This window comes from Abramis brama (assembly GCF_963993115.1).
Source record: "Abramis brama genome assembly, chromosome: 4".
Classification (NCBI taxonomy): Eukaryota; Metazoa; Chordata; class Actinopteri; order Cypriniformes; family Leuciscidae; genus Abramis; species Abramis brama.
The window spans coordinates 1,047,979-1,120,067 of record NC_139966.1 but is presented as its reverse complement, the minus strand read 5'-3'; the positions used below and the strand labels follow the sequence as shown (position 1 = coordinate 1,120,067).

The window sequence follows — 72,089 nt, the reverse complement described above, 5'->3', positions numbered from 1 at the left end:
GTAATGTATGCATTATATATATATATTATAGGGATGCACCAATAACCACTTTTTCCAGAACGAGTCCGATACAGATACTTTAATTTTTGGTACTCACTGATACCAAGTTACGATACTGATACCAATACCTGTATTTTCACTGCATTTGTAATTTTTAAATGTATTGGGTAGAGAAACCAAAAGAATGTAAATCATATTATTTGGCTTAATTTGTTCAGCAAATATATATTTCCTTAAGTTATTTTCATGCTTAATTAAGCCTGCTAAAATGCATTGTGTGTGTTTCTGTTACTGTCACGGTGTATATTTTATCTATCATTTAACAGCACAGCACATATTTAGAGCTGCTTCAGCAGGGCTCAGTCTTGGATTGGGTCAGTGGTTCAAATGTTCAGAGGCCAGTGAAATATCACAAAATGATCTATTGCAATTTTGATACTACAGCAAAACTATAAGCCTAATTAATGTCAATTTAAAACATTATTAAAGACAAGTAAATAGTAATAAAATATGAACAAATAATCAGTTTTCAAAAACATTTTCTGAAGGTTCCAAAACAAATTCACAAAGCAACCATACTTTAAAATCCCTGATAATAACACCACGTTTGGCACAAACCAAGTCAAACAAGTCACAAGTCAAAAACCATATATATAGGAAAAAATATATATTTAACTTTTTTTCCATGATACCACAATTGTTTGATTAACATTAATGAGACAGACAGACTATATATTATGACCTACTTTACAGTAATATAAAAGTTAAAATATAATGTAATAGTTAATTCAAACTTTGCACTTTCTAGTCTCTCTTCTAGTCTCTTTATGGTTTCACAATTTCTAATGTCTATCCTCTGAAAAACTTGCATTATATTTTCCTTTCAGTGAACCTTTACTCCAACACCTTCACACTGACACTGCCTGTTGATATTGTTTTAAAATCACATCTTACCTGGAGTCTCTGCTCTTGATATGGTAAGAAGTCTGTAGTGATATTTATAGAACTGTTACTGAGGAAATGTCTTACGCAAAAGTGTGTTGTCAGTAAAAAAGCATTCTCAGAGATGTTGAGAAAGGTTGGAGGGGAGGTGGCCCAGTGGACATTGCCCCTTTGACCTCGAAATGCTATTTAGAGTGAGGTACGGAGTAGAATTGATCAAAATGTTAGTTTCTGAAAACTGTATCCAGATCCAATCAGTAAAGTCACACATTCAAATGCATACATCATGCCCTGTCCCAAACGGCACACTTCTGCCGGATTCACAGACAAGGCTTGAGGGTTAAAATGCATGTTTAAACTGTTTTAACTGAAAGCATATCTTTTTCTAAGGCAGGTTTATAAAAACTACTTTAAGGTCCTAGTTTAACTAAGGCCTAATCCTGGCTTAATCTAAACCCTATCTGTGAAACCAGGCCTATATGTGCTTAGCATAAGTGAACACACCCATGCTAAAGTTGACTAAAAAGAGGAATAAAAAAATTATCTTTTGGAAATTGATCTTAATGCCTTACTGTTTGTCTGGTTCGGATATTTTTTCTTTTTCATCGGAACTCTGTGTTGATTACTCCGTTTCTCACTATTGCTCCCTGACCTGGACTGTTGTCACTGCACTGACCACCTCTGCTGTCTGCAAGACGTTGAGAATACTGTGCGTGTCTGTGCAGCTGTTTCGCGCCTGGTTGGATTACTCCATTTTTTCACTGTTTAAACTCTGAACTGAACTGTTGATAAGTCTGCCATCGGGCTGCTGCGAGCTTTCTTCCCTGTTACATCTCTACCACACTCGGCTCCTCAGATGGGTGAGTTACCGCTCTCTCTGTCGGTTGCGCTGTTTGTTTACTGCTTACTATCTGGGTGCGTTGCCTCCTATTTAGTCAGCTGTTTTGGTGAAGTGACGTTCAGGTTTGGCTAACGTGGTTTTGCTTTCACTTTCTCAGTATCAACATGCCTTGTGCAAAAACATTTTTTTATTTTTTCCTCTGCCTTATTTTTTGTCTTACATCTGTGATGGATATTGAATATTCTACATCACAACTGAGGGCCTTTAACTGCCGCCCTCGTCTTGATTCGGTGACGTATGAATACTGCCAGAGACTAGGGATTCTCCGTCGCCCAAGAGACATACACCATTCGCGGCGCACACTCTTGAGTTCCTTTTGTTCAAAGCCTGATGCTCCTCCTTGCATCTGGACCAACAATAGACTATCGTCCATGCCTAGACAACTGCCTGCCGGTCCCACCATTCAGCGCTCTCTGATCTATCTCACTGATAGCGATCAGCAACATACACCTAATTTGAATCCCTCGCACCATCACTTTGCACTTTTGAACTTTTGTCGATCAATTTCAGACAAAGCCCCTTATCTCAATGAAATGATCACTGACAATAACCTTGACATTTTTCTTCTCACTGAAACTTGGCAAGTTCCTGAAGATTTTCTACAGTTAAATCTACTTACGCCAGATGGATATAATTATCTGTACAGACCGCGACCCCATGGTAAAGGGGGTGGTCTCGCTATCATCCATCGTGATAACTTCCGTATCAAGCAACTTGACTTTCATGACACCAATACATTTGAGTACATGGTTTTGAAGGCTGACTCTCTCATAATTATTTTGCTCTATCGACCTCCTAAGAAACTTCCAGAAACCAGAAACTTCTTTTCTGAACTCAGCGAACTGTTGACCCTTGCCTGCTCATTGTCATTTCCCATTCTACTGCTTGGTGACTTTAATATTCATGTTGATGCACCAACCAGTTACTTTCTATCTTTGAATGTTTTAATCTAATTCAGCATGTTAATTTTCCTACTCATACGCGTGGTCATACCCTTGATTTGATTTGTACATCAAGGGCCAATATCTCTTCCATCACTTCTACTGACACTGGTATTTCTGATCATAAACTCCTTGATTTTAGCCTCAGCCTGCCTATGCGTAAGAATTGTTCTAAAACTGTCATATCTTACCGCAATCTCAAAGCTGTTGACACTGCATTATTTTGTACCTCCGTTTCCTCTTCTAATCTCTCTGATGTCTTTGATATCTCTTCACCCTCACTGATACTATCTAACTATAACTCCATAATCTCGGATATCTTAGATAAGCATGCTCCTGTCAAGACCAGAAGTGTCCCTTCCACACATTCGTCTCCTTGGTACACTCCTGAGCTCCGTATCTTAAATGCCACTGGTAGACGGCTTGAGCGTTACTACAGGAAAACTGGCCTGACTGTTCACCATTTGGCATTTATTGAACATATCAAAAAGTACAAATCGGCCCTGAACCTGGCTCGTTCCAGTTTTGTATCTGCTACAATTAATAAATCAAGCAACAGGCCAAAAGCATTATTTAACACAATAAATAAACTTACCAAACCTCCATCTCATGTTGCTCTAGCTTCTGATGAACTTTGCACTTCATTCTTGACTTACTTGCTAGAAAAGACAGATGCCGTAAACCAGTGCCTCTTTAATGATGCTACTAACATTAGTTATCTACCGAATCAACCTGGTCAATCCCTGCCTCTCTTTTCTCTGTCTACTCCTTCTTCTGTCTCTGAGTTAATCTTGAAATCCAACCCTTCATCTAGTCATCTTGACCCTGCTCCTACTACTCTTCTGAAACTTTGCCATTCAGTTATTTCTGCACCTATCTCTCACTTCATCAATGCATCTCTTACCTCTGCTTCATTTCCTCTGTCACTCAAAACTGCAGCTGTTACCTCTGTTCTCAAGAAACCCAACCTTGATCCCTCAGTTTTATCTAATTATCGTCCCATTTCAAATCTCCCCTTCATAGCTAAATTACTGGAAAGTACTGTTGCCTCCCAGCTTCAGTCTTTTCTAGTTGAAAATAATCTTTTTGATCCTTTTCAGTCTGGTTTTCGCCCTTTGCATAGTACTGAAACTGCACTAGTTAAGGTACTGAATAATCTGCTTCTCTCTGGTGATTCTGGTTCTCTGTCTATGCTCCTGCTGCTCGACCTCAGCTCTGCCTTCGATACCATCTCCCATCAACTACTCATTTCGCGCCTTTCGGATGTGGGTATTTCTGGTGCTGCTCTTTCCTGGTTTTCTTCCTATCTCTCCGACAGACTGTTCTACATTTCACTTCAGGATTTTCGCTCACCTACTGTCCCCCTGAAGCAAGGTGTCCCTCAGGGATCCGTTCTTGGGCCATTATTATTTATAATCTATATAATACCTCTTGGTCAGATCCTCCGCCGTCATGGTTTTAATTATCATTTTTACGCTGACGACATTCAATTATATACTACCTGTACATCAACTTTATCTCTCACAGCTGACAAAATCTCTGCTTGTGTACATGAAATAAAAGATTGGCTTCATTCAAATTTTCTAAAACTGGACAAAACTGAGATTATTTTCACTGGACCTCTGTCACTCAATAATAAAATTCCTACCAACTTCACCTGTGAGATCGCTGGCTCTCTTATCAAACCATCTAGTACTGTTAAAAATCTTGGTGTAATTTTTGATTCCTCTCTATCTTTCCACTCTCACATTAATTCTATCACTAAATTGGCATTCTTTCATCTACGTCGTATCGCTCAGCTCCGTCCCTTTATCAGTATCTCAGATGCTGAAACTGTCATCCATGCATTTGTCACCTCACGTCTTGATTACTGCAATGCACTTTTCATTGGCCTATCAGCTAGCTCCATTTCCAAATTACAATACATTCAAAACTCTGCTGCCAGACTACTCACCCACACCAAGCGTTCTGCACATATTTCCCCAATTCTGCATGATCTTCACTGGCTTCCTGTGGCTTATTACCGTTTAAAATTCAAAATTCTCCTTCTCACTTTTAAGTCTCTGCACGGCCTGGCTCCCCCCTATCTCTGTAACCTGCTTCTCCCCTACACCCCTACTCGCTCTTTACGATCCGCTGATTCCAGCCTTCTCGTCGTCCCTCGGCATCGCCTTGCTTCAATGGGGGGCAGATCATTCAGTGTTGTTGCGCCCAAAATGTGGAACTCTCTCCCCCGATCACTCTGTTCTGTTAACACTATCTCTGAATTCAAATCCATGCTCAAAACTCACCTATTTTCTGAATGGTATAATTCTTAACTTTCCATTTTTATTTTTATTTCAATTTTTATTTCAAATTTTTTTTTTTTTTTTTTTTTTTTAAAGTTATATCTGTTTGTATTCTGCTGGTTGCCGCCCCATCTATCCAATTCTCACTTACTGTACTTGCACTCTCAATTGCCTACTGTTGTTCTGTCTGCTGTCTTTGTCAACTGCCTTTATTGTTGTTTGTTTATTGTAAAGTGTCCTTGAGCTCTGGAAAGGCGCTATATAAATAAAACTTATTATTATTATTATTATTATTATTATTATTATTAAATAAAATAAAAATAAAAATGAGGAAAACTCCAACCTTTAAGGACACCAATTTTCTTTGTGAATGAATAAAGTATCGTAAATAAATAAATGTTCTTCCTTAAAATACAGGGTGCATAAGTCTGGACACCCCTATGTTAAATTCCCATAGAGGCAGGCAGATTTTTATTTTTAAAGGCCAGTTACTTCATGGATCCAGGATAATATGCATCCTGATAAAGTTCCCTTGGCCTCTGGAATTAAAATAGCCCCACATCATCACATAGCCTTCACCATACCTAGAGATTGGCATGGTTTTATTTCAGTTAGCCTAATAGCTGGTTTGATTGAGAGATGATCTTATGGAAATTACCCCATGCCCCATGGTTGTATTATTAAAACAGAATGAATATGTTGAAAGTGAACTCTGAAAGGTGAATATGGATTATTGAGTTTTTAATAATGAAAATGTGTGTGAAATGTTTTGAATTTAAATATTCACAGCTTAAATATACAACCATGTTGAATTTCAGCCCATAAAAATAATACAATGCATTACAATGCAAGTGTCACCATTATGTTCAGTTATATTCAGTTCATAGACCTTTAGTTTGTTTTCATTCCTCACATGTGTTTCCTTGTTGGCTATGTGTTTCCCGACACTGATCAGTCACCATGCACACTAATCACATTCATCACATCTGCTCATCGTTTAGTTAATCGGCACTGTGTATTTAAGTTCTGAGTATCATCAGCATAACAGTCAAAAAAACTAATGCCATGCTTGCTAATGATATCTTAAGGGCCTGAGTGTGCTCGTTGTACCATGGCGTTGGACTATTTTCTTTAATCTTCTTTAAGCTCAAAGGAGCAACTGTGTCTAAAGTAGGGATGGACATTTTTCAAAAATATTGTATTCGAATATTTAACATGGTAAAAATCGTAATATTCGAATATTCGTTTATTTAAATGATGTTTAACGAGAAATACATTTTTGTCATTTTACATTTTACAAGTTTTTGTCACCATATCTGAACAAGCTTACGATTAGGCAATATACACCACAAGCTTAAGTTATATTTTAAGGTTTTCTTTTAGTGAAAAACATGAAGCAATATGTGTAAACAAAAAATATAAAGAACAAAAGCATTTAAGCTCAAGCAGCGCGAATGAAAAAAAAATGCTATTAAAGCAGACTGCGCCAGTTATCGTATAGAATGTACATATACACTTGAGTCAGAATATGGCTATCGTGTTTATATTGTTTCACATGTTCATGTTGAGAAAAACAATAATATCCACATGATTGAGTGAGAAAACGTCTAACAGCACATTTTCTGTTCTTAAACTATGGCTCAAACTCATTTTGCTATAAGGCATCATCTCGTCTCACGCGGGGTTCAGATGCGCTTACCAGCAGTCGTGATGCAGTGATGGACCAATATTTTTTCTCTATTATTTTTTTCAATATTATTTAGCAAGATCATTTTCATCTAAGTAATTACAAACTTCGCGAGGACGACATTGTGATTAAATACAATCAAGTTGTTAACGCTCCACAGCGCTACCCAATGCATTTAATTATATCTGTGAGTTAGTGGTTGGGATTTATCATGGATTCACTGCATTTACGGCCAGAAAAGCAACGTAGTTGCCTAAATAGGAATAGTATTTTAGTTTTCGAATAATAATTACAGATCGAATATTCAAATATTCGTGCACACCCCTAGTCTAAAGTGCTGGAAAAGAGAGAGTCAATCATTTCTGTTGCAATATCGAGTTCTTCTGAGCCAGGGATGGGCGACTGGCGGCCCGCCTCCTCATTCAGTGCGGCCCGCGGGTCAATTTTCAAATACCATAGAAATGTTGGTTTCACGGGTTTTACCGCATCTGAACAAATTCCAAATGGTAATGATACAGTATACCGATAGAGGGCGCCTCCTATGCAAAACACTTAGTCGGACCTGCTTCACTACAGTCAACGATGAAGAGAAAGAACCATGAGAGGTAAAAAAAAGAATCAAGAGAATCGTTCTTTTCAGACGAGATGGGAAACAGATTATCTGTTTACAGAATTCAAAGGTAGACCTATGTGTTTAGTGTGTTTGGAAACAAGATCAGTATTCAAAGATTTCAACTTAAGTCGCCATTACAATACCACACACAGGGACAAATATGGAAAGTACACCGGAGCTGCTAGGGCTGCTGTTATAGCTGACCTGAAAGTGAAGCTCGATCAACAACAGAGTATTTTTACCAGAATTACATCCACACAGGATTCTGCCCTCAAGGCGTCTTACTCTGTGGCACTGGAGCTTGCTAAAGCCAAGAAGCCCTTGTCAGATGGCAAAATGGTGAAGAGGTGTGCAATGGAAATGGCCAAATCATTTGGAGACGAGGATATGGCTAAAAACTTTGAAACTGTCTCCTTGTCCCGTCGCACAGTGACACGCAGAATTTTTGACATCCATAATCACGTCGATGGCAAACTGAAACAAGTCATGCACGACTGCAAATACTTCTCATTAGCATTGGATGAGAGCACAGATGTGATGGATATTAGCCAGCTGCTGATTTTCACTAGAACAATTGGTGTCGTTGCACAACACTACTAAAGGGACGGATATTTTCAACGCCGTTAACAGTGTTGTGAATGAGTATGATGGCTTTGACAAGCTGTCTGCCGTCGTTACTGATGGCGCACCTGCGATGCAAGGAAAACACAATGGATGAGTAGATTTTAGCGCTGAATCTAATCTTTATTTTAATTCTACAGGAGGCTCTCTGTGCCAAGACACTTAACTTCAGTCACGTTATGGATCTGGTGACTACAGTTACAAATCTCATCCGAGGAGGGAATAGGTCTCTCAGTCACAGGAGGTTTGTAGCTTTTTTGAATGAAGTGAGTGCAGCGTATGGGGATTTACAAATGCACACAGAGATTAGATGGATGAGCCGAGGAAAGGGTCTGGAGCGTTTTTTTGCGTTGCGCACCGAACTTCCTGTGTTTTAGGAGGTGCCTACACATAAAAACTCAGAGACATAGAGTTTCTTTGCGATATGGCCTTCCTTACGGACGTTACCTCACACCTCAATCACCTGAACACACAGTTACAGGGGCGAGGCCAAACTGTATCCGACCTTTACGCACACATGAATGCATTTTGGCGTAAATTAGAGCTTTTCAAAGAAGGATTTTCATCTAATCGTCAAAAATTTGCACACTTTCCCGCTTGTGAAGAGATGCGGAGAGATGTCCCTGAATGCAAGAACATTTTTCACAAATACAGAGCCGACATCGAAAGTGCCGCTTACATGATTTCCACGCCATGCAGCCACGAATAGTGTTATTCACTGATCCCCTATCTGCTGCTGTCAGCGAGCAACCCTCCGAGTTGCAGCTTGAACTCTGCGAAATTCAGTCAGACCCGTTTTTCAAGCAAAGCGCAGTGAGAGGGGAGTTTCATTTTGGAGGTTACTACCAGAGTCCCTGTAGGTGAGATATAGCCTATGGTGGAAAGTATGCTTATGTTTGTCTGAGAGCCCACAATGTTTGCACTGGAATAATAAAAAATAAAAAAAGTTTGCTACTCAGTAATGTGTTTTGTTTGTTTATGTTAAAAGTTCATTAAAGAATAGAAGCAGAAAAAATTGATTGAGTAAAAAAAAACTGAGTATGGAAATGCAGGTTGATTCACTAAACATTACAGTTTGTAGTCTGTGATACAGACATACATATGTTTTGTTCTTCTAAAATGGTAGCTCTAATTTTCCAATATCCCATTAAGTTTTTTCACTTAATAGGCTACTTTTCCAGTTTTGTGCCATCATTTGTTGTTTTTTGAGAGCAACAATGTTTGCACTTAAATAATAAAAAAATGTTTGCCACAGTAATGTGTTTTTGTTTGTTTATGTTAAAAGTTAATTAATGAAAAGTAAAAGGAAAAAATAATTGAATATGGACATGCAGGTTGATTCACTAAGCAGAGTCTGTAATACAGACATACATACATTGGCCCTCATTTATCAAAAGTGCGTACAACAAATTTCCAGCGTACACCCAAAACCACGGTGACTTTGAGATTTATCAATATGGACGTTGGCGTACGGCACGCTCAAATCCTACGCCAGCTCAGGAGGTGGTGTACGCACGTTTTGAGTGCGGGAATGCGCAGAAAAACAATTCCTAACACCACAAAACGCACTGACAAACTAAAAGATATGATATATTATGACCCACTGTAAAAAAACAACATAGTAATTATAAACTTCAGTGTTTATTTTTGTGCAACATGGACTTCAATGTTTAATTTGTGTGACTTTACCAAAGCATTTGAATTGTAGGCATATGTATTCCTTAAGTTGCGAGCCTGTGCGCTTTACCTGACGTTTCAAGCCTTGTTTATACTTTCGCCTGGCTCCGCAGACTGCGCGCGCACCTCCCCAAACGGACGAGGCGAAATACTCGACGCGCTCGCCTTTGCACTATTCTTTGAAACGATGGTTAGGCCAGGGTTAGGCCCGGCAAGTGTGCACGGACTGGCTTTAGTAATGCAAGGCTTTCAATGACCAAAAAAATAATTCAGACTGACAAAATAATAAAAATGACATTCTTCTTCTTTTAAATAATAATAATAATAATAAAAATGACGACATTCTTCTTCTAAATAACAATAAATGTCATTGATAATAAAAATCTAGAAATCAATTTTGTTTCTTTCCACTTCCCTGGTTTCGCTTTCTCTTTCTCAAAGAAGTTTCTCTTCTTTGCCGTCTTCCGTGTGTCCATGGCGTAAAATGAGGGCGTGGGGGGAGCGGAGACTTGAATATATAGGGGCGTGTTATTCTAATGACGCTCGTTTTCAGCCGCGGCATTTATCAAGCGCAGGTATTGCGTACACCTGGATTTCAAAGGTACGCACAGCTTCATAAATCAGGCGGTGAGAAGAGTGTAAGCATAATCTTACGCCAACATATACGCCCGTTTCTACGCAAGAATGATAAATGAGGGCCATTATGTTTTCTTCTAAAATGGTACCTCTAATTGTTGAGCTGAGCTGCAGACCACACCCCTTCTGTCTGGGTGCTTTGGTACTGGGTGTGGTTCCCAGCTGCAGACAGCTAGTTAGCCACCAGGTGGGAAGAATCTGGTGATTAAGGGAAGTGGAGTCACTCACAGGATGGTAAGCAGACTGGGAAGATGTGTGGAGAAACTGGGCCTGGAAATGATACTGCAGGACTAAAGCTTGTTTGAACAAGGAAGGAGTCGGTGAGCATTCGTTTGTGCAATGTGGTGGATTTTAACATTTAAGTGAATCATATAACTATACAAAAATGTGTATATTTAAAAAGAAAAAAATCATGTGTTTGAATTGTAAGCTTAAGTGTTGTACATTTAACATCATGAAGGTTTAAAAGTACAGTTAAAAGAAATGTGTTGTAAAGGTTGAAAGTGTGATATTGTGTATTGTGTTAACGCTGCTAGAGTTTAAGGTTAAAATCATTTGAGTAGTGTTTTAAAAGTGTCTTCAATTTATTTGGGTGCTTTAGATATGGGGTTTCTTTTTTACTTATTGTCAAGACTAATTTCTAGTGTTTAGAATTAAGTATTTGATCCTGTGTTATGATGCTTTATTATGGTTACTTGGGTTTATTGTATTTTTCTTGACCCACTTGTGTGTGTTTAAGGTTTTTTACCTGCTTTTGACCACGACAACTTTCAAATAAAAGAAAGAAAAGAAAGAATTGATTCCTGGTCATTGAGTAAAATCCAGTCCAAACCTTCAGAGACAAGCATACCCTTTCAAGTGGGGGAAACTGCAGGGTTGAACCTCACAAGAGTGAGGGCACTTGACACTAATTTTTCCAATATCCCATTGGTGGAAGTGCAAAGTCACATTTGGCCCTCTGATAGTGACGATACAATATTTGTGGCCCTCACTATCATCAAAGTTGCCCATCCCTGTTCTAAGCTATCTGGGATGCTGAGGAGATGAAACTGATGAAACTGATCAGGAATATTATTTATAAAGCAAAAGTGGTAGAAGTGATAGTTTTTATTTGTAACACGAAGTCGGCTTTGCAGCCTTGGCTAAATGATAAATAACATTAGATCTAGAGTATGATTACGACAATGAGTAGGTCCTGACACGTGCTGTCTAACTCCAGTAGAGTTCAGAATGTCTTTAAATGCCAATCCCAAAGCATCTTTTTCATTATCTTTATGTATATTAAAATCACCAACAATTAGGATTTTATCTGCAGCCAGTACTGACTCTTTGATCAAATTCTTTGATAAAGTGTGTATGATGCCCTGGTGGCCTGTATACAGTAGCTAGCACAAATGTCAAGCGGGATTAATCATTCACTCTAGTCAGTGGTCACCAACCTTTTCAAGCCCAAGATCCCTGACCTCAGCTTTGATGAAAGGCAAGATCTACCTGTAGATTTTTCATGTGAAATTCATCCGTTTTCCGAAGTTGTTTTTACAAGCAAATTGGCCAATACCGATACCAGCTGCCGTTTTTTTATTTCTTCGTCTTCTTTAAGCAAATTTATTTGTTGTTTATTTGCTCTATAACAGTCCAAACTGGCCTTTAAAAAAACTGTAGCCATTTGAAATAAATTCAACCACTGCATTTTAATCCCAATCCAAACAAAGATGCTACACACATGTAGCATGAGCAGTTGTTTTTTATTTACACTAGATTGCGTAATTTCAAGACTTAAAGCAAATATAGAATGGTCTGACTTTAGGTTTGTGAAATCGTTACATAAGACACACCTGCATAAAACAAAAACTGACGGACTGAATGAAAATGCAAATTCACTCTCGGACAGCAGGTGGCGCTTATGGAAAATAAGCGTTCCTTTGGGTACCGCTGTAAAAAAGCAGCTGCGCTTATAAACACGACTTTATACGAGGTAAGAGGAAAAGAGGAAAAATGCCATCGAAACTATTCAGAAGACAGTCAGTTTCCTTCAGAGATACATTCGTATAAACCCACCCAATTCAATATTTATTTTTCTTCCTATATTTCGAGCATCACGAACAGTGATCTTGCTGTGTCTGGTGCACATCTTTGCGTCCGTCTTCAATGTGTCCTTTCGCCTGTGTTAACGTCCTGTTAACAGACTTCGTAACAGTTTGTAAATTTTGAGGTTGCACAGATTTTTGGGAGCATAAGTGACCACTTCAAGCATCAAACATTTAACACATCAAAAGAAGTATATTTAAAACAAGACTTCTCAGTTATTCTGAAGATATTACTATAAATTAAAGCAACTCCTCCCCCTTTGCCTTTCAGACGAGGCTCATGTTTATAACAGTAATCTTGCGGGGTGGACTCATTTAAAGTAATGCAATTGTCTGGTTTTAGCCAGGTTTCTGTCAAACATAGCACATCTAAGTGTTTCTGAAGAAAAGGATCAAATATTCAGCAACCCAAGCTTTTATCATTTGCTCATCTGTATTATATTCGTTTTTTATTTGTTGAACATCAATAACATTTTGACCCTCTGTGTTGGGATTTATCTGACTTCTGTGGCTTGAAACAGCCAGCAGACGGTGTGTTTGTCCAGTCTGTCTGCTTCCTGATCTGAGCCCTGGACCTTAGGCAGGCTTTATTCATATATTCATAAGTTTTTTTTATCATTGCTACAATTTCAAGCAGCCGATGATCCACATACAGGCTTCTAGCCAACGGCTATTTTGCAGCCCCAGACGCTGGTTAGGCTTTTATTCAACAATTAAACCATAATCACACAAAAAAACAAAGCAAAGATTAAAAAACAAAACAAAACAAAAAACAATAATAACAGAAAGCTAAGACAGTGTACGACCATCAGTGTTCACAAACCTGCTTTTGTTTGAACCACTTTTTTAGATTTCTTTTAAAGATGTTCAACTATGTTTGCATTTTCAGTTCAACTGATAAGCTCTTCCAAAGAAGTGGACCATGAACTGAAACTGTCGATTGTGCAAATTAGTTTTTTCTCTTCGGTATTGTGCAATTCTGATTAGTTGCACCTCTTGTATTGATCCCCTTACTACCTGGAGCAAGATTATTTACACATTTAAAAACCATTTTAATGAGACTTTTAATTTTCACAACTAAGCAAACAATTTTTTTAAAAGTATTACAACAATGCCATCTAACAGGTTTCTTGTCCAAACTGTTTAGTGTTTGTTTATATAGAGATCTAACAGGTTTCATAGTCAGTTGAGAAACCTGACTCCAGACAGTCACACAATAAGATAAATGCGAGAAGACCATTGCATGTGTACAGTTTCTGCCTGATGTTTACATTTCACACAACTTTCCTTACACGTCCAGTAAAATACTAGCCTAGAAATCTAGACGCACCCTAGCGGCAGCAAAATTATTTTGCAGCCAGGGTGGGTCTAGACACTCTCAATAGACCTTTTTGCTGCAAAAACCTAAATTGGGTCAGGCCAATCACGTCGTGTATAGAGTAGGCGGGGGCGGGCTTAACATATGACGACAGAGTTGCGACGGTTACCTGCCACTTGAAAACAAAGAATGGCTGCTGCGGATGGAGAACAACGGTCTTTCGAATCGGCTTTGGCCGCAACTCTGGAGGAGTTGGAGTTAAGTTTTTCTTTGAGAAAAGAACAAAGAACGGCACTTAAGTCATTCTTAAAAAAAGGAAGATGTGTTCGTAGTTTTGTCGGCCAGATTTAAAAGTTGAATCTATCAACTAAGCTCCGCTGGTGGGAGAATGCTCTGGTTGGTTGAAGCGCTGTCCTATTGCGTGCAGAGGGAATTTGAAAGACAGCCGTTTATCCCGCCCATCAGATTGACCGTGTCTATGGTGAGTTTCCAGACTAAACATCTTGATGTACGTCTGGCTTGCCAGGCTAGTAAAATACCTTCCCTGATCATCCCCTGGGGGATGGGGGGTGACACGCCCCCAAAGGAAGAACATTTTTAATTTTTTTTTGAAAAATAACTCCTGAAATGATGACTTCTGGTGAATATTGTGGAAACTAATTGATATATTTAGATAAATATATTTAATATATGTAATACATTGTAGCATATTATAATACAACTTATTAGGCCTATATTTATAGAATAGCAAAGTAGGCCTAATCAATATACAAGACTGAACCACATAAGTTAGATGTGAAATATAAAGCCTATCATGATCATTTTGCCAACAATGAACCATGGATTTGTTTAGTTTATAATATGTTTTTTTTTTTTTTACTTAAACAAATACAACATATAACATTCAAAACTTATCGGCTTAGACTGCATTTGAAGAAAAATAAACAACAGTTTTCTGTAGCCTTGTGCAAACTTATTCAATAGAATTAGACTTCTAGAATGTTCTTTCCAGTGCAAAAATATATATTTTTAATTTAATTAGACAACATTTTAAGGAGGTGTAGTGCAAATATATTTATATAATTATACTTCCATTATAGTTAACTTTCTTTCCAGTGCAAAACAATAATATAAAAAACATAGCCTAAATAAAAAGACAGCTAATAAAGAAAATCTAAAATATTGCACTCAAATACTGCATTCAAGCAATACAACACCTGTACGTATGCACATGGAAAATCTCACAGAAATAAATAAACCTCCAGACTAAGCACATTGTGCAGCTATTTTTTCCATGTGTACTTTTTTTTTTATTTCTTTACAATGTTAGGCTAAACCTGTACTATCTCTTTTAATATAATCACTTTCTTATGAACTATATTTGAGTTTTAAAAATCCACATGATTACATAGCCTACCATATCAGCCTCTGGAGACGTCTGACGGACAAGGAACCTTGACATCGCTCGTACAATTGGCCTTGTATTCATTGTCCCTCACGCATTCCAGCCACGGGTAGTCATTTTCCCAATCAATTCTATATTTTTGTGCTCTTTTCTTTTTCGCCGGCTGCTCGGAGGTAGTCATTTTTACATTTCCCGCTGTTGTTACTTGTCGTCATCGTTGCTACGATACGTGACTCACAATGACTGAAACGACCAATTAAAAGGGGATTCTCTAATGATGTTCCAAGATGTTGAAAACGCTACGCTGATCACCCTTACAAAAAATTACTGCAGTTTTTTAGAAGTAATACTGCAGTTTTTGTTACATATAGAAAATGCAGTTTTTTGGACACGAAAAAACTGCAGTATTGCAGTATAGCTGGAGTACAACTGCAGTTTTACTCAGTAGTAGTACTACAATATAACTGTGGTATTACTGCAATAATACTGCAATATAACTGTGGTAGTACTGCAATAATACTGCAATATAACTGTGGTAGTACTGCAATACATAATACAACTAAAGTGCAATTAGCCTACAATACTACCAAAATGCAATACTAATAAAATGCTGTACAATACCATTGAAATACAACCAGAATAAGTTTATTTTTACACATCTGCAATATAATGAATTAAGTTACAAAACAACTGCAATGCAACAAATGTGAACTTTACTTTTTTTAATATAACTTCAAATAACAGGCTGGGAGTTAGACAATGTATTTAAAGTGTTTATTTATAAATCATGCATATATCTTCCCCCACATTATTCAGAGAGGTTGCGTTTTTTTGAAGAGTTTATCCTCATTATTCCACTTGGTTCTTTTAACTGCCTTCATCTCAGATGTGGAAACAATATTCTGGATGTAGTCTGGAAAAACAAACAAAAAGAATCAGAGAAACTCTTTCAGTTACACTCTTCACCTCAGGGATATATTATGCCTAAAATGAATCTGCAAGATAATCTCTTAAATTTAACTTGGTGTCAGCAAGTGTTTGTGGAAAGTATTCATATTAATTAGTTGTTTTTTTATGGTTTACTGTTCAGCATTAATAATAGCTTTGAAGTTTGAACACTCCAGGTAAAAGAAGTTAAATTACTCACCCTCGTGTCGTTCCAACCCCGTAAGACTTTCGTTCATCTTCAGAACACAATTGAAGACCTTTTTGATGAAATCTGAGATCTTTCTGTCACTCCATTCACAGTCTACACAATTTGCCCAATAACATGCATTTCTGGAAAAAAGCAGAAAGACACAATCATTTTTAAATGCTGGGAGTGCATCTGTTTCACCCCAGCCTTCTGTTTTTACATGTTACCAGTGCATCTTTTTTTTTTTTTTTTATTGTGAATAAATATTTTTTTATACAAAAACAGTTCATGTAAAATTCACTTTATAAAAGACCCACACTTCTAACTTTCATTCATGGTTTAGTGTAAGATTTTTGCCCATCTTGTGGAAAATGCTGTTTTAAAGGTTAAAAATCATCAGTAGATCACTGCAGAGCTCAACTACATTTATTTGAATGAATGAACGAGGGAGAGAGAGAAAGATTGTGCATATGTGAATTACCTGTGTCTGTGCAGCATCACTCTAGTGAAGCTGTCAGTTTAATTACTCCAAAAACAGCAACGTTAAGACCTTGTTGCTTAGAAATATGTTTCTGTGTGAGAGGGACTGTATGTGTGTGTGTTAGAGTAAAGCAGCACATTAATTCAGAATGATTATTAATCTGATTGTAACTATCTGTGCATTCATTATTTGAATGCACACCTTCCAGTCAATCAGAATCGAGTATTTAAACAGACTATGCTATAATACAAAAGAAGAGAGTCCACGAGCAAACTGTTGAGAAATGATGTTTAGTACTGAGAATAATTGCTGTGGTAGAACTAGATTTCATTACATTTCCACTCCTTCAGCTCTCTCTTGGTTTTTATCCTGAATCTGCGCTAATATTGTAAATCTTCTTTTAGCTCTTTGATTTCATTTTTTAAATCCTCAATCTCTTCACGTCTGAATTCTTTAATGGCTGAGGAAACGGAGGACTTCGTACACTTGATTCCTCCAGCATTCCCTTGGTTCCTGAAGTACAATATCAGTCATTATGCATTCTAAACTATAAAGATAATAGTTTATAAAAGGTATAATAAAGAATGTAGCTTACCGTTATTTGAGTGCATCTTTGTTTAACCGCAGCCATTTGTAGCGTTTATACGCCCACGTATAAATATTATTAATTATTATTCATAACGAATTATGATCAATAATTAATAATTTAATTATTTTCAATTATTTACTGTAACAGAATCAATAATATGATCATTTATCAGTTCATCCAATGAACAGAAAGCATAAACAATTATTAACTCTAGGAAATATAATATCTTCCTGGCCACGAAAGAATAACCCCCTAACAGTAAATTAAGAAATAGGGTAAAAGCATAGGTAACTTTTGATCGAAGTTCAAGACAATAAAATTTGATAAGCACATACACAAGCAATCTCTTTTCAAATACAAACAATACTTTATTGATTATATACTAACACGTACAGCTAATGTCTAACACAAACACACACGCACGCATACACACACACACATTCATACGAGTTGCAGAAAGGAAGAGAGTGAGGAAAGAGTGGGTTTAAGAGTGAAAGGATGAAATCTCACGATTCCATAAGCACTTAGACATGACCTGAACGAACCATCAAACATTAAATTAACCCTTCTATCGTTTTAGGCAGGTTATTAAAGTTATATAAATACACCAGTTTAGCTTTCAGTCTGGAGGTTACTTGCTTGTCTTCTCGTTCCTTTTTGGGAATTCCCTTCGTTGCGTAACAGAGGGTTCCCCCGGGTTCGTTCGTCGGCTGTGGTCTCCTTGTGCCTGGGTCTGCGGCGTTCCAGTCACGTGTTGTGCTGGCGGATGAATTGAAAGTCTTTGTCTGAAGCTGGCTTTGCAGAAGAAACATGGCTCGAAGTCTTGTCGCAAAACTTAACTTAGAACCGAGACTAACAACGGAAAATAAAGGAAATGATAACTCAGTAAAGAAAAGAAAATTTAGACGAGAGTAGTAAGATGGCTTGAATAAATCTAACCCATCTGATCTTAATTTGGGTTGGTCTGCTCCTCAGTTACATGGTTGCTCTGGTTCAGATCTTCATCTTTTTCTGCCCATCTCTCTTGAGAGTGATAGCAGAGCGTTTCTTGAGGGTGAACCCAGAGAACGAGAGCACAGAGAGAGCTTCGAGAGCAGCGAGAGAGAGCTTAGTTTTTGGGTCTAAGGTTTTAACTAAAAGTTTGTCCCCCCTCCTGAAGAGATCGGACCAATTAGGCACTGGCTTTTGTTTGTCTCATCGTAAATTATGCATTATCTGGGGTGTTGGTGTGTTCTCTAGCTCTTAAGCAGAGAGGACAGAGGCCACAGGTTAGACATGATTTCTAATTAAAAGAAGATCAAAACATATTACACCGATATCATTCAAGCCATCTTGCTAGTTGTGTTCGTAAGATAGCATTGATATGAAACAGTACACACTGTCATTCACACACCTAATAATTATAACAATTACATGAATTATATGGGATTAAAGCATATTAAATGGACACATATATCGTAGAAACACATAGAATGATGTATGATGCTTTGATGTATGATGTAAAGAGTCCATTGAAAATTGTTCTTGAATGAGTTTTACGTATACTATAGGAAGAATCTCAGTTTTCTGGTTTAGAAGAGACAGAACTCTGTTTGTTTTGTTCAGAGGTCTTAAGGAGGAGGGGTCAGGAATGCTGTGGTGTCATTTCTGAACCAATTTGTCTTTTAAAAAAACCCCTCATATTGACAAGTTCTTCCTTTAGCTGGGCTCATAAAAGTTCTTAGTTGGGGGTTTTCGTTGGTTTGGTCATTAGAAGGGTCTTTTGCAGACTCTGTGGCGCCAGGATGGGTGACTTATGGCTCTGGACTGTGAGGACACTGTCTTTATCTTAACCAGTCCGTAGTTGGCCACAAAGCTAGCCATTGACCAGTTATGTGTTAGTGCTGGGGCTGTAATTAGTCAGCCTGGTCGGCGCCTGGATCCTGTGACAAGATGGATGAGGATCATTTGACGTTCTGAACAAATCTTCTGTTTTGTTCGGCAGGAAGTAGAGAGTTTGAATTAATTTTCTGGAAGAAAATTAGTCTGTGGTTGGTTTCTTCTCATTGTCGTTACACATTATTTTCTGTTGGATTACATTTTTGGTCTTCTGTTTTTAGTTGTTACCAGAGCATTTTCCTGAAAACAGCAATCACACAATAAAAAGTATTTCTAAAAAAAATCCTTTTCTGCACATTAATGTCAAACTATTTAACATAATTGGTCAGCATTAATAATGGCTTTGAACACTCCAAGTAAAAGTAGTTAAAGTAGTTAGTTCATCCAAAAACGATAATTATGTCATTAATTACTCACCCTCATGTCGTTCCAATCCAAGACGTCCGTTCAATCTTTTTGATGAAATCTGAGATCTTTCTATCACTCCATTGACAGTCTACACAACTTGCACAATAACATGCATTTCTGAAGAAAAGCAGAAAAACGCAATCATTTTTTAAATACTGTGAGTGCATCTGTTTCACCCCAGCCATTATCTTCTGTTGGATTACATTTTTGGTCTTCTGTTTTTAGTTGTTACCAGAGCATTTTCCTGAAAATAGCAATCACACAATAAAAAGTATTTCTAAAAAAAAAAAAAAAAAATCCTTTTCTGCACATTAATGTCAATTAACTATTGAACATAATTGCTTGTATTTTTTATGTATATCAAGTAGTGTCCGATATTCCAAAGAAATTTAACGGTAACACTTTACAATAAGGTTCGTTAGTTAACTACATTAGTTAACATGAACTAATAATGAACTGCACGTATACAGCATTTATTAATCTTTGTTAATGTTAATTTCAACATTTACTAATGTTTTATTAAAACCTTGTAAACATTAGTTAATGCACTGTGAACTAACATGAACTAACAATGAACAGCTGTATTTTTATTAACCTTGACAAAGATTTACAAATACAGTAACAAATGTATTACTCATGGTTAGTTCTTATTGTAAAGTGTTACCAATTTAACATAAAACAAATATAAGTACAATTATCATTATCATTAATAAACTGAATTTTGTGTACAGTGAAAAAAAAAATTAAAATAATGCTGCAAACAGCACCATCTTTTGTGACGCAACTCTAAAAAGTAAACAGTGTAAAACTACAGTAAGCGCGTTTCCTCTTGCTCACACCGGTTTGAATAACATATAACGTTACTTAAAGTCTTTTTACATATCTCTAAAATTAAAATAAACAGATTTGAGGGCATTATACGTTTTACTCACCGCTAAACTGAATGACTTGACAAGGCCAACCTCGCTTATTTAACTTCTTTTCTTCCAGAAAACGCTTCTCTTCCGTCCCACTTGTGAATGACCACGGGTTGTATTTCTGTCATGTCTTTGTGTTTTAATTGTGAGAGTTCACAATTATGAACGTATATGAATGATGTCGTCAGTGAATAATCAACCAAACCGTATTTTATGGAGCAGACACTACGGGAAAATACGCTGACTGACCCGTACCCCTAACGAGCATCAGCTGATCTCGAGACTCGTTGTCAGGACAACGACCGCTGCGCGTTCGCGCGAAGGAAGAAGATCTGGTCACGTGCGGGCAATTTATGCGGGTGAAAAAGTTCGTCACACAATACAGCATAACTGCAGTACAGATACAAACGGTAGACCTATGAAGACTTCAGATGCAAAAACCAAAAAGTCCATCTGAAGGTTTTTTATTTATTTAAATAAGCTTCTTTTTTTTTCTTCTTTTTTTTATAAAGCTCCTTTATTTAGGTTCAATAATTTCACTTTCAACTAAAATGACCTCATTGCCATCAAAGTGAAATTACTAAACCTAAACATAGGAGCCTGATTAAAAAAAAGCTCATTTTTGCATTTAAAGTCTTCACATGCATATCAGTGCATCAGTGTTATTGTTAAAATCTGGTTTCAATACTTCATTATACTGCAGATCTACAGTTGTACTGCAGTTATACTTCACTATAATGAAGTTGTACTTTTTGTACTGCAGTTTTACTGCTGTTGAACTTCAATGTACTGCAGTTATATTGTATCTATACTTCGTTATACTGCAAATCTACAGGTGTACTTCATTGTACTGCAATTATACTGCTTTGAACTGCAGTTTTACTGCAGTTGTACTTCATTGTACTGCAGTTATTTTTTGTAAGGGCATAGACAAACAGGGGGAGAAATTAGTATCTACCGCACCGTCGGGTTTTTTTTTTCTTATCATAGCCTACAAATGTCTTCGTTCATAGTCTGACATATATTAGAAGCTATATGTGTCTGTCATGGATTTGCACTGAATTGATTCTCAAAAATACGGAACAAAGTGCGTTCCGTATCAGTTCAATACGGAACAAGACTTTTATGTGTCAAATACGGAACGATTCCGTATTATACGGAACGGTTGGCAACCCTAGCGAAGGGATAGCCTAATACGTGCATGTCTTTTCAGCGCTCCAGTGAAGTTCACTTAATTTATTAGAATTTAGTTTCAATATTACTTTAGCTCTGCGCTTAATCTGACTCCAATTTCAAATGATAATCAAATTTAGATATTGTTTCTTATTAGAAAATAGTCATAATATAAATTATGAATTAATTTAGATCTTTGATTATTCTGAGCATCTCATAATTTCAAATATTTGTTCATTAAGGACCCGGTGTCACTTTGAAACGTCACGTCGTGAATGTGTGCTCACGATCACGATCCAGCCAGTCCTGAAATAGCCAGAGGGTGCAGTGCAACTATTCTACCCTAAGCGGCCGCTCACTGCTGACTCATAACAAAGGTGTAATTTTTTTAATAGTTGCGAGCTTATGTAGCTGGTCAATTTAGGCATTTGAGTTTTATTTTTATTCATTTTTTGTGTGTAATAAGAAATGTAGTATAAACTGTTAACTTCAGCAAAACTTGTTTTCAATGTAGGCCTACTATTTTCAATGGTTCCGATCAAGAGTTCCTATCAATTGTTGTATGTGGGGCATTAATTAGTGGGACTCCAAAGGAAACTATATCGCTTCTCCTTTAAGCGTTCGCGCTCAGACGCATGGTGTATGCAGACGGGGAAGCGGAGGTAGTTTTTCTCTCTCCTATTTGTCTTGTATTAACTGATTTTCTGTAATGAAATCACTTTATTTATGATGTCAAAACACTGTTAAGAGGTTATATCATAATGTGTATCAGTGTGATTCGATTATTTTCTTTGTAAGTTGCTCTTTTAACCGTGTTAAAGTTAGAGCCTCGTTTGCACCTGCGTCTTTCAATGCAGGAACGAGAGAGTAGGCCTTCTGGGGCCTGTTTCAGAAAGGAGGTTCAACCAACTCTGAGTTAAAACTTGAACTCTGAGTTGACTTACCCTGAGATGGGAAACTCTGAGTTTTCGGTTTCAGAACAGCTGAATTGAGTTAGTTCAATCAACTCTGAGTTGACCTACTCTGAGTTAAAGCAGCACTCAGTAGCTTTGGGATTTCTTCGCTGTATTCTCGCTTTTTGCTCGCAGGTTTCTCTCTAGAGCTCCCCCCACAGCTTCGGAATAGATATTTGACAACACTGTTGTAAAAACTCGTTGGCGATTCTCAGACATGATGGCTAGTAGATCAACGACATCAAAGCAGATGGGACATTCTTTAAAACGTCTTCTTCATTCGTGTTCGAACAGCGTGAGGGAGCGCAATAATCACAGTATTTGAGCAGATTTCTTTTGCCGTAAAGCAATTGTTTACATCGCGAGACCTGATATCACGCGATACTTCCTGACGCGGCGGCCGCCGGCCCGCCGGCTCAAAGTTGCAAGTGCGGATTTTCCGCTCACGGGCACCAGGGGGGTGCGAAACGACCACCATTCAACCCTGAAATAAGTAATATAACCATACCAATGACTCCGAAGCTGTTCAGTTAAGGTAAAAAAGTTACTTAGTTCACCTTTAAGCGCGTGCACCACAACTATAAAAAGCCATCATCAATGGAGCGCAGATATTATGAGTCACCATGGCAACAGCGCCAGACAAAAAGAGGTCTTCATATTTCTCACCAGTACGAACATTATTACTGTAATTTTACAGTATTAGAACATTAATACTGTAATTTAATTAAAGGAATTACTCTTAATTATTCTGTAATTTAAAGTCAAATCTGATGTAATTGCATTAGACTATAGAACAATTCTGTATATTTAACACATTTTTAAAAGGTATATTTGTAATGTAACCTTCTCCCTCTACACACTTTGGTCAATTCAAGAATAGTTCATGCAATTGTATATTGTTTATTTGAAAGCATTAAACGTACAGTTTCTTGTCTCTCCTTGTGTTGTTCAAGTGGTTGAGGTTGACATGGGATTTAGTAATAAGTAGACCAATGCTTTCTAAAGATAGTCATTATTACATTAATCTAATTACACTGTTGAAGATGTCATTTGTAGTTAGTAATACAATTAACTTACCCAACTGTTAGAATATCAGTGGGGAAACTGGAAGAACAGTATGTTATTCAACCTATTCATGTAGGGGCAATCCTTCAGGCATTAAAAGAACATGGCAGCAGCTGAAAATTAAATATAAAAACATAATTCAATCAGGTAAGGCTTGAGCATATTGAGTGTAGGCTACCTGACTTTACAAACATTTGACATATTAAATAACTAAAGCATCCAGTTTCTAGCAGTGCAGCAGCATTTACAGCTGAGGGAATTCCTGGAGGGACTTCAGAGCCAGTCACTCCCGAAGATCCAAGGGCCTCATAAAATGTAGAGGTTTACATATGTGTTATTTTTTTCTATAGGCTATTTTAGAGGCCTACAGAGGTTAGGTTAATATTATGTGTCTACACATCAAACAATCTACACATTCTGATTATTTCACATTTTTATGTGGAGTAGCTGATAGAATCAAAGTTTAAATCTAAGTATAAACAGGTATTCTTATTTGTTTAGAACTAAATTATGTAACTCTAATCTACTACTGTATTTTCAGTTGCCAGTTAAGGAGTTTTATAGACTTCATCTTATTAAAACAAAATAGAAAAAACTGCAGTAAAAATAGCAATATTTTATTTATTAATAAAAGATTAATTTTATTAATAAAAATGTACTGAAAGAATGAATGAGGTGTTTAAACACCACTTCCTCTTTAAAAAAGGGGAGAAGGCCGATAGAAACTCTGGGTTTACCGAAGAAAACCTGCTCCCGACCAGGTTAGGTTCACAGAGTAAGTTACCATGGTAACTGACTCTGAGTATAAGTTACCTCTCTTTCAGAAATGGGCTTGACTTACTCTGCTTTCTCAGGTTTAACATACCTCCCATTCTGAAACAGAAAACTCAAGAGTTTCCCTCATTTCAGGGTTAACATACTCAGAGTTTTCACTTAACCTCCTTTCTGAAACAGGCCCCAGGTATGTCCCTAATTGTGCCTCACTACTCTATTTAAGGTATGTTTTTTTTTCAATTTGTGATCTTTTATTTGACTGTTTACTGTAACGAATACGACTTTGGGTTAATTTGAATTAGCTCAAGAATATAGGGAATTTTGGAAATATTAATAATTATGACTCATGGTCATAATTCATAAGTCGCATGTACATTTATTTTATCAATTATAGAGATTACCTTGTTCTGTAACTGGTCTGATCGTTATTCGTCCCGCGAATAAATGTGAGATTATCACAGTTAAGAAGGGGTATCCCTTTACAAACTCCAAGAAAGTTTTATCTTCTGGCCACGAACATCAAACTTTCTGAGTTTATTAATTAAAACTACTCACTGTAGTCTATATATATATATATATATCGAGCTTGTAGCTAGATCTTTTGTTTCATTGACTTTATAAAAGTGGGCTTTCAAATACAGAGACAGTTAAAAGGATATATGGATTTTAATAAATGTAAAACTAGAGATTATATGAGCTACAAATACAAACGTACGTAAAAATACAAACAATAAAACAAACACACATTTAACCAAACAAGAAAACACGTGATCAGAATAAAATGAAATGAAAGAAAGAAAGAAAGAAAGAAATAGAGAGAAGGGAAAAGCTAGTAATTATTACATACAGAAACCTAAGTTCACGAGACTCCTGGAAAGCAGCTTTCAGAGAGGGTTTTAAAGTTACTTGCACGTTCGTTCTCTGTTCGTTTGAGGCTGAGGCAGGAAGCGAGGGTGGTGTCCTGTTTTCCGCTGCGTCTTCCAGTGCCGCGGAAGTTTAAAAAGGCTCACTGAAATGTAACGTTACCGAGAAAGTTCGTCTCCCGGGATGGGAGAGGCCGGAAATCTTGGCTTCTAAGAGGGAAATCTATGACTCGAACATGCGTTCGTTCGATAGAGAAGGCCAGGGCCTTCTTCAGATGTTCCTGGAGAAGCGCTGCGCCGGGGCGGCAGCAGGAGATGAGAGAGGAAGAGAGCAGAAATCAGAGCAGGGATCAGAGCGGGATCAGAGAGGGTTTCTGCCTTTTAACAGACCTCTGTTTACGCCTTCTCTCGAGGCCCAGCGAATCAGATTGTCTTTTCTGAAGCGGGAAAAATTCTCTTTGTGTGAAGAAAAACACGCCTCCTTTGACCATGTGTTTTATGAGGGAAAGGATCATATTTAGGAATATGATATTTCCTGGAACAAATGCAGATTATTGTACTTTGCAGTCAAGATTCGACTCCGTTAGATGGAGAGGATTACAGAGATATCAAAAATAGAATATAGACGCTGTAGCAATGCACAGATACATTATTATGCATTAGTATAGGCATTTTAGTGCTATTAATGTTACAATAGAACATATATGCTTTCCTATGGTTTACACACACCTCTTAACACAAAAAGGGATATATTTAGTACATTTAAGACTTTATTGGTGAAAAGTCTTTTCCTGTGGTGGGTTTCTGTCTGAAAGTCCACGAGTGTGTGTGTGTGTGTGTGTGTGTGTGTGTGTGTGTGTGGAATGTCACGAGGCTGTGAGGTTGGGGGGAGTACCAGCCAAACTGGCGCTGGCAAATTGGTCCTCGTGGGGCAATTATTAACCAGCAAGGCCATCACATGACCACTTAATGCGAAAAACAGATGTCATTGTTGCTACATTACTATGTAATGTGTGGGTTTAACTTGATAGTTGTGTACCTCCAGTATATACTAGGGCTAATTTCATACTAAATGCCTTTAGCATAAATGCATTTTCATACAATGAGACTGTTTGTGTAAAAAAGGAACTTTATTATACACACAGTAGTTCAACAATCAGTTTAAAGTACATTCATATGTGCATTTAAGTGAATTTATAACATGTTGGTATGTTAACTTTCTCAAATGTGTTATTTAATTTCCACTTATGTTTCCTATGAATGCTGTCCTGTTATGTGGGGTAATTCAGCACCATCATTTACACGTTAAATGCTATATAATGCCCTTGTTAAAGCGTTTGCGCTCAGACACATGGTGTATGCAGACGGGGAAGCGGAGGAATGAGAGAGTAGGCCTTCTGGTATGTCCCTAATTGTGTCTCACTACTCTGTTTAAGGTGAATAAACAACTCAGAGTATCATCACTTACAGTCGTTGTGTGGTCGTGTTTTCATGGTGTCCTGTGGTTAGTTACCACTTGAAGTCTGCTACACTTGCAACGTGCTAAGTCAGTGATGGTCAGAAATCGGAAGGCCTCCTTATGATGTGCCCCATGCTCCATTCATTAGTGCCTTCGGTTTGATCTATCCTGGATAGAGATTTGCGGAAACACCAGACTGCACTTTAATCTACTGGAAATAGTGATTTCTGAAAGATGCAGAATAAATCTGTCACGATTCATGAATTCACTGTCTTCTTGTCTCGTGTCATTGTTGTTGTATGTGTATGTGTGTGTGCATGGGCGTGGTCCGGATCGTTACCGCTGATCAGCGGTGACCGCTGCAGCTGATCAACACACCTTTTTATGCTCACGTTCTCTGTCCTCTTATTGTCAGATCGTTGTGAAGTTTTCCCGTGTCCTGTTCCTGGTTTCTGTCTGGCGTTTCCTGTTGGCCTCCGTTGGTGTGTTCCTGTTTGATGTTCAGCGTTCTCTCTGTTATTCGTCTGGATTCATCTACCCTGTTCATTTCACGGATCACCACTCACCACCATCACTTCCTGTGTTGCCTGTCGAGGTCCCTGCGCCACTCAGCTGTCATCGTGTCCTGTGATTTATTTCCTCTGACCTATTATACTGAATAAACTTATTCACTTGCATATTTGCTTCCTCATTTAATATGACAAAATCAAGATGTAACATTTATTTGTCAGGTAAAAATGTATCATGCCAATTACACAAGTAAATGATTAAAAGCCAATTCAGAAATAATAGATACATGACATCAATTACTCGAAGATGAATCTAAAAGTAAACAATGCATTCCTGACAGAGACATGCAGTGGTGTGTGAGAGTTTTCCAATGGGAGAACACTGACACAGCACTGTATAGGGGATGATCCTGGTTACAGGTTCCCACAGACTGCTCTGTCACCTTCCCTTAAATACCCAGACCAGAACAATAAGGTTATACAAATATTGTTTAGAGTTGTTTTGGGTCAGTTTCTGTACCCCAGGGGGGTAGCACCTGGTTTCAGGGGAGAAGGGAGATATCTTGAAGAGACATCACCCAGAGAGGAGAACAGGTCTCCTAAGTTCTCAATCTTTCTCATAATACCAGTGACTGCAATGAAATTAAGACCATTTTACCAATCGCACTGAGACACTTAAAATGATACCAAACATGAAAAGGAAAAACAATAGATTCAAAAGATACATCATATGTGATATATAGACAATCTTAGTTAACTTTCAGTGACTTGAGGGGGATGCATATAAACAAGGAGACAAGTTTTGACAAGACAATGTCCTGTGCTCTCGATCCTCTGTCCAGGGTGCGTTTTATTGCTTTATTGCAGGGTGACTTTTGTTTTGGCAGGAAAATCAGTTCTTACAGTCTGTTCCTTTCCTAGGGTACATCATCTCGTCTGAGGGAGTGGGTATGGATCCTGACAAGGTTAAGGCTGTGGTAGAGTGGCCAAGTCCAGATTCCCGTAAGGCCCTACAGAGGTTTCTGGGGTTCGCCAATTTCTATTGCATTTTATTCGAAACTTCAGCCAAATAGCCGCTCCTCTGACTGCCTTGACCTCCCCCAGAACGACGTTCAGGTGGCCCTATACAGCCGAAGCTGTATTCACCAACCTGAAAAGTTGCTTTGTTTCGGCTCCCATCCTGATTGCCCCTGATCCTTCACGTCAGTTCGTGGTGGAGGTCGACGCGTCAGAGGTGGGGGTAGGTGCAGTTCTTTCCCAACGCTCCCTACAGACGACAAGATGCATCCTGAACACAACTATGACATTGGTAATAGATAGTTGTTAGCAGTCAAGTTAGCGTTGGAAGAATGGCGTCATTGGTTAGAAGGGTCGGGGGTACCTTTTATCGTTTGGACCGATCACAAGAACCTGGAATATATTAGATCTGCCAAAAGACCTAACTCCAGGCAGGCTCAGTGGGCACTTTCTTTCGGTCGTTTTGATTTTTCTCTCTCGTATGACTTACAGTCATAAAACCAACTGTAAAATGTTCATGTAGGTGCCAGACATGATGCACACTTTTAGAGTTTCGATATTTAATCAAATAAATTGTCAAATCATGTGTAGGCCTACATATTGCTATTTTTTTCAGTACCACATGAGCTCATATTTATTTTAATATCAACTATCTAAAAAGTGTGCATCATGACACCTACATGAGCACTTTACAGTTGGTTGTATGACTAAGTCATTCTCTTCAAATGCTATTGAAGTTAGAAACGTGTGTACCAATGTCTTATGTAACTTTAGAGACGGTCCCTAAATGTGTGAATATCCAGTGTCAGCGAACTTATCACTGGGAAACGCTTAGGATGAAACTTTGTGCGTTACGTTCATATGCTGGTCCATCTGCTTGCGTGTAGCCTTTTAATATAGCCTACATCCCCAATAAGGTGGGAGTCTTTTAAATCACTGTATTTTGTCCATCGAGTTACTTTGAGTGTCCTGAGACCGCAGGGGAATCCTGGAGAGTGACGTATTGAGGGAATCCCCAGTTCTGCAGCACAGCACCACAATATACAGTTAAGAAAACTAAACAACCGAGAGAAATATATGTCTACTACCTCAGATTTAACATTTGATCTGTACATCAGCATCGGGGAATAACATAATCTCGGTCACGACAGAGAAAGCTGTGCAAAACTTATATGTACAAAAGTAACAGTGAAGACTTCAATGTAAACACAGCTTTTGTGTCTTTATCAGCTTTTCCATATGATAATCATCACAATTCATCGGCATGATAATAATCACAAATAGCCTACTGCTTGCTCCATTTCTGAGAATGAGTTCTCTCACCCGTTGCTCTAGTGTTCTTCGTCAACAGCCGCTTACACCCCCTGCTGGTGAGGCCGACTAACAGCTATGGAGATCATCAATCGGCAATCTACTGATATTCCTGCCGTTCCTGTCAAATGCTGAATTTCAGCCCATAAAAATGCAAGCCCTGAAAATACAATGCTTTAAAAGGCAAGCAGGGTTAATGCAATGCAAATTTTTTCAAGTAGTGCAATTCAACAAGCTTTTGAATTTATTAATATTCATTAATATTGGCCTATCAATATTAATGAATCTCATTAATATTGATAGGCCATTGCCACTCCCACGCATAAACCTCTTCTGACAAAAAAACTGTCTTACAATGTTTAAATCAATGTATTGTTTTATGTGAACGATTAGGCAGGATGATTTTCACATCATTTTGAAGCCAGAATACGAAGCGACAACATCCATTAGTCAAAAGTCTTATGGACACATATTTATTAGGAGTTTTGTGGTCTAATTTCAGCAACTTTCATTTTTATTTTTTTTCAATAACCACGCATAAACATTATTCTCTTAAAAATACAAACATGTACATACATTATGCTCACATATCATGGTAGTCCTGTTTGTGCTATATAGAGTGAATTTACACCTTTGCCATTAACATGTTTATAAATAACTGAAAAAAGCACAAATGTCAGGGCATGTCAAAACATCTCAAGGGCCCCAAAAACACCTTGGTCCCCAGAGGATTAAACAACAGCTGCCGTTCAGCATCTGTATCGGGAAGATGAAGGGTCCACACTGCACAGCCAGTATAGAAATGAGCATTTTGATAGAATCGAGAACCATCAATGTACACACGCACTTGGCCTAGCAGTGGCTGGTCATGGACAAGGCTTTGTGCCTCTTGTTTGGGCTGGCATGTGTGTGGGTGTACTTTAACATCTCCGAGCAGATGTGGCAAAATTTTAGTGTTTTTTGTTGTGATTTCGCGTGCTTGAATGTCTGCTAACCATCTTGCTAATCTTTGGGAGGAAACTCCCTTTATTCGACCCTGTAACAGCATTCGTACAGGTGAGTGTGTATTGTGTGTATAACAACAGATTGAAAACCTGCAATGGGTTCTGTTGTTTTTAGCATCCAATGCACTGCAAGCACATGCTGTGTACATGGGTCGAATCCTCTTTCGACCAGAGATTTTGTTTGGCTGTAGTAAGCGATTGGACGCAGTTTTCCTCCATATTCCTGAGCTAAGGCTCCGTTTAATGTAATTTCATGTGCGTCTACTTGAATGTGGAAAATTTTTGATGGGTTGGGCAAACCCAGGGTGGGCGTGGCGCACAAACGCGGTTTCAAATCTGTAAAAGCCTGTTCGTGTTCACCAGTCCATTCAAGGACATCATTTGGCTTTGTTTTCCCTTTTAAAAGCGAATACAACGGTGCGGCAGTATTTGCAAAATCAGGGATGAAATCTCGTAAATAGTTTGTTGTACCTAATACTTTTTGCAGCGATTTTAAAGTATAAGGTCGAGGCAGTTCGACAATGCATTTTTTTCTGTCGTCTGACTTTGAGTCAGAGTGTATCCTAAATAGTGTACCTCCCTTTGTGCAATTTGGGCTTTTTCTTTGTTCATTTTAAAGCCTGCGTCCCCTAGCATATGTAACACTTCATCAATCAGCTGCAAGTGGTTCTCAAGTGGTTCCTCTGTGGCTATCATCAGTATGTCGTCTACATAGTGCACTTCTTTGCCAGTCCCTAGTAAGGGACTGAGCACATCTGCCACAGCTCAATGAAAAATGGCTGGGCTGTTGTGAAGGCCCTGTGGCATTCGTTCCTAGGTATACTGCATTTGATATACAGTAAATGCTAGCTTCCGTTGGTCTTCTCGTTTGACTTTAATAGACAAAAAAACATTTTTGATGTCAAGCACTGTGAACCACGAAGCATTGGTTGAAACTTGTGATAAGATTGTAGCTGGATTTGCCACCATAGCTGTTCCTTTAGGCATAACTTTGTTGAGACGCTGATAATCAATGAAAAAAAGCCATTTACCGTACGCACTGGCAAACATGGAGAATTTGTAGTTGAACTGCTTCGCCGAACTGTTATTTGGTGGAAAGCATTCGTGAGAGTGCCGAAATTGCATTGCAATGATAAGATCTTTTCATACGCGATCAACAGACTGTCTGTCATCTGCTCAATGCTCATCACTGCAGCCTTTCATGTGATGGGAATAGATCCTTATGATCAATACTTTTCATGATTCCTTAATCTCGATAGCTATAATAGTAAAAACTTAGTAAAAGTTTAGAGAGAGTTCCACATGTAATACTAGCTATTTCATATGCAAACATGTCAGCCAATCACAGCAGTAGGCGTTTACACTGAAGTCTCACAGCAGAGCTAAAATCAGGCTTGGAAAAATGCCTTTTATTTATAAAATGACCATTTTTGATGTTAAAATCATACTAACATTATAAGGGCACCCAAGGAAACATTATAAAATAATAAAATGATCCAGTCTATGACCCCTTTAAAAAGATTTTGCAGTAAGAGTAAATGAAGAGTTGTTTGCTGCATTTCTGGCCTTGCCCAGTTCTGGCCGTCGCCCTTCCTCGCTCTCCCGGGTGAACCTCCTACACCATGGCCCTACTGGTGAGGTGGGACCTGACTTGGAAGGCCCAACTCAGAAGACATAGTGGGGTCTGAGTGTGTGGAGCAACAATTATCTGTTTCCACGGGTCGGCAAGAGGTGCATGAGAAGGCTTACCTGGGTCCTCGAACCGCACCAGGCTTTCGGCTAACACAATGCTAAATCATAAATCAGATTTATGTACAATAATATTACAATGTCCAGCCATCGATTTAAATAGTACATTGGGTTTAATTTATCGTTTAATAAATAAATACATAGATCCGACTATTTTAAGATGAAATGCAAGGGTGTTGTTTTCAGATTTATCCACTCTGGGACCTGGTTTAAAAAAATAGTGGTTTCAGGCTCCCAAAATGCCTGATCCATTTGGACGAAACGCTGATACGATACATTTTTGTGATACAGCTAAACGCGTCTCTGTGTGGGAAAGGCCTACAATCAGCTAAAACGCCTTACAAATTCACTCAAAAACATTTATTTTTATCTAACTCAATAATAATGGAAACATACGTGTGTGTAAAAATATACATAGTGCTGCTCACAGAAACATACAAATCAAGATACAACTTTATTAAATCAAACATGGCACACTTTTATAAACTTTATTCAGTGATTTAATAACGGATAAATATGATTGATGAAAAGGATATAAAGAAAATTATGTGGAGCATCTGAATCCACCCCTTCACCATCAACACGAATAAGGTTGAGAAATGCATGCATACAGATTGTCACTCACCATGACAAACACACACACACTGTTCTTACTATCTATATGAGGATTTATTACACACATTTATTCTGACATTATATTTCAGTGACAGAAAGTTCAGCTGTGTTATTAATGTAATGAAGAGACAATAAGAGACTCTAGAGCATCATCTCACTGTCACTGGTTTATCATGAGCTCAAAGCATTATGGGTAGAATCTCCCATCAGTCTATTCTGAATCATCAACACAGTCTCACTGATGATCCAATATCAACCCTAAACCCAGGATAGAGTGGCTGAGTGAATGTGGTCTGGACTGTGTGTATGAGGCTCAGTGTGTCAGAGACGCTGTAGAAGGACAGAGTTCCTGCACTGTGATCCACATACACTCCTATTCTACTGCTGGACACTATAGGGAAATACGTCGATGTTTTATTGTGTATGAATACAGATCTGGAAGGAGAGCAGTACAAACCCCAGGACTGATCACCAATTCCAAACTCACATTCACATCCAACCTTCCTGCTGATGCTCTTATATGACACTGATATAGACACATCTCCACTCCACTCAATCTCCCAGTAACAGCGTCCACTCACACTCTCTCTACACAACACCTGAAGATAATCATCAAATCTGTCTGGATGATCAGGATACGGCTGATGCTCTGGGTAAGTGTAAGTAATCACTCTGTTCTTCTCAGACAGAAGGAGGCGTCTATTCGCTGTGTTCGGATCCAGAGTGAGGCGACTGAAATCTGATGGAGATCAAACTTATTAGAGAAAAATATTTTTTAATTTAGCTGAACATCAGTAACTCAGTACAGCTTGACAGATATCCTGTGAAAATCATTTATATAATCAATTTCAAAACTGTTCACTCATGTTTTATTTCACCTTCTATAGGAAGAACATGAACAGTTTTTTTCTGATTGTTTTTAAACCCGTTCACATCACCAGCAACAAAGTGATATGATCCCATTCATTTTGAATGAGAGCTGGTGACAGTGACATTGGCCATTACCAACAGGATGGAGGTGTGTTCAGCGATGCTATAAAATTGAGAAATGTTTAACTTTATGCTAATGAAGAGCAACTTTTAGGAGAGACAACCAATAGGAGTAAAGATACTGTCAGTGAAGCTCACACTTCGTCCACCTCAAGTGCAGGTGTAACGCTCACTTACAGCATTTATTGTAATTTGTAGTTGAAAAAGACAACTGCGTACCTGGTCGGACGCTAAGGGCATGCCAGTGTCCAGTGTCTGAAGCATGTGTGAAAACACTATATACGGAAGTATAAGAGGTTACATCTACAAGTCATGTACATGTAGTACATGTCTTCACTTTTTTGTCTTCAGGAGCCGTTTGTTTCAGCGTTAATTTTGACAGCATATTTTGGTTTAGTTTTAGTTATAGTCTTTTGACTAAAATGCCATTTAGTTTTATTCATTTTAGTCATCTGAATTGTTTTAGTTTTAGTCGACTAGATCTACAGTAGAATTAGTCAACTAAAATCGAATGGGTTTAGTTGAATTGCAACGAATCAGTTAAGCTTCAACTAAGCTTAGTTCTAAGCTAAGTTCTGCTCAGCTACTGTTCAGACGCTCTTGCTTACTGCTCTAAGCTTTGCTCTAGCGCTTTCATATTTTTATATTTTATCTAATTTTAACTTAAGCAAATCAGCACAGTGCTCAAACGACATAGCTTGGATTACTACAAAAAAGCAGAATTCTTTTATCCGACCAGCTTCCCACTGAAAGCCATCGGCTTACATTCCGGGGAAAGGAAAACACAACTGCCTACATTCAAAAGGATAAGAGAGAAAATGCCTATTCTGGTTCAAGAATCTACTTGCTGCACTAACTGCCACAGACTTTTACAAAGGACTACAGTTATTTGAAACACAGTTACTTGCGGGACCACCAAACCAGACGGAATACACAGCCAGTGAGTCCAATGAATCTAGTGCTCCTCGACAGGCCATACTGAGTGTAGAGAAACAACCCGTAACCGATCAACACACAAATCGATGGCACAAACAGGGAGCGAGACCCAAAGGCACTCGAGACATCAGATTGTCACGAGCATCACATATTGCCTCAGTAGCATCCTCTACCCCAGATACGGCTCTGACAAGGATTGCAAACACTGGTCTCCTACCACCGCCTATACATCTTGAGAACAGATTTGAAGTACAAATGAATGTAAATGAGGAATCCCCAAACGTGATTGTGATCGAACACAGACTGAATGGGCCAGTGGCTAACACTGATGCTAACTGGCGCTCAAGGTCGAGCAGACAGCGGCACTCAGCTCAGAGCGCAGCCGAGCCCAGGACTCTGATAGTGGGGGACTCCATAATCAGAAACATTAGCAGCAGGGATACAACAACGTGCTGCCTTCCACAAGCAACAACTTCTGATGTAAACAGGGAACTTCAGAACATTCTGATGAAACATAAGACTGCAAATCGACTCATCATTCATGTGGGGAAGAATGATATTCATAAAGAGCAGTCAGAACTCCTTAAGAAGGATTTCAATTAAAGTAGTCACTATGTCTGATTTTGAAGAAATTGATGGCAAAATTTTGGAAGAAACCATACAGCACCTTAAAACATCAACCTCCGCCCCTTGACACACTTCCCACATGTTTTTTCAAAAGTGTGTTACACTGTTTAGAAGCAGATCTTTAGAAAATCATAAAATACTTCTTGACAGGCTGGAGAACTGGGTGGGGCTTTCTGGGATAGTCCTAAAATGGTTCAGGTCATACTTAGATGGGAGAGGTTATTATGTGAGTATAGGAGATCATAAGTCTGAGTGGACATCCATGACATGCGGAGTCCCTCAAGGCTCAATTCTTGCGCCACTCCTGTTCAACCTGTATATGCTCCCAATGAGCCAAATAATGAGAAAGAACCAAATTGCTTACCACAGCTATGCAGACGACACACAGCTCTACTTAACCCTATCGCCTAACGATTACAGCCCCATTGACTCCCTGTGCCAATGCATTGATGAAGTCAACAGTTGGATGTGTCAAAACTTTCTTCAGTTAAACAAAGACAAAACTGAAGTCATTGCGTTTGGAAACAAAGATGAAGTTCTTAAGGTGAACGCATACCTTCACTCTAGGGGTCAAACAACTAAAAATCAAGTCAGGAATCTTGGTGTGACACTAGAGTCAGACCTTAGTTTCAGTAGTCATGTCAAAGCAATAACTAAATCAGCATACTATCATCTGAAAAATATTGCAAGAATTAGATGCTTTGTTTCCAGACAAGACTTAGAGAAACTTGTGCATGCTTTCATCACCAGCAGGGTGGATTATTGTAATGGACTCCTCACTGGCCTTCCCAAAAAGACCATAAGACAGTTGCAGCTCATACAGAACGCTGCCGCCAGGATTCTGAGCAGAACCAGAAAATATGAACATATCACACCAGTCCTCAGGTCTTTACACTGGCTCCCAGTTACATTTAGGATTGATTTTAAAGTATTATTACTGGTATATAAATCATTCAATGGTCTAGGACCTCAATATATTGCAGATATGCTCACTGAATATAAACCCAACAGATCACTCAGATCATTAGGATCATATCAGCTAGAAATACCAAGGGTTCACTCTAAGCATGGCGAGTCTGCTTTTAGCTATTATGCTGGAACCAGCTTCCAGAGGAGATCAGACGTGCTCCTACAGTCACATTCAAATCCAGACTCAAAACACTTCTGTTTAGCTGTGCATTTACTGAATGAGCACTGTGCTACTGTTCATCTGACTATTTGTACTGTATTTTATTTTTTATCCTAAACTGGTTTAATTATTCTTATTTCTTTTGATTATACAGTATTAATTTCTTCTATGTAATGCACTTTGAATTACCATTGTGTATGAAATGTGCTATATAAATAAACTTGCCTTGCCTAAGCATTTCTCTAAAATTTCCAAACCTATTATATACTCGAGACAATTAATATGAATGATATTAAGGTTTGAACATGCAATACAGACACAGATTTAACTGCTGTGATGTTTATTTATCTTAAAATGAAATAAAACCACTTCTCGTAAAGAAAAAAGAACATGGTCTTCTTTAAATTAATTACTTGTGCGCTGTCTGAGAGGCGGCTTTTTATTTAAATATCTTCTTTTTGTTTGGGAAATTTTTTTGTTGATGTAAATTATTTGTCAACTAAATTAAAACCGGTTTGTTAGCGTGTTTGAAGCCTGGATTATAGAAAAAATCCCTGGCAAGCGTTTCAGGAAGTGTTTGCCTCCGTGTCCTAGATATCTGACAGAGGCAGGGCTCCTCCTCCATCAAGGAGACAAGGCGCAAGGAAAAATATTCTAAAGATATGTACACATGAGCGTCTACCAATAACATTAGAACGACAGCACTAGGAATGCCCATGAGCGACTCATTGTGTGTTGGTGATGTGAATGTAACTTTAGTGACTTACATTGTAAGAGGTCGCTTCTGGTCCTAGAAACAATGTTGGTGAATGTGACTGTGGAACAGACACGAACAGCGTGAATATCATGTTAAAAGATTCCTATGCATTTATTCCTAAGACATTTCTAATATGATGTTCTACATGATATGAGATGATGGAGGACTCATTTCTGAGAGCAGATGAATCTCCAGCACTTTACCTCTGTCTGAGATCTTTTTGATCTCCTCTTTGCAGAAATCCTCCAGTTTCTCTCCCAGCTGACAGACAGATTCTCTCAGGCCATCAAAAGAGAAGAGAGAAGTAAATGGGATGTTGGGTACAGTAGATTCAGGAGGTGCTGAGAGAGACTGGAAACTCTACAGAAAACAGAAATCGAATCTCATCACCTCCACACTGAATGATGAAATTTATACTTACACATAAATATCCATGTAACAAGACATTCAAGGCCATATGCAGGATTTTAATTAATACAAGGTCCAACATCTGAGCTTGCTAGGGGGATTCAGAAGCATGTACCCCTAGCAAGATGTTTGTAGGGCAAAAATGGGATTTCAATTTTGCATATAGGTTTGGAGTGTAAATGATAACAGGGGATCTGAGGTTCATTAAATTTATACACAATATGCACACTTATTCATTTTTAATCTTATGCCTGTTAATGTTTCTGTCAGGATCCTGTCACCTAGTCTGTCATATTTAGGGTTTTATGACAAGATCCTGATACTAATTTCCTAGTCCTTGTTTATGTTCGGTTAGTGCACAGCTTCAGGAATTTTCCCTAAACTTCCCTGTCCTTTATCAAATTGGAGCATGAGGTCTGATTCATGTAGATCTATTTCTCCACTCTCCTTGCCTTCCAAGTCTGTGACAGTGGCTACGTTTACATGAAACCAAATAATCCATTAGTAATCGGATTGAAGGCTCAATCGGACTGAAAAGTAAACACCTTCATGTAAACACCTTAATCGATCCGACTGTGCTCGATCGGAATTAAATTTCCATTGGATTGAAAGGGGTGGTTTATTCCTTTTCTAATCCCATCAAAAGAAGAACATGTAAACACTTATTCGGATTTAAAAACCTAAACTGAAAGGACTGCACATGTGCAATGACCTAAAAATAGCGTAATGACAAATGGTTGCTGAACGAGTTGTTTATCCTGTTGAATAAGGGGCCGTTCAAATATCGATTTTTTTTTTGCACGTGCAAATTTGTTATTTCAAATGTAGGCGCGCTCGTTTTTCCAGGCACGCCTTTGCCGCGGCGAGATGAAAATATCTCAACTTTTCAGAATGCTGCAAACTCTTAAGGCTATAAGAAGACACTGAGTTACAGTACAGGTCATGGTCATATAGAGGTTTTCCAAGACGGGTTCTACTCGGAATAAGTTTCGCAAGGGTCAGTCAAAGACATTGTGCTGTGCTTGTGCTGTGCATCAGGTGCAGAAGCTGGCTTCAAAAAACAGACGAATGAGTGCTGCCAGCATTGCTTTAGAGGTTGCAGAAGTGGAAGGTCAGCTTGTCAGTGCTCAGACCATATGCCACACAATGCAACGTCCCACCAGTCCTTGTTTCAGACTCTCATCCACAGACGACTGGTTTTGGGCATTTTTATTGCATGTGGTTACTGCACAACGGTTCATATGCTCATTGTCTCCAAATGAAGACCAGAAATGGATAAATATTAAGTCTGCTGTTAAAACAAATAAAGAACCAATGTAGGAGAATGGTTATTATGGGCAAACAGCAGGAAACTCGATATATTCGTGCAGTGTGCGCATGTAAAAAAATCTATCCTGATTTGAAGCTTGTGACATATAAACGCGCACATCAACCAGATCACGTTTAGCGTTCATGTAAACAATACGTTTGGATTCATCAATCGGAATGAATTCAGTCCGATTGAAATAAAAGTTGTGCACGTAAACGTAGCCAGTTTGAAGATCACCTGACTAAATTTTGGTGAACATTACTCAAAATTTGTATTTTAAATAAATGATTTCATTACAAAGTTAGTGGGAAATAGGTTCCACCAAGCTCATTGATTTTCCATGATGTAAGACAGGGGTTCTCAACTTTGGCAGTAAAGGTCCACTTTCCTGCAGAGTTTAGCTCCAAACCTTGATCAAACCCACCTACATGTAACTTCATAGTAATCCTGTAGACTTGATTAGCTTGTTCAGTTTAAAGTGTTGGTGACCCTACATTTATTTTCCAGAAGAAATAACTCAGAAAACTGTTTCCTAAGACAGGGAATTTCTATGCTGTTCCTGGATTCCCTCAACAGTATGCATTTTGCATGTCTCCTTAATCAAACACATCTGCTTCAGGTCATCAGCTCATTAATAGAGGCTCCAAGACCAGAAATTGGTGTTTTAGACAAAGGAGACATACAAAATGTGCAGGTTGGAGAAGATTTCCAGACATAAAGATGCTGTCTCTTCTGCTGATTCTAGTTAACTGCTCTTTCTGCTTTTGTGAAATATTTCTCATTAAGGCTCCTGTCATAGCAGCATCTTACTCTAGTCCACTAGATCTCTGTTACCTGCAGGAAATGGATGTGATCCTGTGTGTGTGAAAGCTGCTCCAGCTCAGTGTTTCTCCTCCTCAGATCATTGATCTCCTGCTCCATTTGCTTCAGTCCTCCTTCAGCTCGACTCAGCGCAGACTGTTCCTGATCTCTGATCCGCTGTGTCACCTCAGAGCGGCTTCTCTCAATGGAGCAGAGGACCTCAGTAAATATCCTCTCACTTTCCTCCACTGCTGTCTGTGCAGAGCGCTGTTAAGACACACATCACAATCACAGATCACAATCATACAATGGGCTTCAGTGGGAATGAAACAGGATAGTCCTAACCAAGACTTCTCAAACTCACCTTATAAGACTCCACAGCCTCTTTCAACTGCTGAATGTCTTTCTCTCTCTGCTGGATTCTCTTCTGGAATGACCTCTGCGTTACCTTCAAATCGAACTGGATGACAATCCAAACGGTCCGTGTAGGTTGCGTCCATCCATTTTTTGATTTAGCATTGAAAGGAGAAACATGAAATAATGGCAACTTTTATTCATTTTTCATTTTTTCTACCACCAAAAAAATGAATGAAAAACAAGAATTCTATTTGATTTTTTGTTTTTAGGTTCGGGGATAGAAAATGGAAAAATAGCTTGAATATCCAATTTCCATATGTTAGATAAAAAAGCCCTTTCCATTGATTGGTCAGCAAATTATCAGCATGTTACATCATCAGTTTTGTCAGGACCACTATCGTCAAATACTATTGACAATAAGCATACCGTTTGGATTGGCGATATGGTTCTGTTCAAGGCAATAACTCCCTGCAGAGAGCAGGGAGAGCAGCAATAGCCCCAAAAAACAAAACCACATGCTGATATCCACAAACACAAACTGACAACGAAAGTCTGGATGCATTTTTTTTTAATGCAGTTACCCGAGTGAGCTAAGACACCTGAAATATCTGAAAATCTTGAGCAACAGCATGTTGCCAACAATTCAGGAAAGACTTAAGAAAATAAATGGATTATTCATGTATAGTTAAAGAGGTGTAGATGGCTAAGTCAGAATAAAGGCTATAATGGCTGAATTAAAACAGAAGAATAATGATAAAAGAATAATGAAGATTAAGTTTCATCGCGGCAGAGGTGTTAAAAGATCCTTCAATTGACATCAATAAGCATGAATGGGCCAGTTCTCTTCGCCAGACATTAGTCAAAGACTGTAAATGGGTGTTTACAGGGCAATAAAATATTTGATTAGCATCTTATCAGCCTTCTCTAAAAAAAACCTTCCCGACATACTCTTACTAAAATCTTCACAGCAAGGATAATTTTAGAGATATCATCTTTAAATCTATCAGCAGATTTAAAATGAAGCCTGCCCTCACTTACATTCACATAATATTTTTATACATTTAATATATATATATATTCTTAATATTTTTTGTTTTATGTTTGAGCTTATATATCTCAATTTTAATAACGGTATGATTAATTTTGAGTCTTGAACTGTAAAATTCCAAGGGTTGGCTTTCTAAATATATGTTGGTTATGTGTCTATTCAGAATGAATTAATACGTGCACCCATGTTACGTTGAATAGGTTTAAACGTGATATGACAAGACTGAGATGAATCAGTAAACAGTACTCTAATTGACACCTGAATCTGTCTATTTAATCCATTAGAAATGTCAAGGACATGGTACAGTAATTGTACAAAATTGTACAGTAATGTCAGGTGACATTTCATTTTTGAGGGGAGAGTGTGGTAACTATAGCGCTATGGTGACCATTTGTAAACCTCCCTTTAAAAGGAAGTACAGATGCATGTTTTGCTGTGTTATTAGGGGCCAAGCACTGAAAGTGCGTAGGCACCTATTGAAATCGTTGGCGTTCTTCTTCTTCTTATTATTCCGTTGTTTATTCTTCTTCAACTCTGGGAGTCTATGGCAGCCCATAGAACTGCTTGCAGGAAAGTTATGAAATTTGGCACACTGATAAAGGACAGTCTGAACAGTCCCCTTAGCAAATTTGAGTCTCTAACTCAATTCCAATAGCGCCACCAACTGTCCAAAGTTTAACTCCTGTTTCTGCTAGTAAATTTTGAAACATAAGGGCTAGAAACTAAATTCCTTTCCCCTCTGATTACTTGGCTCAAGATGATTACCATCATGAATTTTTTATTTTAAAAACCTACTTTTTCGAACTCGTCCTAGCCGTCTGCTCCGATTTTCACGAAAATTTAACCAGATAATCTTCAGACCATGCCAATTCGTCAAACCGTTCTTGAATACCGCGTAAACTAATTTTATGTAGCGCTTACGAAAACAGACTTAAGGCTGTATCTACGTAACGCTTTATCGTATTCAGACCAAATTTGGTACGTCATCACAAGCATGACTTAAGGCGACATGCACCTACTGGTCTCAAGATATAAAAAAGGCTATTTTTGCTTATAACTTCTGAACAGGTTGTCTAAAAATCATAAAAGTGGTCTTGTGGCAGCTGCCACCCCTGGGATACAGTCTTGCCACCCCATTTATAAATCAGATAATATTTTTTAAGTATATTTTATGTTCATAGCCTACACGTTGAAGGCCAAGGAGACCCGCACCAAACTCCTCTCAAACAGAAATCGCCGATTTAGAATCCCCGCTAAACTTCACCAGTGGCAGCAGGGCAGCCTGGGTAGGCTGCACAGTGCATCTGTCTGCAGTACGCAGTGTCTTGCAACCCGACTGGAGAGACTGAGCTGCCCCAGAGCCTCTGAAGGTGAAGTGAGTTTCCCCAGGTGTAGTTTAAACACACGTTTAACTTAGTTACATTTGTAATGAATGTATTGTATGCTAAAGACGATTCAGCATCAGCAAAAACAGCGAGTCTATTACGTTAGCCAAAATCAGCGGTCAAATCGCTCCTCGTGATTTGTAAGAGCACTCTTCCCTTTGATTAGCCTAATTTTGATTTTAGTAAAGACAAGAACAGCTTAATAAAAAATATAAAATATTGTTTGTATCCATAACGTTTACTGATGGTCGCCGTTACGCCGACGTAGCCTACGTTACGTGACAACACAATACAGTGCCAGTTAGGATATCGATCATTTGATTAGCTAAGCAGTCCTATTAAATCCAATTCCTCTCAGATATCACAGCAATGAAACCAGGTTACAACTGGGGAAATAACAAATACAATAGGATTAAGTGTGGGCGTTAATAGTTGGGAGAAAATGATGCACAATAATGATTAGATCTGCATTTGGTCTTAAAGAGGCAGCAGTCTAATAATCCTGCTGACGATTGCTCCATTAATGTGAATCAAACAACAAAAGGCAAAGAGAAAATCAGTCGCAGCTCTTGAATGATATAAGCTTTAATCTATCTATGATAAACTATGCAGTGTTATTTTAAATCTGACTTTATTAGATGTCTTTTTAGCCCATATTACTCCTGAACAGTAATGTCAGTAGACATTACAAAAATTAAAGCACTGGATATATAATTTGTATATTTGTTTAATTGTATACTTTTTTTGTTTGACCACGTGTTTGTACTTTGTTTTTGGTGTCCTATGTCTTCTGTATATAAAGCACAAAAGCCTGCACCCTTCTGCATAACATACATGTTTTATTTGTTTTGTTAAAGCATTACTTTTTCTTTTGCTATAGATATTTAGTTTACATTTCAAAATATAAAGCAATATTAATTGTCCAAAACAAAATTTCCCTTTTTTTTTTTAATATAACAAAAAGAACCGATAAGAATACAGTTAAAATACCGGATCATTAAGGAGTATTGGTAAGAGTAGTAATACCGAATGATACCCATCCCTATTGGCAGCAACAAATTAAAAGTTATGGCCAGTTAAATTAACTGTGATTAAATTCAGTATATATACTCAAATTCTCAAATTCCTGCCCCCCTCTTGCCACCCCATAAATATTTTTCTAGATCCGCCCCTGGCGAGCCACACGAGAAAACACTGTATCCGCGCCACTGATCGCAACGAGCACTTTGATCACTTGATTTACAAAACATTTCAGCGCTAGATCGTCTCTTATTTAAAAAACGAACAAAATGAATGCTCTGCCAGTTAACTGGAGATGTTTTATTTGTAGAATTGTTATATTCGTGTCGCGAGATGTTTTAAAAAGTGGTGGGGACAAAAAAAAAAATATGTAAAAAAAAAAAACAGCAGGATTGCGAGGCCCCCTAGTGGCACGAGGCCCTGTGCGGTTGCACAGTTCGCACAGTCTATGCGACGGCTCTGTGGGGACGTTTACATGTTTGCATGGTTGATTACCATATGAATAGTCTGCGCTGCACGTATGATAATGAGCTCAGACAGGAACGACTGTACCTGGCTACCTCTTGGTACCTCGTACGGTTACATAATCAGAAAATTATGTAGACATTTCAAGATTTCTATAGACACTTTTCTCATGTCTGTGAGGCAAGTTTTCGAACGGAGAAGTCTTGTTGTGCTCTATAGAGATGTATATAGGAATGTATATAGGAAAGAAATATATGCAACAGCCAAAGAGTATAAAGAGAAACTTTATAGTAACTAATTTGCAGAGCAGTATACACCTGATGAACTCTTATTCTGCGTGATGGAAAATACAGTATTCAGAAGACTTTTCAATGAGTTGAAAAGGGATGTTTCAGGGCCGCCCACTCATTCCAAACAAATAAACAAAGTGACTTCAAGCCCGAGGTCCGGTAAATAGTAAAAGCATAATCTTTTTTATTTGAATTTTTTTACTTAAAAAAAAAACATCCTAGCTTAATTTTAATTTTTCCATTTCTTACAACAGAAGAAAAAACCCTTCTCATTTCTCTTTATTACTAGTAGAAAATCATATGACCAGAAGGCACACCCCAAATAAATTTAAAGTACTAACACAATCATCACTGAGTGGTAAATGATCTAGCATAGAAACAGAAAATAGGTTCAAACCACACATTTACATAATATTATAAATGAACAGTGTCAGGATTTTTATCTTCATTGACAATTTTTAAGGTTTTAGTTCATCCAAAAATGTAAATTATGTTATCATTTACTCACCCTCATGTCGTCCCAATCTTGGTCGGTTTTCTTGTCTATTGTTTCATGAGACAAAAGCAACGTGTGTGATTTGTATGTGATTTGTGTTCTGTATACATGAGCTGATCAATGGTTTTATTTGAGACTGAATAATTATTTAAATTTTGCTCTGTTCATCATACAATGTGATTATAATCACTTCAGAAGACTTGGCTTAAACTACTGGATTACTTTTACATGTAAACAATTGTGTTATATTTATATTGTGTCAGCCTTATCATTGTTTTGTCCTGTAATTGCTGCTTGCAATTATACTTTCTCTTGCACCTACACAGTAGTCCATATGCCTGAAATAAGAATAAACCCAAATTTGTGGTTTCTCTGTACAGACAGCGATCAGTATTTACCCTCTATCGGTTTTGAACTGGCTCCAACAGGAGCAGGATCCTCAAAACTGCCCTCAGCCTGAGCTGTGTGAGAGAGAAAGAGATCAGAATGAAAATACAGTGACATTAAACTACACAAACACATCAGCAAAGCAAAGTTTAGGCTGAAAGCCAGTAGTTATTTATTTATGAGTCATTCTAACCCAGGATAGAGCAGCTGAGTTTGGGTTTTCTCTGTACAGACAGTGATCAATATTTACCCCCTATCGGTTTTGGTTCGGCTCCAACAAGTGCAGGATCCTCAAAACTGCCCTCAGCCTGAGCTGTGTGAGAGAGAATGAAAATACAGTGACATTAAACCACACAAACACATCAGCAATGCAAAGAGGAAAGTTTAAGTCAACAGTTAATTTATTATGTGAAACACCAATAACAGAAAAGTATTATATTTGATACATGAAAAAGGCTTTATATTAAAAAAAAAACTTTTTTTAATTCAACTTTTTATTTGAAATGGCACATTTAACAACTTTGTTTTAACTGTAACCTGTTACCTTGCTTGTGTTTGTTCTCTAACTGTTCAGCCACATGGTTCTGGTTCATCTTCCTCAGGATCTCCACCATGACCTTCACAGCTTCTTCTGGTCCAAAACGCTTCATCATCAGATCCACCGTGTCAGGGGTGTCTGCCTTATCCAGAGCAGCACTTGAAACACAGTAATGGTTCTTGAAACGCCATTTAAACCTCTTCAGTTCATCTGGGTCTAGATCATCCAGAGCAGCCAGAAGATTTTCTGAAACGGACGCCATCATCCTTCACTGATTCACTTCTGCAGGACAAGTAGGAAAAGAGCTGATCAGTCATCTGATGTGTGTTAAACGACTTACTTTGAAAGCTTTTCTGAACAACAACAGGAAAACAAGTTAAACCGGCTAACCTGCCCCGGGTCAGGTTATGTTCTCGAACTGAAACTGGACTAAGCAGCTGTGAGCAAAGTGACACTTGTCTGACGCAATAAAGAAGTCCCTCAGTTTCTCTGGATCCAAATTAAAGGTCACATCACCTGTGTCCCAGTTCAGGGGCTGCATCCTTCAAATGTGGCCTACTGCGCAGGACAGAGCGAGTGGATCATTCGCAGCCTAGCCTATCCCGCTACACCGACGGCAGGATTATCATCAAAGAAAATGGCGTGTGATTGTTCTTCTGTGGCGGCGGATGAATACACTAAAAAAAATTATTATTTACTCAAATAGCCAACAAAACAGGTGTTAAAAGCCAGGGGTTTTTCTTTCTTAAAAACGTGAACTAAATCCCTGAGTTACCACTGTGCGCCTTCACTTGTTCTAATATTTCATTATGTTTTAGGCAGCAAGGGGCAGACAGCTGAGTTTATTCAAATGAGGGCTGAAAATTATCATTTATTTACCCAAGGCCAAAAATATTTCCCAAAAAATATTGGAAACTTGTGTTTTATAACAAATAGCCCTCAACCCATACAATACCCACAAAAATAAGAAAACCAGTAGATAAGTCTTTCACTTTTTTAGTTTTTTGTAGTGCTGTCATGCAAACTATGGCTACAAATGTTTTAAACAAATTAGAGTGTCCAGAAATATGATTTCTGGACTATTTTGTATGCATGTACTGTTTAAAAATATGTAATATTTTTATATTAATATTATATTAATATTATAATATTTTATTACATGGCTTGGCTGAATTCCAATGTAGAATGTGGTCTGTTATTTCTTGATAACAGACCGCTGCGAAGTATAACAGACCGTTGCCATGAAAAACAGCGCGTTGCTATGGACGCGGAACGGACTATTTTCTTTGGCGGAAGCAATACAATCGTTTTTAAAACAATAAACTCCTTTTTAACTCAATAATTTGTCAAATGAATTATTTATTTTGTAGGTAGCCATGTAATAAGCGGGATAATGTATAGAGAGGCGGTCGTTATAGCGAATAACAAGCCCAACAGGCTGAATGAGACCCCGACGCGAAGCGGAGGGGTCTTGACAGCCTGAAGGGCTTGTTATTGAAGGGCTTGAAGGGCTTGTTATTCGCTATAACGACCGCGTCTCTATACATTATCCCTTACTTAAATATTCATATTTAAAAATGTTCTTAGTGTTTTCTTTTTCTCAAGATTTAGGACAATTCTGGATAAAACGGGCTGGCTGGGGAAGGTTAACTCCCTTGCAGGAAAAAAAAAAAAAAAAAAAATACAAAGTATGGAAATTTCAACGCATTCTCATCCTTGGGCGTCATATACATGACGCTTTTGACATTTCGTCTACATCGAACGCACATGGCACCCTTTAGCGTCAATATGACACGCACAGAGCTTTGTTCGGTTATGGGTAGGTTTAGGTCTGGAGTAGGGTTAGGGTTAGACCGCTAGGAGGCGCCTTCTGGCCCATTTCTATCTGCGTCTCATATTGACGCTAAAGGGTGCCATGTGCGTTCGATGTAGACGAAATGTCAAAAGCGTCAAGCGCCCTAGGATGAGAACGGGTTGGGAAATTTATAAACCATTGCTGGAATTTATTGTGCTCTTGTTGTTAACAGGAATGGTTTATTTTCTAATTATTAACAAAATAAATTACTAAAACTATTAACAAGATAAGTTACGTTCAAGATTAGAAAAAACAACATACAATTTTAAATTAACAGTACACAAAAGAGATTGGAAGAAAAACATTTTCTGTAGACTTTTAATGAGCTGAGCAGGAGATCCTAGTGGTGCTGCTGGACTGGGATGGGCTGCACAATAGAGACCCTGGTAAGGCCTCTGCCGGCAGGTATTCATCTGGGATGAGTGGATATTTCCACTGTCCAACAGATTAGCAAAATTGTATCCTGCCAATGCCTTTTTTGATCAGTTATTGTGATTTATTATGAGTGATGTAGATGACTGCTGCACTTATGATAGGGCGCATGTTAACTAAGAGAATGAGCAAAGAGCCCCTCCCTTGCGTGCGCTCTCTCTCTGTCTTCAAACTAGCGCTGGCAAAGACAGCGCCTGTGGCTGAACCTCAAGGACAGGGACAGAGTGTTTCTGCTTAATGCCCCAATCTCACCTGGCCTGTTTGGTGAACACAGTCGTCAGCAAGTTTCAGGAGGTGAAAAAACATGAGGAAGCTTTCTGTGAATATACTGTGAACTGTGAATATACGCAGTCAGATCAGAATAGCCAGTTGCACTGATGGATACAGGGCAACATAACAGCATAATCACATATCAGTATGTACATAAGCACAGCGTCAGCAGCCTTAGCAACAACAACCGTGAGCCCATGTAGTCAATAGCAAGACTAGGAGATAAGTGAGGTTAATCACTCACCGAAAGCACTTGCGACACGATTTATGGCGTCACACTGAATTTGCATGTCCCTTAGTACAGTCAGCCACCATAGGCAGCACACGAAGAGCTGGTCCGTTTGTCCGCGACTGACCACTGCACTGAGTGCTGGGAATATGTCTTCCATACACGACAGGAAGCTCTTCCATTGTCTTCCATACACTGCACTGAGACAGGGGGCTGTTTATATTGTGCGAGTGCTTTTCTGTACACAGTAGGCACCGCCTCTGAGGCGAGGGGCTGCTTATGGTGTGAAAGATGCATGTATGAAGTGCCATGTGGGACCTGTGCCGACATGAGGACACTAGCTGCATTCTCCGCGCTCGGCTCGCAGCTCTACCACGGTGGGAGAGCATAACAAGCCAGGCTTATGAAGATTCTTTCTTTGTTGCCACTCGGCGCTGTGGACGGCGGGGAAAGCATGATACCTGCAGGCCATACCAGGTATGGACCACGGCTCAGCGCTGCTCCAAGGCAGGGCTCTGAACTGGCATCTCAAGAAAAAGCTCTGAAACTCATCTCTGGGAAAACAAGGCAAACCAGTTTTTCAAAAGGCGAGAGTGAAACTCTGGGGAGAGAACACGTCAAGACACGCATAACTGATCATGTATGCAGTAGATGGAATGAGATAGTCTGAGAAGTTACAGGTACAGTAAGAGACAGATGTACTTATTTAGCAGACACTTTTATCCAAAGTGACTTTGGTGATAAGAAGCATCATCATGAATATATTACAATGTTTATGGGTGTGAATTAGTTAAGTGTTTGTAGAAGTAGTGTGTCTTCAGTTGTTTCTTAAATGCATTGATGGTCTCAGCAGATCGGGTGGATAATGACAGCTCATTCCACCATATAGGACCAGAGAGTGCCAGTGTGTAGATGAGGCACAATGACTCGCTGCCACAAGAGCTTAGTTTAAACTTGCTTTAATGCCGACTGCAATGAAAACAACAGGCAGCAATATCACATGCTCGCTCCGCCCATGCAAATGCCTGGGACCAACGCCACATTCCACAAACTGGTGCAACCTCATTTTTTCTTAAGAACATATACCCTTTTCTCCAGTGACTGCTGAAGCACACAAGATGGGGATAATTATGTTGGATATCTGTTGGATATTTTAATTTCATTGAATCATAATCATGCACTGTTTGTTGGCTAGAGGAGAACTGAGCGCCTGAGCCTAGCTTCTGTCACCTGATGGAGTTTTGGTTCCTTGATTAGTTGGGGACACATATTCAAAATATTATTGATCTGCCTGCCTACACTAGTGATGTTACATATGACACTGAAGCTTCGATGCGCGTATCACATAAGCGAAACAATTTGTAGTGAAGCCCCATATCGAGGCGTGTATTGGTTTACTAGAGTCACGTGATCGATGACAAACGAAGCCTCACTTTCTGTCCAGTCACGTGCGCGTTTCGCTTTGGGTGTCAGAAGGCTCGAACTCCATTGTCATTGTTGCCTCAGTCTGGTTGATGGGTTTGTGAGGAGAGTACTGTACTGTGAAAGTTAATCAATATATTACGAGTAAATTAGCAACATTTATTTTTCTCTATTTCTTACACTATTATTTTTTGTTGTTGTGTCTTTTTGCTTTTGTAAAATCTTTGCACTTTTTGGTGATTTTAGGTAATTTGGTGTTGGTATTTGGGGTTAGGGTGGGATTAGGGGAGAGGGGATTAGGGGATAGGGTGTTGGTGTTTGGTGAAGGGTTTGTATTTAGAGCAATGGCAACAGCCAAAAAAAGGAAGACTTCCCCTATGTGGGAATATTTTGAGCTTATAGCTTCCAATGTATGCATATATTATTTACATAAATTCAAATTATTAGTTTTTACTTATTATATTGTTGTATGTTATTTCTTACTTTAATAACTTTTTTTAGAAGGTGAGATGCTTGGTGTGTGACAAACAGCTTGTCTATGGAAACAACACATCATCCATGCTAAGGCATTTCAGAGCTTTACATGAGACTGCACAGCCCCACAACAATCCAAGCACACAAAGTAGGACTGTTGCTTCATGATTTTTATTCATAATTGTGAATGCATTATCATGATTTCAATTAATGTATGTATAATATATATGACTTCTTTCATTATAGCATCTCGCAAGCAAATGGTTGATGAAGCATTGGTCAACATGGTCATAAAAGACTCGCAGCCATTTACAGTGGTTGAGGATGAGGGTTTCAAGGGCCTCATCCATGCCCTTGATCCTTCCTATATAATCCCAACCAGACAGGTGAGTAGCAGAGGTTGATTTTGATGTATACTCTATATAATAAATCTGTATAATAATATAATTGTACTAAAACTATGTTTTGTGAACTCAAAAAGGCTTTAAAGAAAATGGTGGCTTCAAAATATGAAGAAGCAAAGAGGATGGCCAAGGCAAACATGGAAAAAGCAACTGCTGTGTCTATAACATCGGACATGTGGACTTCTATCAACATGGATGCATATCTTGCAATAACCTGCCACTACATTGATGATAGTTATAAGCTGAATACAGTGTTGTTGGATGTTGAGAAGTTCCCAAACAGGCACACAGCGGAAAATATGGCCCTGGTGAAAACGAATATCATGATGGAGTGGGCAATCAAGGACAAAGTGAAGTGTCTTGTCACAGATGCAGCAGCAAACATGATCGCTTGTGCAAGAATTCTGCAAGTGAGACATTCAGTTTGCATTGCACATGCACTTAACACCATGGTTAAGAAGTCTTTTGATCAGGTACCAGCTCTGTGTGACATTCGAAACAAAGCAAAGAAAGTAGTCACCTATTTTCGAAGCAGCACCTCTGCCAAAGAAATGTTGACCCAGGTGCAGCAAAAGATGAACAGGCCAGCTCTGAAACTAGTGAATGAAGTGGAAACACGCTGGAACAGCACTTTTCACATGCTTCAACGGCTGCATGACGAAAGGCAAACTGTGGGAGCATCCCTTGCCTCACTTAAAACTGATATTGCTCCACTTCATGCACAGGACTATGAAGCCATACAGCAAATTCTGTGTGTTCTCGCCCCATTCCACCAGGCCACAGTAGAGCTGTCCGAGGAAAAACGAGTGTCTGGCTCCAAAGTAATTCCATTGCTAAAAATGATTCACCATTCATTACAGGTTGAACAACTAAGGTATTTATTTTTATTTATGTAGAATACTAGTTAGCAAATTTTGATGTTTTTTATAATTTTTTTTTATTATTGCATGGAGTAAATCATTTTGTATTTCATAGGTTAACCATGCCAATCACAAAAGAATTAACTGAAAACCTCATCAGGCGTCTGAGGGAACATCTCTGGAATATGGAGTCACTCAGCATAATGACCATGGCAACTCTGCTGGACCCAAGGTTTAAAAAGTTGGGAAAAAGTTTAAAAACTAAAATGACCAAGGCTGTCAAACGGCTAAAAACAGAATGTCATCAGGGCCGAAGATGAAAGACCATCCACATCATCAAGCACTCAGTCGACAGAAGCGCCATCATCAACCCAACAGCCCAAACCAAGCTCAAGTATGTATTTATTATTATTTTTTATTTTTTTATTGTATTTTATAATTGTTGACCGTTGATGTGTGTTATATATACAATTTCTCCTCACACTTCTAAGTTGGAAACCTTTGGCTTCTGTTGGACACTGCTGTGGACCAACACAAACAAAGCTCAAATGCCACTTCGGATGCAATTGTAGAAGTGGATAAATACCTTTCAGAGACAAACATACAAAGAACTCAAGATCCACTTGAATACTGGAGAATGCAGAAACAAGTCTACCCCCACCTATATACACTGGCATTACAGTTTCTTTGTACCCCGGCCTCCTCTGTACCATGTGAAAGAGTGTTCTCTAAGGCTGGGGAAGTACTGTCCAAAAGGAGAAATAGACTCAGCCCCAACACTGTGAAACAACTTTTATTTCTTAATAAAAATAATTAAAAACTTTATCACCTTTCTGTCATTCCTACAGTTACATAAGCACTATCATTAACAAGTGTCATAAGCACAATTAATAACAGATGATCCTATCAGACAATGTCCTTGTTGAGGAACTTACTGTATTGGTGCGTGATGATGTTCCTTCATCCCCTCCATCCCACAAAGATAAGACTCGCCATTTACCAGGGAACTTTACTTCAGACAGCACCAAAGGAAGGCGTGAGTGCAGGATTTGTTCCAAAAAAACTCCTGTTTTTTGCAAGACTTGTTCAACACCATTGTGCTTTCAGCCAAAGCGTGGCTGCTTCGCTGTTTGGCATGACCAGCACTGACTAAACAGGACTTAGCATTTTGCTGGAGACAACAACATTGTTGATTTTTTTTATTTGCCTTTTCTGTTGCAAAGAAATTCAGATATTTTTTATATATATTTTTTTTTTAATATTTCATAATATTTTACTTATATTTTTATTGTTCTGTTGTGCAAATAAATCACTTGTATAAAGTCTAATGGTTGTGTGGATTATTTTATAATTGAAAAAGCATGGAGCAGTGTATATGATGACTAAAATAGCTTGCAGTACCCTTCATAACATTTGGTCATTAGGTTGCTTTTTGAGGTATCCAAGGAGGCTTCTTGGTACCTGGACATAGTCTTGGAAAAAATATTGCAGAAATCTCATTTTTCATAATATCTTCCTCAAATGTGAAATATAAACTGATGAGACTTGTTGCTTTCAATCAATTACCTAACTGGATTCATCCAGGTTTGTTTTCATTTATTTTTTCATAAAATAATAAAATGTTACTTGCAGTACAAATTATTTTCAAGACACTTTAAATTCTATACATTTTTGTCTGTGTAAGTTTTTTCAACTTTTACATTTGGGTAATAAACTCTAAAGTGTCTTCTTTTTAAATATGTCTAAATTGTGAATGTAGAGCAAATTGTTCAACAACTACAATTATTTTAGTTTGGGGATGTCATTTCTGGGGATGTGCCTCAGGCAGGGGAGGGAGAAAGGGAACTGACATAGTCTTGGAAAAAAGCTTGCAGAACCCCATTTTTCATTATATCTTCCTCAAATTTGAAATATAAACTGATGAGACTTGTGGCTTTCAATCCTTTACCTAATTGGATTCCTCCAGGTCTATTTTTATATATTTGTACATGAAATAATAAAACATTCTTTGTAGATCACATTATTTATGAAGCACTTCAACTATTATAACTTTTTATTTGTTTGAGCATTATCAACTCTGATTGATTGTTAGTAGAGTGCCAAGTGTCTTCTTTCCAAAGAGACCTTAATTGTGCCTGTGGTACACTGTTCTCAGGAGCTATATTTATTTGAATTCAGGTAGGCCTATGTCATTTTCAGCTGTGAGCCCCTGAATGGGGGTGCAGGTTAACAGGTTAAAACTCTTGTGTGATTGTGAATGTAAATTGCTAGTCTTGGATCAATGGCAAGCTATACATAGACTGTATGTTATTCCTTCTAGTTGAATGGAAGAAAAGTGAAACAATTTAGCCTATATATTGTATATTTTAGTGTAATGCTGTGTTTATAATAAGTTTTTTTTTTTTATGATATCTTAAAAAAAAAGAAATACATTTTCCAAAAAGCAAACGCATGTTAATAATGCATAATGTAATAATTTTTTTACAATGACAGAACTGGTGGAGGAAAAAAAACATTGGAGATGATCAGCCTGGAAGAAACTGTACTACTTTCCACTGAGAATGATGTACCGCCCCAAGAAGAAGATTTGGTCACGTCACCGTCTAGCTTACAGGTCTTGTGTGAGGATGATGTAATTGGACAGAAGGCATCAATAGTGTATGAATTGAACTTGAAACAGCTGGTTACGTGTCTAAAGCTGCCTGTTTTGAAATGCAATTTCACAAATAATGTGACAAATCAGGCTTGCCAGGCTTCAGCACCATTTGAAGTAAATCTGACTACAAGAGGCACAGGAACAATCATTGAATGGGTGAGTCAAAAAGTATCTACATACCACAACAACGTATACATCTACATTATTTATTTAACTTTAATTTATACAGAAAAGTTGAGTTTGAGTTTGTCTAATTATAATATTGTTTTAATATTTTACAGATATGTTCCAATGGACACAAAATATGGAAGTGGAACTCACAGCCCACACTTAAATATGGGATCCAGGCAGGGGACTTCATGATGGCTACAAATGTACTGTCTGGGAATAACTACTATAAAGTTTCCCACCTGTTCAAATACATGAACATGGGATTTGTTGGGAAGGACCTTTTCTTTAACATACAAGACACCTACTGGGTAGGAACAATCAGGGAATTTTAGGAAGTGAAGAGATCTCCAGCAATCCAACGGCTGCAGGATAAAGACAGTGTTGTAGTGCTAGGTATGGGCTTCTTGAAAATAATTTCATTTCAAACTACATTTTTGTGTGTAATATCCTTAATTCATGATTTAGTTTAAATTTGTTGTTTTATATATATATATATATATATATATATATATATATATATATATATATATATATATTAAAGTACAATGTTTCTAATCGATTTTGATCTGGTTTTTATTTTATCCTGTCTTTAACTTTTTTCTAGTTTGTCATCGCATTTCTCATTTTGAAATCATTTTTGTTCTTGACTTTTACAGCACATGGAAGAATGGACAGTCCAGGACACTGTGCACAGTACTGCACCTACACCACAATGGAGAACGAATCACAGGAAATCATATCTGTTGTGACCATTGACAAAAGGCAGACCCAGGGAAACTCTGTAATTATGGAAAGAGAGGCTTTTGTAAGGACCATGGACAAGCTTCTGACTGAAATAAAGCTCACAGAAATATGTACGGATGCTCACAATCAGATTTCTTCTCTTATGAGAAGCACGGTAGTTATTATTTACTGAATAAATATATAATCTTTTGTTTAGTAGATTTCTATTTTTTTCTATTGCATATATTAGCTTCAAAATAACTTGTTTTTGTTTTGCTTCAAAGATCCTAACTCTGGTAGGTACAAGGACTCAGGAGTACTTCACTCATGGGATATGTGGCATGGTGTGAAGAATCTGGCCAAGAAGATCACAGCAGTGGGTTTTTATATTTTTAAAGTTTCAACTTGGACATGTGAACATATTTTTATAACATAATCTAAATATGTTTGTTTTTTTTCATACTAAGGCAGGACAGCTGTCAGGGCAAAAAATACAAAATAAAAGACAGCAGAGACTGATGGGCATTTCCGGGTAAGTAATACATTTAAAATTTTATTCCAAATAAATAACTACATAAATGATGTTTAGATTTACTCCAATATTGGTAACTTTTTTGAGGAGGCCTTTTAAAAAAAAAGTTTTATCATATGGCTAAACAAACCTGACCTTGATAATGAAAAAGGCTCCAGATTCGTATTCAGAAATAACTTTGTAAAAAAATAATGGGCATAATACATCTATTTGCAATTAAATTTGTACACACAGCTGACTCGGAGGTATGTATTTAATCTTTTGACACTCATCCACAATTAGATCAGAGAACACTAAGTACAACACATTAACATCTAAACTTGTTTTGTTTTTACTCTGTCTGATCTAATCTGCAACTATTTCTTGTAGAAACTCTGGAGCAGTGTGCTTCATCATGTTAGCAATGAACACGCATGGTACCTTGGCCAATGCTTTCATGATTGTCTGGCAGAAAATCAGGAGAAAGAATGGCTGGAGAGTGGGTCACAGGCTCACAAGGCACTAGAAAAGATTGTGCTTAAAGGGATATTCACCCAAAAATGAAAATTCTGTCAGTAATTACTCACCCTCATGTTGTTCCAACCCCGTAAGACATTCACATAGAGCCTCTTTCACCTAGCTATCATCATATAGAGACTGTGTCTGTTCACCGAACTTGGAAATCCAAAAAACGTTTAAACCCATCTAAGAAATTTAAAATTAAAAACTAAAAATTTAATTGATGTTCAACAAATAAAAAACAGCTATAATACAGATGAGCAAATGCTAAAGCTTGGGTTGCTGAATATATTCGATCGCTTACTTCAAAAACACTCATTGTTAATGATATGATTTCAGATAATAACCTAGATGTGCTGTGTTTGACAGAAACCTGGCTAAAACCAAACGATTACATTACTTTAAATGAGTCCACCCCACAAGATTACTGTTATAAACATGAGCCTCGTCTGAAACGCAAAGGGGGTGGTGTTGCTGTAATTTATAGTAATAGTTTCAAAACCACTAAGAAATCAAGTTTTAAATATAATTCTTTTGAAGTGTTGGTGCTTAATGTAAAAATATATAGTGTAAACGATAAATCACGTTTGAGATTTGTGCTGGCTACTGTATACAGGCCACCAGGGCACCATACAGACTTTATCAAAGAATTTGCAGACTTTCTTTCAGAGTTAGTATTGGCTGCAGATAAAGTACTAATTGTTGGTGATTTTAATATACACATCGATAATGAAAAAGATGCATTGGGATTGGCATTTAAAGACATTGTAAATTCAATTGGAGTTAGACAACACGTGTCAGGACCTACTCATCGTCGTAATCATACTCTAGATCTAATATTATCACATGGAATAGATGTTGATGCCGTTGAAATTCTGCAGCAGAGCGAAGACATCTCAGATCATTATCTAGTCTCGTGTAAACTTCATTTAGCCAAGGCTGCAAAGACAACTCCGTGTTTCAAATATGTTAGACCTATCACTTCTGCTACTAAAGATTGCTTTATTAATAATCTTCCTGATCAGTTTCATCATCTCAGCATCCCAGATAGCTTAGAAGAACTTGATATTGCAACAGAAACTTTTAACTCTCTCTTTTCCAGCACTTTAGACACAGTTGCTCCGTTGCGTTTAAAGAAGATTAAAGAAAATAGTCCAACGCCGTGGTACAGCGAGCACACTCAGGCCCTTAAGAGAGCAGCCAGAAAAATGGAGCGCAACTGGAAGAAAACAAAACTAGAGGTATTTCGCATTTCATGGAAGGAGAGCTCGATTGCTTACAGAGAGGCTTTAAAAGCTGCTAGATCTGCTTATTTTTCAACCCTATTAGAAGAAAATAAACATAATCCTAGGTATTTGTTCGAAACGGTGGCTAAACTATTGAAAAATAAAGCTTCAAGCCCAGAAGTTTCCAAGCAACACAGCAGTAATGACTTTATGAACTTCTTCACTGATAAGATTGATAATATCAGGGACAAAATTATAACTATGCAACCGTCTACTACAGTATCACATTAGGCAGTGCATTGTAGTCTCCCTGAGGAAAAATTTGATTCGTTCGTTACTATAGGAGAGGAAGAATTTACTAAACTCGTTAAATCAACTAAATCTACAACATGTATGTTAGACCCTATACCGACTAAGCTACTGAAAGAGATGCTTCCAGAGGTCATAGATCCTCTTCTTAATATCATTAATTCATCTTTGTCTCTAGGATACGTACCAAAAAACTTTAAGCTGGCTATGATTAAACCGCTTGTTAAAAAAACGCAACTTGATCCTAGAGAATTAGTCAATTACAGGCCGATCTCGAATCTACCTTTTCTGTCAAAGATATTAGAAAAAGCAGTATCTTCACAACTGTGTTCCTTTCTTGAAAGAAATTATATCTGTGAGGATTTCCAGTCAGGATTTAGACCGTACCATAGTACCGAGACTGCTCTCATTAGAGTCACAAATGATTTGCTCTTATCATCCGATCGTGGTTGTATCTCGCTATTAGTGTTACTCGATCTTAGTGCTGCATTTGACACCATTGACCACAACGTTCTTTTAGATAGATTAGAACATTATGTTGGCATTACGGGAAATGCACTAGCATGGTTTAAATCATACTTATCTGACCGTTATCAGTTTGTAGCAGTAAATGAAGAGATGTCTTATCGATCACAAGTTCAGTATGGCGTACCACAAGGCTCAGTACTAGGACCACTGCTGTTCACTCTGTACATGCTACCATTAGGAGATATCATTAGGAAACATGGCATTAGCTTTCACTGTTATGCTGACGATACTCAGCTCTATATTTCTTCAAAACCTAACGAAACTTACCAATTCACAAAATTAACGGAATGCATAGCTGACATAAAAAATTGGATGACTCGTAATTTCCTACTTCTAAATTCTGAAAAAACAGAGTTTCTAATTATTGGACAAAAAACTTCCTCACGTAATAACCTAGAATACTGTCTAACACTCGATGGCTGCTCTGTTAAGTCTTCGTCGTCAGTTAGAAACCTGGGTGTGCTCTTTGATACCAATCTTTCATTTGAAAGTCACGTGTCTAGTACCTGTAAAACTGCATTTTTCCATCTTAAAAATATATCTAAATTACGGCATATGCTTTCATTGACAAATGCGGAACAGTTAGTTCATGCGTTCATGACCTCAAGGCTAGATTATTGTAATGCTCTACTGGGTGGTTGCCCTGCATGCTTAATAAACAAACTACAGCTGGTTCAAAACGCAGCAGCTCGAGTTCTTACCAGAACCAGGAAGTATGACCATATTAGCCCAGTTCTGTTAAAACTGCACTGGCTCCCTATTAAACATCGCATAAATTTTAAAATATTGCTGATTACTTACAAAGCACTAAATGGTTTAGCTCCGCAGTACTTGAGCGAGCTCTTAACGCATTATAGTCCGTCACGTCTATTGCGATCTCAAAATTCCGGCCAGTTACTAATACCTAGAATATCAAAGTCGACTGCTGGCGGCAGATCCTTTTCCTATTTAGCACCAAAACTCTGGAACAGTCTTTCTACCATTGTCCGGGAAGCAGACACACTCTGTCAGTTCAAAGCCAGATTAAAGACACATCTCTTTGACCTAGCATTCACATAATACATTATAGACTTCTATAATTCAATGTTAGGCTGCATAGATTAGGTCAGCCGGAACCGGGAACACTTCCCATAAATCCTGATGTACTCGTTACATCATGAGAAGAATGGCATCTACGCTAATTTTAGTGTCTGTGTTTATCCCGAGGTTTTCCTGCAGCCTGCCGGATCCAGGCCGTATCCAGATCTAAATAAGGAGCTTCACCTGGACAGATGACAACGCAGTGCTGAAGTGCCAACTAGTCTCTCCCTATGGAGGATCCCTCTACCACTATACAGATAAGGCGTTGTCGGGAAAATTCGTTTCGCGTTCCTACCCCAAAGCAACAAAATAAAATAAAATTCTTTATCAAAATTTATAAGGAAAGACAAGTACTTTGTTTAGGCTTGGTTTGTAGGGAATTCCAAACCTGCGTATATTCAAACGCACATAACTATAGAACCCATTCTAAATGTGCATGTGAACGCCATCAGCGTTTCTCACAGGTTCGCGTTTAAAGTCTGTGTAGAGGGAATGGTGTCGTCTTAGCGGCCCCTAATTTAATAACAAATGATCGTTGCGACGGAAGCAACTCAATCAAAACTAACTTTAGATGGAAAATAACTTAACTCCGCTATAAAGCCAAAACAATCTCTGTTACCTTAAATTATACGCTTATCTCTGTAAAGCTGCTTTGAAACAATCTACATTGTTAAAAGCGCTATATAAATGAAGATGACTTGACTTGACATTCGTTCATCTTCGGAACACAAATTAAGATATTTTTGATTAAATCTGAGAGTCTACGTCACCACGTATCACACATGACCAGACGCGCTGCGCTTAAACACTACGTGAAAGATCCGAGGCCCAGAGAGAAGGAAATGAAAAGTAGAATAAAGTCGCTATTTTTGTTTGTTTTTGCGTACAAAAAGTATTCTCGTTGCTTTATAAACTTACGATCGAGCCACTGGAGTCACTTGGACTATTAACGATGTCTTTAATACATTTTCTGGGCCAGCAAGTTTCAGTCCCTTAGAAGCCTATGGAGGAGAGACACATGCCTTTGGTGTGAGAGACCCGGGTTCGAATCCACTGTGAGACACCAATGTGTCCCTGAGCAAGACACTTAACCCCTAGTTGCTTCAGAGGCGTGCGACCTCTGACATATATAGCAATTGTAAGTCGCTTTGGATAAAAGCGTCAGCTAAATGAATAAATGTAAATGTAAATGTAAGAGATGGCTGAAAGATGTGCACAGATATCTGCCATTCAGGTAACTACAGTAACCACATGACTATTTCAATGTGAATTAGTCATTTTTCAATGTAACAAAATAAAGTACATAATTAAACCGTTTTGAACTATCAAGTAACTGTGTATGTACACATTTAAAAATAATTGTTTGAAAAGTAATCAAAATGTGATGTAAACAGCAAGACCAGGGGTCTAAAAATGATTACATGGAGGGTCTAGTGTATGTTGTTTTTTGATCTTTCACTTCAGTTTTTGCACAATTAAAACCTAGACTGCCAGGTGAGAGGAGATCCTAACCAAGTAGTGACCTACTGAATAAATTTGTTACCAGTTCAAAGATAAAACCAGCATATATTATGTTGTCCATGCAATTTGATTTAGATCTCTTTAATAGACAAACATGTATTTCCACAAAGTAAATTATCATCTGAGTACATTGTCAACACTGTTTGCAGTAGAGGTCTTCACGGTTCCACATTATTGGACCTGTTCCAAAAAATAACCAATGCTTGTATATGTACCGTGTTGAGACCCGTTTCAATTATAATATATCCGACCCATCTCCATGAAGACCTCTAGTCTGTGTTATAATTCTTCAGACATTATTTCCACAGATCTACCTGTCAACTGGAGTCCTTTCACAACCACATTCTTATGTATGCAAGTAAACGGTTCAGTTTCTCGCCATTGGTTTATGAGGCACGTATTCTCCTGGTAGCACTTGACTACAACCATCATGAAAACAGACCGCTAATGCTCAACAAAGAAGGACAATTGATGAAAGATTACCAATAAATTATCAGTGCCCACTATTTTTAAAGCATATTTATCTGCAGTGTATAATTTATTTGTAACATTTTAAATATACTAAGTAATAATATATATACTATATATAATAAGACTTGATCTATATTTTTACATGATGGGAAATTATACTTTTATTACTGTATATTTAAATAAAAAAATTCCCCTTATAGGGCCCGGTACTACACACCAAGAGAACAACTGAGCAATTTGGTTTTTAGCAAATAGTTTTTTTTTTGTTTTTGTGAAGAGAAAACGTATGTTCTAAATGCATTTTACATATTTTTTCCGAAACATGACATGTAAATAAAAATGACGCAAGTTTATTTGTTCAATTCCAACACAAGTTTTTATTTTTATTTCAAAAAATTAAATTACTTGTAAATCAAAATCACCTATCTCTGCTGTCTAGATATTGATAAAGAAATTGAGAAAATAAATAAACATCAAACACAAATGAAAACAACAACAACAGTAAGGTGTCTTTATCAACTAAAGTTTATAAAATTGTTTCTATGAACCCAGTGTATCTTCCAAATGGGTCCGGGTATTTATCACGTATTCTGGACACACAACAGCTGGGGATGACAACACGGTTTCCCGCACCAAGGGCACCATAATTCCACAAAACAAAATTTCTGTAAGCGGCATAGCGGTATTCCCGGTTGTCATCCCCAGGCAGCTGTGTGTCATGGAGAGCATAAATGTCATTTCTGAGCCGCCGTGATAATCTCAGTACATGCTCATCTAAAATATACAATGACATGTGGGGCAATATACTGACGCAGTTGGCCTCGCTCTTGCCACAAGATTTATTCTCCAAGTCGGATCCCCATTTCCCTGCATCTTGAGCAGCTGCACCATCCAGGCACACCTGGTAATGGTACTTCTGTTCCCTGAGCAGCTGGCTGGAGCACATCGAAGATAAGGCCAGGCTCTCTATCCATGACTCTGATCAGGAGTGAACGAGCGTCATCTGGATCCATATTCCGGATCTGATCCTGAAAATAACAATGTGAAGAATTTAACAAATGTAACCCTGACTCTAAGAATAATCCAAAATGATTCTCTTTTTAACATTCTTGTCTCTATTAATATATATATTTTTTTATTTCATTGATAAAAGGAAGTTTAATCTTGTCCTGAGACTTGCAGTCTTCCCTAAGATACCTGTGTCTGGGACTTTCTTTCCTCTTGCAGCCTCTGCACCCTTACTCTGTCCTCTTCAGAGATTCCAAGTGCTGCTCTAGTCCCTCCTCTTCTAGTCCCTCCTCCTCTAGTCCCTCCCCCTCTAGTCCCTCCTCCTCTAGTCCCTCCTCCTCTAGTCCCTCCTCTTCTAGTCCCTCCTCCTCTAGTCCCTCCTCTTCTAGTCCCTCCTCCTCTAGTCCCTCCCCCTCTAGTCCCTCCCCCTCTAGTCCCTCCTCCTCTAGTCCCTCCTCCTCTAGTTGCACTGCTGTGTCCTGCAGTACTTTCCGCTCTTGTCGTCCCTCTCCTTCTACCTACAGTCCTTCCTCTTGGTGCTTCGATCCCTACAGCAGCTTCAATCACTCCTGCTTCACCGATGACTTCGACTGCTCCACTTGTTTCTGCTCCACTGCTTGCTGCTCTTCTGCCTGCTCTTGCCTTTCCCTTTCCCCTACCTACCGATCTTCCTCTCCCACTCACTCCAGCTGCTCTACTATCCCCTTTCCTGTCCCTTTCCTACTTTCTCTTGCAGTTACTCTTCCAAATATAAAGTCTTTCTTTCCATGCTGGGGACTCCACATCTCATTGCTAATATCTAATGATGCTATTGAGGCATCCGGTGAGGAGCCATCTGTCTCTCCCTGCAATATATTCACATGTTGACAGGAAAACAAACATTATTTTTAGATGTTGTATCATACCCCATACTTGAGTAAAACAAATAAAATAATAATGAATTGTTTTTTGTCTATGTAAAATTCTTATTTATAAATTATATTGTAAAATATTTTTAATTTATTTCTTGCTTCATATGGGTTTTTGACTATTCTTTTATTCTAAATACCTACATATTGTTTGTTCTTTGTCTTTGCTAAAGTTAGATTTAATATAATACTTTGTTTTTAATTGTCAAATATTACTACAAAATTCAACAAAAAAAAAACTATTGAGATACAGAAGGGACATGATCAGTTCACCATAGGTCTTTTTTTAATTTGATAATTAGAAAATAAATTGTTTAACATTATAATTCGATAAGTACAAAACCATAGCAATAAGTCTTATGGTCACATAAGATGCATGTGTATGAGATGTGATCATAAGACTTATTGCTATGGTTTTGTAATTATATAATTACAGTTTTCTTTACAACACGTTGTTGGCATAGCACAATATAATATAAGTGCTACCTAATTGTGAATTAATTTTACAGCGAGTTGAAGTCTCCAACCCTCGTTCTGGAGAGCAAACGTTACCATCCTGTACGTTAGGTTTTCAATCCAAACACACACAATGACACCTGATTCGGCTTATCAAACCTATAATTATTACAATTAGATGTGATGAAACAGGTTTTGTAGCGAAAATAGTCTGGACAACATCTCTCCAGGACGAGGGTAGTAGATGCCTGATCTAAACGTTAGTAGCAGCTAGACTCAAGTTGATAGACAGAATGTTCGACAAGCGCGGATGCTATGTCAACATACCTATAATTTGAGTAACTCAAATTATGATGCGCAGTTAATATGTCAACATACCTATAAGTCACTCAACTTATAGGTATGTTGACAGCGACCGCCCGCACAACATTCTGTCTCACACTTTAGCTAACGTTACTGATAAGTTTGTTAACTAACGGTAGCTCGCGGCTATTTCATTAGATTGACATTACATAAAGTGAAAAGCCGTAACTAAACGTAACAACAATAGAGATGTAATATAACAATACATTACCTCGTCAGTGAGCATGTTTTCTGCTGGAGATGCCAGATTCGCTGGTTGACAGTGACAATGACAACAACTCCCATGAGCCCACGCACTTTCCCGACGTCATCAAAGTACGTCTGTTGTTATTATTTTGAATGAGTGACCCCTAGTAGCCAAAAAATACATATTGCACGTTTAAATAAACTGAAAACACTGTTATTTTACAGGTATTTCCTGAATAATCACGATCATATACCTTCTTCTGTGTCTACGTCTTCCTATCTGCCTGCACCTGTTACACTAAGATTCCAACATTGTTAGAATGTTGCCTTAGAGTCCAGCAGCCTGACAGCTTAATAGGTTTTGAACACAACTCATGAATGATACATGAGTCTTTGCTGTGTGCAATCTCATATTAGGTCTCATATAAATTGACTTCACAATTTCGGGATGCGTCATGTCCGCCAGTCAATACAATCAGTGTCAGTCGGATAGTCAGCAAGCTACTCTGACAGAGAAAGACTTTACAAAGAACATCAGGGAATTAAATGGACTCACCGATGATGATGGGGATTTTTCACTGCATTCTACCACCGCTATTACCGACATTAAAACTGAGCTGCAATCCATCACATGTCTCATGAATGACCTGATCCGCCGTCAAACCGAGCTTAACTCCCAGCTCCTCCGTTTGGAAAACCTCAATTTATGTGAGAAGACAGCCCTCTGTACTCCCCTTGGGGTATGCAACGCTACAGCTCGAGGTCAGGTAACGGAGAAGAGAAAAATCTCTCTTCCCCTCTACGATCCCTCGACCAAAGATGATGGGACACTGCAGCTGTTTAATCGGTTTGCCCCTCTTGCTGGCCACGACCTCGAGGAAAGCCTGGAGATGGTTGCAATTTCAACATCTGAGGATGAACTCCATTCGAGGCCCAGAAGACTGAGGAAGCGTTCCTCCCGCTACATCAGTCCCCCGCATCGCGGATCTCCTGTCGGCGAGCCTTATATATCCAGTGGCCCATGGAACAAGCGATCTCGGCTGTCGGCTCCGATGCCCTCGCCCCCGGATCCCTCTCCAACCACTGCCGTTGCTGCATTACAGGGCTCTCCATCGGTTGTTGAGTGTCTACCAACGGTTAGGTCTGTGTGTCTGGCCGTATGCCCTGCCCCTACCGCTGTTTCAGCGCTGGGTTCTTCAAACGGCGATGCCGAGCCTGCAGCTACTAACGCTATTGCTAATAGTAATTTGCATATGCTCCTCTCACGTTGCTCAACGGTAATCACGAATTACGGGGGAGAAGCCCCAGAAATCCTGTGTATTGGGGACTCTATTGTTAGGTTTGTTAACCTTCCAAATGCCATAGTTTACAGTTTCTCAGGCGGTAAAGTCAAAAATTGTATTGATTTCCTCCCACTACTATGCGAGCGTCATCCCTCTGTGCATACCGTGATCGTCCACGTGGGTACGTGTGACGTAATGACTAGACAATCAATGAAACTACAACAGGAATTTGAGTGTCTGACCTCTATCGTTGAAAACCTGGGCAAAATTTGCATTCTATCGGGTCCTCTTCCAACAATTAAGCGTGGAAACGAACGTTTTAGTAAACTATTCAGCCTAGACCAATGGCTTAACAATTTTTGCACAGCGACAGGCCTGGCCTATATAAGTAACTTTGACACATTTTGGGCCAGACCATATCTACTCAGATTTGACGGGCTTCATCCCAATAGAAAAGGGTCTAGAAAATTAAGCTCCAATTTGACTAATTTTATTGTTGACATTCTCCCATCTAGATTTGATTGACTAGTTACGTGTGAAAATGTAGGTCCTTTATCCAGCCCATTTTCTCCATCCTTGACATTTTGTCCCCCATTCTTTGCTATGCAGTCCCTATTAAGTTCCCCTGCATCCAAAAATAACTCTATCAGTTCACAAAATTCCTATATAATTCCAGTTAGAATAAAAAATAGATTATATAAAGAAATTAATCTGCAAAACAATAATAAGAGAAAATCAAACTCAGTTAACTTAGTACCTATTCCCCGCCAACCACATTATGTTCTAATAAATGATGCAGATGATTCTACTAACACACTAACAATAGCCCTACTGAATGTTAGGTCCTTAGTAGAAAAATCGTTTTTACTTAATGATCTTATTACTCAACACAAACTTGATTTTTTGTTTTTAACTGAAACATGGTTGGATTACAATAACAATGCGGCTGTTCTCATTGAATCGGCCCCTCCCAACTTTAGTTTTGTGAGCGAGAACAGACCAAATAAAAGAGAAGGTGGAGTCGCTATTTTATATAAAGACTCATTTCAATGTACACAATTATCATATGGAAGTTTTGCTTCATTTGAATATGTAGCTCTTCTGCTAAAGTCCTCCCCTCGAGCCATACTTCTAAATATCTACAGGCCACCTAGATACTGTGCAGTTTTCTATGATAACCTCTCTGAACTGCTGTCTGTGATTTGTATTGATTTTGACTGCGTGATTGTCACCGGTGATTTCAACATTCATGTTGACAACCTTGAAGACAGAGAGACCAAGGAACTGTACTGTGTTTTTGAGAACTATGGGCTGACCCAGCATGTGACTGAGCCCACTCACATTAAAGGTCACACTCTCGACTTGATTGTATCCAGAGGTTTGAACACTTCCAAGGTTGTAGTGACAGATGTTGCTCTATCTGATCATTTTTGTGTTTTCTTCAACGCTGTTATTTCTGTCTGTAACAGTGTTCAAACAAAGGTAGTAAGAAAACGGTATATCACTGAAACTACAAGTGAATTATTCACTCACCTTTTTTCCTCCACTCCTACCGTTTCTGGGTCCTCGATCAATGAACTTACGAATAATTTCAATTGTAAAGTTACAAATGCTATTGATGAAATTGCACCCATTAGGGTTAAAGTTGTCTCCAGTAAAAAAAGATCTCCATGGAGAAATGACCCACTTGTAAGATCCGGAAAACAAGAGTGTCGAATAGCTGAACGCAAATGGCGAAAAACAAACCTTCAAGTACATTTTGGTGCCTATAAAGAGAGACTTCACACTTATAATCTGGAACTTAGGAATGCAAGACGGTCTTTCTTCTCTGATATTATTGCTAAAAACAATAACAATGCACAGGCTTTGTTCGCTACTGTCGATAGACTAACAAACCCCCCTGTAGCAGTAGCATTTGAATTATTATCCACCAAGGCCTGCAATGACTTTGCCATATTTTTCAGTAAAAAAATTCAGAGAATCAGACAATCAGTTAGACATTCAGTTAGTGCCTCCCTATCATGTGCAGATTATATACTATTGAACCACTCTGGTGAAATCAATTTCCATATGACGGAATTTCAAATAGTTAACAAAAATAACTTTGAGGATATTATACAACACCTGAACACCTCCTCCTGTTGCCTTGATATCCTGCCGACAGACTTTTTTAAAAATGTTTCAAACTGTTTGATCTCAGACCTTTTACAGATTGTAAACATGTCTCTTCAAGTAGGCATCTTTCCTCAGGCCTTAAAAACTGCAGTAATCAAGCCACTTCTGAAAAAGAACAATCTAGATAAGTCAATAATGGATAACTATAGACCAATATCAAACCTTCCATTTTTAAGTAAAATAATTGAAAAAGTAGTTTTTCAACAACTAAACCTTTATTTATCCCTAAACAATATTTTTGATGTCTTCCAGTCGGGCTTCCGACCACATTACAGCACTGAGACGGCTTTTGTTAAGGTCTTTAATGACATCCACCTAAACACAGACAATGGCAAAACTACAGTACTAGTGTTGCTGGATCTCAGTGCCGCTTTTGACACGGTCGACCACGGCATACTTCTAAACCGATTGGAAAACTGGATAGGCCTTTCTGATTCAGTTTTAAAGTGGTTTGAATCCTACCTAAAAAATAGAAACTACTATGTGTCCATAGGTAGTTTTACATCTGAGCATTTAAGTATGACGTGTGGAGTTCCCCAAGGCTCCATCTTGGGACCTCTGCAGTTCAATATTTACATGCTTCCTTTAGCTAAAATTATGGAAAGCAGCAATATTAGCTATCACAGTTATGCGGACGACACGCAAGTCTACATAACTTTGTCACACGGAGATTACAGGCCAATACAGGAACTGGTTAGGTGCATTGAAGAAATTAATTATTGGATGTGCCAGAATTTTTTCAAATTAAATGAGGATAAAACTGAGGTGATTGTTTTTGGAACAAAAGACGAACGCCTAAAAGTCAGCAGTTATCTCCAAACAACAACAATGCTAAAAACAACTGACAAAGCCAGAAATCTTGGCGTAATTATGGACCCAGACCTGAACTTTAACAATCATGTTAAGGCCGTAATAAAGTCTGCCTATTACCATCTTAAAAATATAGCAAGGGTTAAAGGTTTTATGCGCCAACAGGATTTGGAAAAACTTGTCCACGCTTTTATCTTTAGTAGACTGGACTATTGTAATAGTGTTTTTACAAGCCTTTCAAAAAAATCTATTAGACAGTTGCAGCTGGTTCAGAATGCTGCTGCTCGGGTCCTCAAAGGGACCAGGAGAATGAATCACATTACTCCGGTTTTGAGATCCTTACACTGGCTTCCTGTGTTGCAAAGAATTGATTTTAAGGTACTCCTGTTGGTTTACAAATCACTAAATGGTTTAGGACCCAGTTATATTTCGGACTTGCTTGTAAGCTACGAACCTTCTAGACCTCTCAGATCATCTGGGACAGGTCTGCTTGCTGTCCCCAGAATCAGAACTAAAAAGGGGGAAGCAGCGTTCAGTTTTTATGCCCCACATATCTGGAATAAACTTCCTGATAACTGTAAGTTCGCAACAACTCTTAGTTCTTTTAAATCAAGATTGAAGACCTATCTTTTTAATGTTGCTTATTTCTAATTCATTCGTTCATTCATTGTACTGTATTGTAAATTTTATTATTTTATTTTTGTATTTTTAATTTTTAAATGTTGCTTTTATATTTTATGTTTTGCACCTTGTAAAGCACCTTGAATTGCACCACTGCTGAAACGTGCTATATAAATAAAGCTGCCTTGCCTTCATTGTAAAAAAAATAAATAAAAAAAAAGGGTCAAATGACTGGCAGCTGCAGCTACCAAACAAAAACCATAAAATTAAAGTAAAATATGCTAATTTAAATAAAGTGTAAAAAACTTGGGCTCATGACCCTTGAGCTTTTAACTTTTGTTTTTCTCTGGCTGCTTTAACTGTGTATTTAATACACATTTGTTAGAGCAGTAAATGCAGGAGAAAATATCAGATGATCTTTGTCATTAATTGATGATGTCATCATATGATGATCTGATTCACTGATATGACAGTCAAATCTCTGAATATAATTACATAATGTGTTGATGGAATTTAGCTTTATACAAAGTCTTTAATTAATGTCATGATTTTTCACATGACCCTTGAAATATTGTGGCATCAGTATTATAACAATCTGAATTAATAAAAAAATGGTAACACCTTACGGTAAGGGTACATGAATTATCATGAATTTGTGTATAAATTAATTTATGAAATATGCGTTCATTCATGCATTAATATCCTATGGTGGGGGTAGGGTGGGAGAATGTAGGGATGAGGAAGAGCAGAGGTAACAGTGTTATGGCTACAGGTGTTTCTAAATTAACATAAAAAACTCAACATTAGCCATGATGGTCAGGGCTATATTTAGGACTAACAAAATGGCCCTAAAGGCAAAATTCAAAAGCAGTAACACTGCCCACTGTAAGCAGTTCACTGCATTTGGATGTGGCCTTTAAGGCAGTTAGCTATTGTATTTAAAAACATATAATTTCCCCTAGGTGTGAAATGAACTCCATCTTTCAAAAATAGCCCAGGACTGGCATGTCTAATGTGAGGGTGCTCAATCATGGCACCATTTAAGCTACGAACAAATGTAGTCATAACACGGTTAACAAAATATTTTGCCTTGTTAATTTTCACCGGATTGGCACCAGCCTTCCACCGGCACCTCTGGGTCACAGCTGAAAACATAATCTTCATGCCCGGGTGCCGGAGTTTAAGCTGGTGCAGGTCCTCCTTCATGGCGTTCACGAGCTGGACGCTGCTGACCTCGCCCAGGTCGTTGCCGCCACAGTGGATGAGGAGGACATCCGGTGCTGCTCTTCCTCGAAGGGAGTGGGAGAAGAAGGGGAGGAGTCCTTTACACCGCAGTCCACCACAACCAAACCAACACATCCGGACTCCTGGCAGACTGAGGTTGCTTCCCATGGTCTCTGCAGCTCTCTGGGCACCACGTCTGACGTAACTATCACCAATGATCCACACTGTGTCTATGGAAGGAAAATAAATTAGTTTAATAAATGCTTGAGGTAATGAAAATAAGAATTTAATAAGAATTTAATTATGAAAGGTAGCTCAGGTTTTTTATGTTAACAATACGTGGGAGAGTATAGATCAAGGGAGTAACACCTCAAAATATAGATGACAGTCTAATTTGTTGTTGTCCTTTTAAGACAGACATAATATTTCAGCTGTCAAATAGCCAAGACTAGTTTTTATGTGCAGACGATGGTGCAGACAGCATCACAGGTGCAGTATCACGGGTGGCCATCTCAAAATCGATCACTAAAAAAATACACAGCTTGTTAAAAATAAACTACATAATGTAAATAGGTAATAACCTATGGTAATAACATTTTTATGTTGGCTAATACGAATCTAAACGTTACGAATCTTATAACGTTATATTCAGTTGACATCCAAATAGACACTCATGAATTCAGGTTAATTGATTTGCTTCAAATAGTTTATTTGAGATGTAAGTTTTTAAGTAAAGTTAATAATGTTAACGTTAATTCTTATTCATGAATCATGACAACTGTTAGTGTTTTCTGCAAGTCATCTAACGTTAGTGTTGAAAATAAACGTTACCACATGTATTAAAAGTGCTGCAGCGTTTTCAACCTTGTGTACTTTAATATTTTGTAAAGTTTTGTTGTGTAGGTTCAGGTTAATTTACCTCAATGGTAAGCTTGGAGTTCAAAATTCAAAATGAACTGCCGGCGCCAATATCTTGTAGTATCCAAGACAACAACTTCATCGCGTGATTCGCGTCGAGGAAGGTGGGCGTGGTTTCAGCACCGGCTCCTCAGCTCCACCCACATACCGCTTCTTAGCCCATTTTTGTTTATCCGGGAGTGACGCGCTGCCAAGATGGCGACGGTCGGCTACGCCCACTTTAGGCTTCAAAAACGGTCTTCAGAACTCTACGGGTGACGTCACGGACACTACGTCCATATGGTTTTACAGTCTATGGTTTTAACGCAGTTAGTGGAATTGTCAGACGTTCCCTTGTGCATTATGAGCTGTGGTTAGCGCGTCAAATCATTCTCATGTATGCAGCTACACACACTGGGCCAGTTGATTTTCAATTAACATTTCATGTCGATAAACAATGGTTGCATATTGTTAAAACTCATATAGCTTATAACAGTGGCTTATGGGTCAAGGGAAAACAAATGTCCTGTGAGAATCA

At 38.3% G+C, this 72,089-nt stretch overlaps 3 protein-coding genes and 2 long non-coding RNA genes across 10 annotated transcripts in view; 1 reads left to right on the top strand and 4 right to left on the bottom strand.

Annotated features, from left to right (window-relative positions):
- LOC311081545 (stonustoxin subunit alpha-like) overlaps nt 1-1,042 on the bottom strand; it is a 71,509-nt gene extending 70,467 nt beyond the window's left edge. For all 5 annotated transcript variants that reach the window (XM_084112096.1, XM_084112093.1, XM_084112094.1 and 2 more), the window contains exon 1: nt 955-1,042. The gene's annotated coding sequence lies outside the window, so the exon portion shown is untranslated. The remainder of the gene's footprint in view (nt 1-954) is intronic.
- Nucleotides 1,043-15,847: 14,805 nt separating this feature from the next.
- LOC311081571 lies at nt 15,848-17,364 on the bottom strand. Its single transcript, XR_014605919.1, has 4 exons — nt 17,328-17,364; nt 17,067-17,245; nt 16,264-16,394; nt 15,848-16,029 (listed from the first exon to the last, which is right to left on the bottom strand). It is a non-coding gene; the product is annotated as an uncharacterized lncRNA (long non-coding RNA).
- Nucleotides 17,365-19,377: 2,013 nt separating this feature from the next.
- LOC311081584 lies at nt 19,378-20,765 on the bottom strand. Its single transcript, XR_014605935.1, has 3 exons — nt 20,540-20,765; nt 19,617-19,724; nt 19,378-19,439 (listed from the first exon to the last, which is right to left on the bottom strand). It is a non-coding gene; the product is annotated as an uncharacterized lncRNA (long non-coding RNA).
- An 11,977-nt stretch (nt 20,766-32,742) lies between these two features.
- Nucleotides 32,743-48,947, bottom strand: LOC311081549 (tripartite motif-containing protein 16-like protein). Of its 2 annotated transcripts, XM_084112100.1 has the most exons (10): nt 48,761-48,947; nt 45,966-46,241; nt 45,672-45,734; nt 45,433-45,495; nt 45,047-45,081; nt 40,338-40,433; nt 40,007-40,240; nt 37,659-37,815; nt 37,466-37,513; nt 32,743-33,755 (listed from the first exon to the last, which is right to left on the bottom strand). In XM_084112100.1, the coding sequence occupies exons 2-10, from the start codon at nt 46,222-46,224 to the stop codon at nt 33,241-33,243; spliced, it is 1,470 nt and encodes a 489-aa protein (XP_083968226.1). In that variant the 5' UTR covers nt 46,225-46,241; nt 48,761-48,947; the 3' UTR covers nt 32,743-33,240. The 2 variants fall into 2 exon arrangements, with proteins under 2 accessions (XP_083968226.1, XP_083968227.1); XM_084112101.1 differs by lacking the exon at nt 48,761-48,947 and having other exon boundaries at nt 45,966-46,400.
- Nucleotides 48,813-53,085, top strand: LOC311081555 (E3 SUMO-protein ligase ZBED1-like). The gene is made up of 6 exons (XM_084112108.1): nt 48,813-49,425; nt 50,669-50,789; nt 50,888-51,027; nt 51,123-51,919; nt 52,021-52,299; nt 52,397-53,085. The coding sequence occupies exons 2-5, from the start codon at nt 50,726-50,728 to the stop codon at nt 52,223-52,225; spliced, it is 1,206 nt and encodes a 401-aa protein (XP_083968234.1). The 5' UTR covers nt 48,813-49,425; nt 50,669-50,725; the 3' UTR covers nt 52,226-52,299; nt 52,397-53,085.
- Nucleotides 53,086-72,089: the final 19,004 nt, after the last annotated feature.

Excerpts from the sequence above, each read along its gene's own strand:
- LOC311081549 (XM_084112100.1), bottom strand. The coding sequence starts at position 46,224 with ATGATGGCGTCCGTTTCAGAAAATCTTCTGGCTGCTCTGGATGATCTA. Across the intron at positions 45,735-45,965 it reads AGAGAACAAACACAAGCAAG|CTCAGGCTGAGGGCAGTTTT; the intron begins GTAACAGGTTAC and ends TCTCTCACACAG. Across the intron at positions 40,434-45,046 it reads AAGATTGGGACGACATGAGG|TTCGATTTGAAGGTAACGCA; the intron begins GTGAGTAAATGA and ends ATTGTCATCCAG.
- LOC311081555 (XM_084112108.1), top strand. The coding sequence starts at position 50,726 with ATGCTAAGGCATTTCAGAGCTTTACATGAGACTGCACAGCCCCACAAC. Across the intron at positions 51,028-51,122 it reads ATATAATCCCAACCAGACAG|GCTTTAAAGAAAATGGTGGC; the intron begins GTGAGTAGCAGA and ends GAACTCAAAAAG. Across the intron at positions 51,920-52,020 it reads TTACAGGTTGAACAACTAAG|GTTAACCATGCCAATCACAA; the intron begins GTATTTATTTTT and ends TGTATTTCATAG.